Source organism: Nicotiana tomentosiformis, chromosome 12 (genome assembly GCF_000390325.3).
Source record: "Nicotiana tomentosiformis chromosome 12, ASM39032v3, whole genome shotgun sequence".
NCBI lineage: Eukaryota > Viridiplantae > Streptophyta > Magnoliopsida > Solanales > Solanaceae > Nicotiana > Nicotiana tomentosiformis.
The window spans coordinates 95,704,026-95,776,114 of NC_090823.1; the positions used below are offsets into that span (position 1 = coordinate 95,704,026).

A 72,089-nucleotide genomic window follows, 5' to 3' on the forward strand; every position below is an offset into this window, starting at 1 on the left:
CTTAGTAACAAACTATCTCAATGGTCCAGAGAAAGCATTGGTAATGTTTATGACCAGGTGATCAAGTGGGAAATGGAAGTGGAAGTCTTAGAAGAATTATACCAAGTGATTAATACATAGCACATCAAGTAGAACCTCAACAAAGGCCAAGCAGAGTACATTAAATGGCAAGCGATGCAAGAGTCTTTGTTGAAGCAAAAATCACAAATTCAATGGTTCGAAGAAGGTGATTGTAATACAACATACTTTCATAGTATTATAAGGGAAAGGAGAAGGAAGATTCAGATTCACATAATAAAAAATCGAAAAAGTAATTGGGTCAGAAGTGAAGAGAAATTACGAAAGCTACAATCAAGCATTATGAGAAACTCTTTAATCTCCCTAAAAAGGAGTTCAAGATGGATATCATTGAATGCATTCCAAATATTATTACTGAAGAAGAGAATGATATTATGACCTCAATGCCTACGGAATAGGAAATAAGAGAGGTAGTCTTCAATATTTATAGTGATAGTGTTGCTGGCCCGGATGGTTACAATGGGGCCTTCTATCATAGCTGTTGGGATATTTTTAAATACGATATCATTCAATTTGTTCAGGGTTTCTTCAATGGCAATCGGCTCACTAAGTATTATTCTCATACATTTCTTGTGCTTATTCCAAGGTTGAAACTCCGGAGACATTCTCTGATCTAAGACCTATTAGTCTTAGCAATGTCTCTAATAAAATTATCTCCAAAATCCCGTCCAGAAGATTGAATCTGCTCCTTCCTAAACTGATATCCAATAACCAAAGTGGTTTTGTCAAAGATAGATTGATCACTGAAAATGTCCTCCTTGCTCAGAAAATTGTTTAGGGAATAAACGGCTACAACAAGGGTGGAAATATTTTTATTAAACTGGATATGGAAAAAGCTTACGATAGGATGTCATGGGATTTCATTAATGTTGTGATGAGGAAATTTGAATTCTTAGAGAAATGAATCAACATGACAGGAAACCTTATATCCAATGTTTGGTATTCCATTATTATCAATGGCACTAGGAATGGATTTTTTACTTCCTCCCAAGTGCTGAAGCAGGGTGATCCTCTGTCTCCATCTTTATTCATTTTAGGATCGGAAGTGCTGACAAGACTTCTCAACAAGCTTCACGAGAATGAAAATTTTACTTCATTCACAATGCCAGCGAGAGGACCTCAGATTAATCACCTCGCTTATATAGATGATATAATTATTTTCTCAGCAAGCAATAACAAGTCGATCAGGTTGATTATGGAGAAAATTCATAAATTTAAAAAGGCATCGGGTCAGAAGCTCAATGCCAACAAGAGCTTTTTCATCACTGCTCCAAATACTAAAGCGGGGAGAATCAATAGAATCAGAAATGCCACCAGTTTCATGGACGAGCAATTTCCTTTTAATTACTTGGGGTGTCCTATATACGTGGGAAGGAAGAAAATCAGTTACTTTGAGGAGATGGTTGCAAAGATAGTAAAGAGGATCAGTGGTTGGCAAGGAAGATTGTTATCCTACGGAGGTAAGGTAGTCATCATTAAAAATATGTTACAATGCTCCCTTTATACACCCTCTCTGCCATGAGCCCTCCAAAATCTACTCTTAAACTCATTGAAAACCATTTTGCGAGATTTATTTGGGGATCAATTGGTGACAAAAATAAGTTTCATTGGAGTTCATGAAAAAATTTGTGTTTTCCAAAGGAAGAAGTTGGTATTGGAATTAGGAAAATGGAGGACATTAACAAAATTTGTAACATTAAAAGGTGGTGGAGGTTCAGAACATGTCCATCCTTATGGGCTGAGTATCTTCAAGCTAAATATTGTATTATAGCCCATCCAGTCAGTAAAGCTATAGCCTCTGGCAATTCTCATCCTTGGAAAGTTCTTCTTCATGTGAGAGAGAAAGCAGAAGAAAATATTCTTTGGAATATTAACATAGGGAACTATAGGTTTTGGTGGGACAACTGGACAGGTAAAGGGCCACTTGCTAAAGTGGTTAATCATACTAACACCCCTTGTAAGGTTCAAGTCTCATAATTTTTCAGGAATAATAGGTGGAATATTAGACAAATCAGAGCAAATGCTGTCCAATCATATTGTTCAACATGTCATGAATGTTACTAAAGGTAGGCAGAATCAAAATGACCTGACAATTTGGAGTCTTACAGAAAATGGGCACTACTCTAATTCATCGGCTTGGCAGATTTTTAGAACTACTAAACAATAAAATCCCTTGGTTGGTAATGTTTGGCATGATTGTATCCCTTTCAAAATGTCCCTCCTTGTTTGGAGAATGATTCAGAAGAAACTACCCTTTGATGACACTATTAGGAAGTTTGGTAATCAACAAGCTTCAAAGTGCAATTGCTATAATACTCCACAATTTGAGAGCTTGCATCATGTTTTTATTAATAGTGAGGCTTCTAGTAACTTATGAAAATTCTTTGGGAATCCAATATAACTCTAGTTCCATTAGTAGAGTTCTTGCTTAATGGTGGCAAAGGAAACCAAAGAATGTGGTCCATAAGATGGCACTACACATCTTACCAATCGCTATTTGCTGGGAATTATGGAGAAGTTATACTTCTTGTAAATTTGGAGATGGAAAAAAATTTGTTCATGACAAGATGAAGTCGTAGATTATCTGGAACTCCAATGCTGCGATTAGCAGGAAATATCCCTCTCTTATGACTCATAAACTTTGGTATAAAAACTGTGAGATGATTGAGCATCTGAAATCAATTCCAATATAGAGAAGTGTGCTATGAGAGATGCCTCATCAAGGAAAATTAAAATTGAATACCGAAGGGAGCTTTAACAAGCAAAATGGGAAACTAGGAATCGGAGGAATTCTGAGAAATGAGGCAATAGGTTTTGTCATGTCCTTCTCGATACCTATTGATTGTAGTAGCAATAACGGGGCAGAACTGAAGGCCATCAAATTTGGTTATGAATGGTGTATAAACAAAGTAATTACCAACTTCATGGTGAAAATTGACTCTACGGTGATTCGGGACATGCTGCAAAACAAAAAACTGGACAACAACATTCTAAGAAAAGAGGTTGAAGACCTCACTGATATTCTGGAAAAGAACAATGCATTTGTCAACCATTGCTTTAGTGAGGCAAATCAGGTGGCAGATTGGTTTGCCAAGGAGGCTACTACATCCACTGAAGGCATCATTCACACTGATTTCCGGCAAGTTCCAAGAGCTACCAAGGGGCCTTTCTTCATGGATATGTGGAAGGTTCCTTCTTTTAGAATTAGATATAAAAAATTAATTTTTTTGTAAGTAAACTCTGTATATATTGAGAGGAAATGGTCTGACAATGTATTTTTGCCCATACACTCTTACTCTCTCATAGTAGAAAAGGTATCCAAGAGGTAAGGTTTAATGTCCCCATCGGTTGTACTTTTTGTTTATATAATAGAAATGGTAGGGGTCTAGCCAAACCCCCCAACACCACAGGAGGTGAAAGCATGGGTGATTGGCTTTTACAACAACCAAAAAAAACTCCTACATTATGAACCTCGTATAGTAGTAGGTTTTGAGCATTATGCAATTCAATTATGAAGGTATTAAATGATGTATCTTTACCACTGCGAACTATATTTCTTCTTTCGAAAGTACTTTCAAGTTTTTCTCCTAATGGATTTAAGTGATATACATCGTTAGTGTAAGGAGTTTTTATACCATCAAGTCATATTTATGTACTGTAACAGTTACAGATAACATATCTTATTTTTACCACCATCGAGCTATGCAGGTCCCTATTGGGCAGCCTCTGATTAGATGGTAAGTTATATACTGAGCCTACTGTGATCGAGCGCTAATGAGAAAACACAGAAGGCCGAATAGTGATTTAGATACCGAGTCTAATATGGCCGAGCGCCTATGATCGAGTCTACTATGGCTGAGCAGTTACACCTACCGAGCCTTATAAGCCTGAATAGCTATTTTACTTACTATATTGAGAGAATTGAGTCAATATCATCATGTAAGCATATCTTCAGATCATCTTTGACTCCTAGTTACTTTCAGTTATTATATTATCAGTTCAGTTTAAACTTTCACTTATTCTATTGCCTTGCATACTCGGTACATTATTTCGTGCTGACGTCTCTTTTGTCGGGAACGCTGCATTTCATGCATGCAGATTTTGATATACAGCTGGATAGACCTTCCCAGTAGACATATCCACATATCAGCTTGATTGGTAAGCTTCACTCCCCCGGAGTTACCATGTAACGACTCGATCGGTATTTTTGAGCCCTAGCATATTGTTCAGCGGTTTGAGGCCCTAAGCAGCTTCACTTCAGGTATTATAACTTGTACGCATGGTCGGAATTGAATTTTGGGAAGTTCGGAGTTGATTTGGAAAGAAAGTTCTCATTTCGAAAGCTTTAAGTTGGAAGAATTGACTAAGGTTGGATTTTTTGAGTAAACGACCTCGGAATCAGGATTTGAAGGTTCCAGCAGGTTCATATGTTAATAAGTGTACGAGTCATATTATAAGTAATGTGGGGTCTAAGGAAAGCCCTAAGTCTAAGTCAAGTTGAAAATTACATGATAGACTAAAGTTCCAAATGAGTACACACAAAACCTAACTTTGGACGAGCATGTATATATATATATATATATATATATATATATATATATATATATATATATATATATATATATAAGGAGTTATATGGTGGACAACCTATCAAATGAAAGATTTTCGAGTCTAGTTTCTAATACTTTAAACCGTTTGTCATTTAGATATTTCTACAAGGAGTTATGGACGTTTTAGTAAAAGGTGTCCAACAAGGAAAAACTTGTAATACGAGGTACAACCTGTACAACGCAAGGTACAAATCGCCGAAGCACCTATGCCTATATAAGGCAGTCACGGACAATAATCATTTTTGGGGATTTTCTGGAATTGATGTAATGGCGGGGTACATCTCGCGGAATTGATGTAATGGCGGGGTGCTCATTTATGTGCCGACACAGTGAATGACTTGAAAGAAGGTTTTTCTCAGTACATGATGTAGGGGTTCGGCATTTAATCCCAGCAAAGGAAATGTAATCGTACTATGAATGTTCAGGTTTGAGGTTGATGGAGTAATGAGGCTTGATATTTTTGAGCATGGTAGAGTTCTCAATTGTGATGCGGTGTCATCGCCTTGTTAAATGCGTTAAGGTTCGCCGGTGTTATGGTTTTTTTCAACTCGCCTTTACGGCAGGGTGTTAGGAATTGGTGTCGGGGAAGCAGCTGTCAGAAATCGCGGTGTGCAGTGGTTCAGGATTGAATCAGTGTTCCTAGTGTTGATGGCTCGAGAAGGATGATCTTTAGAGAAGTTTAAAGCTGGTAGCGATATATTGGTTCAAGTGCTACAGAGATGGATTTTGAGGAAAGGCAATGACTGGGCAACGGAGGATGAGGAAGGACATGTGGGAGTGTATTGTGGTGGTTAAATTCCTAGAAGGCCAAGTATGAGAAACAGAAGTCGAGTAGTTGCTTAAAGGAGAGGGTTTGACCAAAGTGGGAGAGCGGCAGAGTAACATATGGGTTCTGTGCTAGGATAGCTACACTCCTTGGGGAAAGTTTGGAGTAATTTGGTATTCATGGTGGATAATGACTAGGTTTACGGGATTAATTTGGAATATTGGCTACTATATTGAGAAAGATTGGGTGTGACAGGAGGGAGTTGCTTAATAGGAAGTAGGATACAACATGACTTTGGATTGGAATGTATTGTCGTACCTTTAGTTGATGTCAACGGGGAGTGAACGAACTTGTACAACTGGTGAACGAGCATGAGCTCAGGATGGTTTATTGGTTTTGTGGTAATAGTACTCGATGCAGCATTGTTGGAGGATGTCAGCATAGAATTTTCACATGTGAGATATCTCCCGTAAGCAGATTAGCGGTTTGCGGGGTGTTGATGGAGCTTATACGAAGAATTTTAGTGACTATCCAGTAAGAGGTCAAGTATGTGAATGTGGCTAGTGATTCAGAATGTTCATGAAATGTTTAATATAAGGATTTCAAGGAAATTGGTGGGTCGATTATGCGAGATTGTGTCAATGGGGGATAAGGAGTCTTGGTGGGTTCCAGATTTATATAATTGTAGCTTCATGCTAAGTGGAATAGCCCCACCGTCTATAATTGGATTGCATGGTTGTCTATTTGTGAGATTTCTGGTTATCGGTGTATTGGTGGGTTATTACAACTAAGGAAAGAAAATATCAGTGGTAATTTCAGCAAAAGATTTAGGGAATGTGTGCCATATTCAGGCTTTGGGAAGACTCAGAGTCTATGCTTCGTGTTGATGTGATGTACAAGGAAGGTGATTCAGCCGGGTGCTTCTTTGAGAGAGTGTTCAATTGCTAGGAGAGCCTTGGAGTTGATTATATTCGGGACCAGGTCGGAATGGGTGACTCTCAACAACGGTCCTAGTGGATTCAAACGTTAAAGTTTGGTGCCTAAGGATTTCGAGCCTGTAATATGGTTAAGTATCGAGCTTTTGCAACAGATTATGAAAGGGGCTTGGAGTATTCTATGTTATCTTTGGGTTGCGGTATAGCATTAGAGGAATGGAAGAAAATAACTTCGGATTCATAGAGGGATTTTCCAGAATAGGTGTACCAGTTGAAGATGCAATATGCGCATAAGGAGGGTGTGAGATGGTTCGTGAGTTTTGGAGACAATGTGGTCTCATGAAATGAGGTCACTCAGGATGAGTGCGGATTTGGGTTCATGATGTTTGAATGGAGTTATTATTACTCCTAGGGCAAGTCCAGAGTAAATTAGAAGAAGTCGGATCAGTTAGCAATGGTTGAATTAGCATGATGGTGGCGATGATCAGTTCCTTCAGCGTGTTAAGTTATACAGGTGGTTGTAGTGGTACTTGGGCGGCTTGACGGCCGCCGTAATTTGATTTTTTTTGAGGTAGTTTATTCAAATAGCTTTATTGTATAAATGGAGTTCGGAAGAGTTATAAAGGTTGAGATCACGGTTTGAGGTTGTATCTTTTTCTACTATTTGGTCAAATTCGGTTACGTGTTGCATTGGCCCTTCTGAAATGATGCTAAGTGGAAGGTTCTAGCCAGTGAAGTATTTAATTCTACTAGTAATTCAAGGGCTATGGTGAATATATATATTTATCGCGTAACAGCATGATAAATGCGGTGAGTAGTATGGAAATTGGAAGTTGAGGATCGAGGTTGCAGTTCGGTATTGACAGGGATGCCACGAGCTCGAACGAGCAGGGAAGGATTCAAATATTTAGAGTAAGCTGGTATTGTTTTTAGCGTCACCTGAGATCCGTGTCTTATGTGAGAGGCTTTGTGTATTGATTTGCGGATTTTCGATTTTGCTCTACAGCATTTGTGTGGCCGGTGGTATGGATGCGCAGACTTGTTATCTGCTGCGGAAGGTCGTGAGAGCATATTCCACAGGAAGATTGTGTGAGTATGACCTATAGTCACATAATTGATCAGGGATTAAGACCAAGCATGGAGATTGTGGTACGATCGCTAATTTGAGAAATTATGCCTGAAGGGCGCTCTATTCAGTTGGTCGAGAATTGTGAAAGTTTGTTTCGAATTCGATGGTTGCTCTTGCGTGTCATAGGAAAAAGGGTCATTGTGGATCCTGAAGAGATTATTTACCCAAGTGTGATATGATATAAAAAAAATCGGTTTGAGGTCCGTTGATGGGTCCATATGTGGAAGTGTACTCTACACCAGCCTGGGTATGTTCGTGCAACATAACATTCATGATGGAAGAATATTCGGGCGTGGGATGTTAATTTTGTTGCCAGTTATTTCATGTGGTACTTTATAGTGCCGTGTGGGCTATGGGATGGCTTGATTATTTGTACAATGTGCTGAGGTCCCGCACAACGGTGGTATTATGTAAACAGGGTGGCTCTCGAGATGCAGATCATATATCGCACCTTAGTTGTGTTTGAGTTTTATAGCGTATGGCGCTACCCCTCCCCCCCCCCCCAGGGTCGTATTATACACTTGGCGTACTTATGGTTGATATTCAGGCATTCGTGAGTATAAGCGTTACGGTTCGAGGTGTATTTTACTTAGATTATTAAGTGTGGATCGGATCGCACGCTGCCACGGGTAACATGGTTGGATCGGGTGGCACGCTGCCACAGGTATCATATGTGAATTGGGTTGCACGCCGAAATAGCGTGATGTTGAGCACAGTTCCCTATATCTATTGCCGACCACGCCTCCCTAGGTTTGGGGCGTGACACTTATTTTTAAGACCGTAAATTCCATGTAATAGGGATTTTAAGGAAGACTATATATAAATATCCTTTGAATGAGCTCGTAATGTAGAAAATTATTTACTTGAGAATGTATATATCTTAAATTCTTTTCTAATTACCCTCACCTTCCGAGAAATTAGTATTGTGGATTCAACATGTAGTAGTATATCTTAGAAACTTCATTGAAAGAAATTAGAAGTAAATAACGTGGCCTAGGGTGCGTTCACCCGTATTTAACTATAGGGCACGTGAACCCATGGTCCCTCCGCCGAATTAGGTATTTTTTGTACGTATTTTCTTGAATTGATCCAATATTATCTATTAGCACACATATTTCATAAATGTTGAATGATGCACTTGGTTCAATACTTAATTATTTACTCAAAAAAATATGAATTAATTTCCACTTAATATTTTTTTTCTCTTTTTTATAAGGGTGCACCTATGTTCCAGAAATCTTAGACTCGTCTTCGTTTAAGCATATATGTTCAAGTAGAAATTTTCGGTATGACTGACGTAACGTGGTAGGTGCATTCACCCGTATTTAGCTATTTTTCGGTCATGTAATTTAAAACTAATAATTATTATATGAAGTTTAAAATTCGATAGGTGAAGTTCCATAATAATGTCATAGAAGTTTACCTGAGCTGCTACATGAATATTTTAATTTGTAAATTTTATCACTTCACCTCTAGTGAGTTATTAATAAAACAACACAATGAAGCAGTACTAGCAGACATGGCAGAATTTGATCCGCTTCGAAATGCGTTCCCCAACCCACCCCACTCCCTCCTCCAAATTAACAAAACTATAAGCTGTAGCAGTCGATATATCATGATAAAAAAAAATTGCATACACATTAAATAATAGAACTAACTAGTGGTGGTATAACGGAGAAAAAACAGTTAGCCATGTTATCCGTTCAAAAATGAGTTGGATAATAAACTTTTTAAAAATGGGTCAAATATGCATAAAATCTATATTATCTGTTTAAAAAATAGATAACTAATGAGTTTAACTTTTACATTTGTAGCGACTCAATTTTGGAGTTTCTCAAATTTGGAAGACTAAGAAGTTTTCCATTAGTGATCATATACAAGAAATTATAATTACTATGGATATTCATATTATACGCCGGTTAACTCATTTTCAATATGTATTAAATCCGGTCTGAATTGGATATTTTTTCGTTTTTGCATTATTTATTTTCAACTCAGTCCATATTCGACCCGACCCGCCCGTTTATCACCCCTTGAACTTACCCCTTAGGCCTCATTCCCACTTGATGATTGACAGGTGTACGAAAGCATCTCCGGTAACGGATCTATTATCGCCGACATATCGTCACCGGCGACTTGACTCATTTAAATGGGGATATAATTCATGGGGTGAGCATGAGATCTCTGACATCTGTCATGTGAGTGGGGCTCTAGCTAGGGTTCTTTAAAAGAAAATAGTAGTAAAAATTAAAAGGGCAACATTATCTATATCTCAGCTATATTAAAAACACAAAAAATTTTAGCGAAATGTCATTCGCCCTTTTTACTCTTTAATACTCTATCCATTTCAATTTATGTGAATTTATTTCTTTTTTAGTCCGTGCCAAAAAGAATGACTACTTTCTTTATTTGAAAATAATTTATATTTATGTAATGATTTATAGCCACACAAAATATATGTGCCTCATTTTACACCACAAGTTCAAAAGTCTTCTCTTTTTTCTTAAACTTCGTGCTCAGTCAAATGGGTTCACATAAATTAAAACGGAGGGTGTAATAAATATCATACTAAACAAAATAGTCATTTAATTATTCCCCTAATTATTAAAACTTTGAAATCAACTAAATTTTGTTTATTCAACCCTTCCTTATTTAGATTAGGTATGAGTCCTAATATTTAAAACTTTAAGTTCTTTTTAGATGCTACCACTTCAATTCAAATAAACACATCAAATTGAGCACTAATGTAAATATTTGAACTTTAGGAAAGTTACGTACTTTACATAAGTAAACATATATAAAAGATATATGTAATATAGGAGTTCTAAAATAAAAGCACACTGATAATACTCATTTTTATCGAAAGATACGTAGTGCAACGTTTCTTCCTAAATTGAATAATTAGATAACTAAGATACAATAATTATTATTTTAAAAAACTTGTATCCTTTTTCTTTAACTTTTCTTATGATAACTCAAACACAATTTTCAATTTAAAATTTATGTAATTCTTTTAAAATTTATACTCATTAACACGAAATACGCATCGCGCGTACCCTAAAGACTAGTACTATATATATAAAAAAAAATACTCCATATAGATTGATATATTGTTCCATTCAATATACATTAATTAATTTGTATTTAATATTTCTACCGTTCATGCACCACCAAAAGCACTTATGGCATCCCTTGCCAATAGTAATTGGTAGATCTGAACCATCCAAATGGTGCTCTCATACCTTTTCATTCAAAAAAAATTCTTCCATCTTTACTCTTTCCCTAGTTAGATATTCTTAACTTTTCTTTTCGGGAAATACTCTTAAAATAGATCATAATTACAATATTTTTTATTAGTTAAATATGCTCTATACATATTAGAAAGGTCGTGCATTTTATGACTTATATCCAAAAAAAAAAAGGAAAATGGGAAAAAAATAAAACCACTAATTGATTTTTTTCTTCTTTTAAACGATGGATTTGTAGTCATCCTTTAAATATTGTGCATTCTCGAATATTCCATCGGACACATATTACTATCTTTCATTAGTATAAATACCAAGTAAATACACGCCGATGCAGTGATTCTTTGTTTCCGCTAGTAAATGACCTTGCACTAAGAAAACTAACATGACCTGTCTAAGTCTGAATTAACTATGGTATTTAACTAAATCTGAAGCGGTTGGATTCTTTTTTGGCTAGGGTTTAAGTTCTATTTAAACACTAAACGGTGTATAGATATTTATATAATTAGATTGTTTATAAAGTATCATTATATTTGTAACGCTATAACGATTATACTTGATAACAATATTAAATATTGTGCTCTAACAAATTAAACTACACTTATAATGCAACAATCTTTCTTCTAGCTAATATAAGATCAACCGATTGTAGAGTGTCATTGTTAGAGTCCCAGCTAGCTAGCTGCAAGAAAGGACTGTATCTCTTTCAGGGTGGAATATAATATATTTATCAAAATTGAAAAAGGAAACTAAAGAAGGAACGGAAAAGAAAAAGGGCAAGGAAAAAGGTTTACCAACTTTGGTGACATAATGAAAGTAGAGATATATTATAATAATTGAAACAGCATATAAATTTATATAGTAGGAGTATATAATAATGTAACCACTTGTTATATATAGCCTTCCCAATGTGGTAGTCTGTTCCCGATATCACTATTTTATAGTATCCCTCTTTCATTTCTTCTCCAAAACCTAATACTCAGCTATAGTAGTTGAGCTTAATTTGCCTTCCCACTGCAACATTCTGATCAAACTCTCAGTCTTCTCACTCTTCCCTTCACCTTACCCATCCCTCTGTAAACCAATCTCTTCACACTCTTCTCTTCCCGATATAACATCATCATCTTTTCTTTTCTTTTCTTTACTCTATATAAGAGAAAGTCATGGATATTGACTTGCTTAAATCTGCAGCTCCTGAAGATCAAATGGAAATGATGCTTATGATGCAGATGCAGGATTTATCCAAAGGTTATTCTGATATGAATGAAATGCCAATGTTGGATTCTAATCCACAAGGAAGTAGCAACAGTAACAACAACAACAACACTAATCCTAATTTATCTCAAATGATTGATTACCATAAATCACACACATTCTTGAACGTACCAGCTTCCACCATTTCATTCACTGGCTCTCCCTCAGTAATTCATCCTCAAGAAACTTCGAGAAACTCTTTTGGTGCATATCCTTCCCATACAGTGAAGCGAAATTCTATGGCGTCGATGAGGGAGATGATATTTAAAATAGCAGCAATGCAGCCAATTCAAATCGACCCTGAATCAGTAAAACCACCAAAGAGAAAGAATGTGAAGATATCGAACGATCCTCAAAGCGTGGCGGCACGCCATAGGAGAGAAAGGATAAGTGAAAGGATAAGGATTCTTCAGAGATTAGTACCAGGGGGAACCAAAATGGACACTGCATCTATGCTAGATGAAGCTATTCATTACATGAAATTCTTGAAAAAGCAAGTGCAGTCCCTTGAAAAGGTAGAAGCCACTAGGCCAGTTGCTGCTGCTTCAGGATGCCTTGGATTCCCTGTTCCAATGTCGTCTTTAACTGGGAATTATTTACCTATGGGTTCTAAAACTTATTACCCTTATCATCAAAGCGTTCAACCCTAAGTAGTTTGACTCATTCTCATAGTAAAAATATGGAATAACAAGTTCTTCTTTTTTAGTATAAATTGTGGGGATGTAAATTAGAAAGAAGATTATTGGACAAAACTATCAGTGTAGTCACTTCTTATGATCTCTTAATTAGGTTTACCATGCATGTTGTACTACTAAAGGAATAAAAGTTCATAATCATGGTATATATACAAGTACCGAGATGTTAAAATTTCTCTTTCTCTCTTTCTGTCGTTCTGTAAGTGTAATGATTCAAACAGAAACGGATCTGAGCTCTGCAGAAGTCATGGTAAATGACAACTAAAATGAAGGAGTAGCTGATTAGCTTATAGTTTTCACGTTGTTATCGGAAACCATGTGCAAGTTATCTTTGCAGCAACTCTAAGAAATATCTTAAATGCAAGATGTTGATGAGGTTATTTAATATAGTAGTGTATATATTTTGTCTTATTTTTTTTTGTCTATTTGTAGGTTTTGGTCGAATAGGTTTGGCCATAAAAAGATCGGAACAGGGACCATTTAGGGCTTGGTCGGGGAAAATTACCAGCTTCTCAAGGTCAAATGCCAATCATGCACATTGGAAAATTAACCCATACATAGGCCCTTTTTATTCTCTTCCCTTAAGTTGAAGTAGGATTATTCCATTTGAATTTAGACTCAAAGGAAAAATGTTTACTTGCATTTTATGTTTATAAAAACTTTTATTAGCTTATACTTCGTTAAATTATACTCCCTCCTTTTTACTTTACATGGCAAAGTTTGAATGGACACAAAAATTTAAGAAAGAAAGAATTTTTTTTGAAATTTGTGGTCTAAAGCAAGACGGAGACATTTGTGTAGCTATAAAAACTTATCACTAACAGTAAAATAGAATCTAACTTGAATTCTTTTCAAATTTAGAAAGCTATATTCTTTTTGGAATAAAATATTGTTACTGACATTGAACTAGATGGAGTAATTGAATACGTAACCATTGACTGCAAGTAAAACTTTTTCCATAGTTAGAGTTCAAAAGATTGTAACTCTAGCTCACTGAGTTTACTGCCTTCTATAGTTGAGTGGAGGATTTGTTCCCATCAATAGTGTAGCATTCCTTACCTTCCCAGACTTCCTCTCCTGGTGTAATTAAAGAAAAGAATTGAAGAAAAAAGGATTATAACTTTTCATTGCATTCTCTAAATGGGTGGGTTTTCTCACCCTCTATCAAGATATTATGGTAGATTGTCATATGTTCACATAATTCATGTTTTACATTTTGGATACAAATCAAACGTAGGGTTTCGTTATAACCCATTATTAATGCTATAATTTTTGTAAAAAAGAAAAATCATGTTCTTCTAGAACCATTGTGTTGAAGATAATGATCAGGCTAACAAACCTGATAACTACACGATTACTTAGTCTTAGTCTACTAGAATTAGGACTCTTGTATTGGCCATCCTAGAAGTGTTCTACTCTATAGCCAAAATTGTAGGATCAAAATCTTATATAAATACATAGGGCTCGTATAACTGGTTTTGATATATCAATACACTGCCTTCTCGACATTGTCTCTGTGCCATAATTTCGCATGGTATCAAAGCTTCTTTGAAGCCAATCTCGCTGCCAAAATTCAGTTCTTGCTACACAATAACAATTTTGTTCATATGGCTTCCAACACCTTTTCAACAGCCTCCCTTCATCATCTCATTAATAGCTTCATGTCTTGTGAAGTTGAAACCTTCTAACTATCTAATATGGAGAACACAAATGATGTAACTTATCCAAGTAATGCAGTTGAACTATCTCATTGAGAGAAAGCCAGAAATTATAAATGTAGAAGGCACCAATGAGAGCAGTGATAAGGACGGTGTCAAAGGAGTTGACAAAAGCAGTGACAAAAAGGCTTATATAGCTGATGACTGGGCTAAAAAAGATGTGTTGTTAAGGAGCTGGATATCTGGGACAATGTCAAAAGAGAACATGTATCTCATTGTGAGATGCAGTACTAAACAGATGTAGGAATGCCTGGAAGAAACCTATCTGCAGGCAACAAAGGACAATAGGAATTCCAGTTGAAGCAACAACTCAAACCATCAAGCTTGGCAACAGAACCATCGATGAGTATCTGAAGTAATTCAAAGGCATTTTTGATGGCTTGGCTGCCATACACAAGCTTGTAGATGATGATAGCAAGGTCATTAATTTTTCTAAAGGTTTGGGTCCTAAATACAAAACCATTAGGACTATGATACTTGGCAAAGCACTTTATCCAACTCTGAGTTAGTTGGTCACTTCCCTAAGAGGCTTTGATCTTGACGAGCGCAAAACACAATACAAATTTGATACTCGCTAGCCAAAGATAATATAGTATGATTAACGTCTCCACAGGGATTGGATTTAAATAATGCTATAGTTATTCCTGGTTTAACTGCTATCCAGGATGATCAAAACGTGATTAGAATGAATACGAACTATGATTAACTACTAAAGTAAGTAATTGATAATTGACTGCAAAGAACTAGAGATTAACATAGTTGGTTTCTTATCAATGTGAGAAATAAGGGCTTTGATATGACATGTGCAAGATTGTTATTCTGGATATGATACTGTTATATTTCACTTCTTGAGGTTCTATTGATTCTCAAGAATTCAATAGGTGATTAGCTTATACTTCCAATTTAGATTCCTCTCTCGGTTAAATCTAAATCTTTCAAATAAACTAATGTGAAGTGCGGTGAAACTTGCAAGAATCTATTTGTAGGAGTGATCTAAGAGAAACTTCTCACGAATATTTCTCAATATTAATTTAAAAGGTAACTCAAAAATCTCTCTCGATTACATCGAAGAATCACCAAAATAAACTAAGGCATACGTTGCAATAAGAGTCAATAAGACGTTTCTCTTCCGATTAAACACTACAAAGAATAAAATCACAACTATATTATATCTCCTCCAATAAATTCAAGCAATATAATTAAGTAGTAGTCAAATCTATAAACAACAACCAAGTCACCAAATCATGTCAAACCCTAAGGTAAACTACTCCATAATTATGGAGGAAGTCATCACAAATATAATTAAAGAGTGAGAAAGCATCAATCTAACGTTACAATCCAAACTCCTGTATTGAATTGATGGAAAGGTGATAAAATCCTGTGTCTTGTAGCCTCCAATGCTCTTCCATATCTTCCAAGGTCAAAAGTATTCTAAAAATTATATTTTTGGTATATTTATACCATGTAGAAACATGCCCGGACGAAACTATCCTTTCCAAGCCGAAGTAGAAAAAACACTCTATCAAATTTGCACATACGCGGCGTGCCTATGGAGAAATTCAGATAGTTGATTTTCACACTTTGTAGGAATTTTGTACTAGCGTCCTACGCCCCGCGACACAGCGCGCGATGCGGTAGTGCAGGTTTTCTAGAGTAATCTTTTTTTCTCACTTTTTGACTTTCAGACTTGGTCCTCGACCCCCGAACATGATTCCGACTTAATTTCTTGGGATTCTACTCAGACTTCAAAGCTCCAAAACATCCATATTAGCTCCAAACTTGTTTCTCCACTCGAAATCACATCCTACATAATATAACACACGTAATAAGTACAATATATTAGCAACTAGGCTTAAATACAATCAAATTGTAGTAACTAGAGTACAAAATGTAGCGAAAACACGAGCTCCTAGCCTTCCATCATCACCCCACACTTAAACCATTGCTCATCCCCGAGCAATCAAACTACACTTCACATAGAGATGACCTTTTCATCAAACAACTTCCCTAACCTATCATGCCAAGAATATTTACAACAAACCAAACACCCTATCATAACATCCTAGCCTTAAGACGCGACTAAAAAATACCACATATTTTTCAAAAACCCGCTCACTTAATCTAATATAGAGGCCAAAGACATTACATTTCCTTCGCAAATCATGTGCCTTCACACCAAAGATAGAGAATAATTCCACACACCATAAAAATTAGGAACAAATAGGAACTCAAGATAGAAAGAATTAACTCACTTTTAAAAATAGAATTCATGCGCCATAGAAAACGTACCATAGGCTTGCCCGTAGTGTAGTAATCTACTAATTTGAGCTCATTCAGTCAAGGATCAAGTAGGACTTTAATTGGTTGTAATATAGGCTGCGGGACGGGTATGATACATTTGGATATAATGACTACACCTCCCTAAGCACTTCAATACATATACGTTAACACATTAAATCCCACACTTGTGTTGAACCAAACCCCAACTTTCACAACATAATAACCTCAAGCTCTTGGTTTCTTTAAGCACATAGACGATGAAAACTACCACTAGCAAGGAATCAATTTCTCTTTATTGTTTCTTTCACTACATACACAAACCCTTTTTTCTTTTCAATGTCCAGAATGAGTTTTTCATTTAATTCCTTACATGTGGCTCTCACAAATTTTCAACTAGTGCACCTGTCTCCATTATTCTTAGTTCCACTCAAAAGCCTACCATACCTCTACTCAGCTCGTAACAAGCTCATAACAGTTTCAAGTGCTCACGAGAGTTAAAAGGTTCAAACAAATCATCAATTCAAACAACATGGATCAGGCTTGTAGTGTGGTTCCAAAGAAGTAGGATTACGGGCTGAAATAGGCTAATTAGGATACACAACAATTAGGCGGGTCATAACATATAATTGGCTCAACAAAGAATTATCTATATCACTTCCTAGACTGAACAAGACTACTATTTCGCTTTGCAAACACACGTGGTAAGTTCTATACATCAATTGACATACACAAAATATCAACAAAATCTCACACACTCATTGACGCATAACTCATTTAGGATCGGATTTATCCCGACTCTCTAGTCAAAGTAGTTAAGCAACATCAAAATCAAATAATTTTAGTCACTTATCCAAGAGCCAAGAACTAAGCCTAGGCTTCACGACTAAGGCACTCACTGGTCCCAAGGCACAACAAAAGTCAAGAACGACTATCTCCATTTATTACCATAGCACAAGACTTCACTATTCCTAATAAATGAAAAACTAACTACACCCAATTCAAACAAAACCTTTGGAAAAGAACCGCGGCACAAAAAAAAATCAAAGGGGAATTGTTACACTACCTAGAAAAAAAATAGACTTTGATCCCTCAAGAAGATAGTCGAGGAAATCCATCATCGGGTAAAGTTAATTTTTTTTTTCAAAAATAAAAACACAAGAAAACAAACATACATGTACATATTTACATCCCCCACACCACACTTTAAATTGTGTCATGTCCCTATGACATACAAATAAAAAGCAAGAGGTAAAGGAAACTCCCTTAATTCATCTAGTCCGGATCTGAATCGAAGTCGGTATCTCCTTTGCACGCCCAACCTAGTGCACACATCTATGTTGAGAGCTTATTTTCTTCCTTCTTTGGGCCCCCATTGCTCCTTCCATCTTGAAAACTACCCTTTCTTCCCCTACTCTAAGTATGAGTTACCTTTCCTGAATGTCTAGAATAGCTCTGCCAATAGCCAAGAAGGGTCTCCCTAGAATTAGAGGGATCTCCCTATTCTCTTCCATATTCACCACAATGAAGTCTACAGGGAACATAAATTTATCCACCTGAACTAGTATATCTTCCATTATTCCTTCAGGTATGATTGTGGTTTGATCCGCCAGCTGCAAGGACACATGTATCTACATGATTTCTCCAATCTGTCCTTCCAATTTCCTGAAAATAGATAGATACATACGATTAATAGAAGCACCTAAATCACATAAAGATTTTTCAAACTTAGTACTTATTAAAGAGCAGGGTATAGTAAGACTCCCAGGGTTTCCACACTTTTGAGGGAGCTTATTTTGCAGAATGGCACTACAATGCTCTGTGAGCTTGACCACAGATGTCTCTTCCACCTTTCGCTTCTTAGACCATATCTCTTTCAAGAACTTAGCATAGGCTGGCATCTGTGAAAGCACCTCTGTGAAAGGTATATTTACATGCACATGCTTGAGCACTTTTAGAAAAGCCCAAATTGTTTGTCCAGCTTCTCTCTTCTTTACTTCAGAGGGAAAGGTAGAGCAGGCATGTATTTACTCTCTTCAATCTCATCATTACTTCTTTGTTTTTCTTTCTTCTTCCTTGTTGGAACTTCATATTTGTTCTTCTTCTTCAGATTATCCTCTTGCTTTGCCCTCACTTCATTCCTATGATGCTCATCACTAATCTGCTCTCCTTCATTCTTAACTTGATTTTCCGTCAACTCCTTCTCTGCGACCAACGGATCTTGCAATATTTTTCCATTCCTCAAAGACACTACATTTATAGTTTTATTTGGATTCCTTTTGGTATCTGCAGAGAGGGTTCCTACAGACTTCTCGGATAATAGACTAGCAATATGCCCCACTTGCCTCTCTAAGTTTTGAATAACTACACTATGGGTTTTCAATCTCTCATCTGTCTTAATAATGAAAGCCTTAATTAGATATTCCATGCTAGACTGATTTGAATGTGGAGATATTGCTTCCTCTACTGATTCTGAAATCTTGAAGCTCTTTGTCCCTGGGGTCTCGGATTATTCTACTGCCATAAGTTCAGACTACCATTTGGTGAACTCTAAGAAAAGTCTGGGTGCCTCTTCTCCATAGAGTTAAAATTATTACCACTCTCGTGGTTTTCTATGTCAAAGCTTCCAACAGTATTCACCACTTTATCGGGAGCTGAGGCATGATACTCATGCGTTAGATGACCCATTCCACAAAAGTCACAAATGATGATGGTTGGTTCTGAACCTTGGCTAAGGTCAAATTTCTTATCTCTTTAGCCATGACGTCTAGCTGGGCTTGCACTGATGTGTTAGAATACACTTGATGAACCCTAATAGATTTTCTTCTATGATTACTCTCAGCAGGCTATTTGTTAGCATCTTCAGAGAGTTCATCAAGAATTGCAACAATATCCTCGGGAGTCTTCTTCATTAAAGGAACTCCAACTGTAGTGCTCAGGGTTCGTCATGAGGAAGGTGTCAAGCCATCCCAAAAGTCCTGAAGTTGCAGTGACAATTCAATCCCATTATGCTGACACTTTCTCACTATCTCTTTGAATCTTTCCCAAGCCTTAAAAATTGTTTTAGTGTCCTTTTGGCAGAAGTTGTGAATTTCCCTTATGAATTTAACTGTTTTTGCAGCTGAGAAGTATTTGTCAAGGAACTTATTAGTCATATATTCCCATGTCCTAATCGACCCAGCTGGTAAGCTACGAAGCCAATGTTTCGCGTCATCCTTCATTGAAAAGGGGAATTCCCTTAAGTAGACTACATCTTTTGACACTCCGTTGTACAGGAAGGTGGTCACGATTTCCTCAAAATCCATCAAGTGAGTTTTAGGATATTCAATCACCTTCCCTCTGAAGACACAATTGTTCTGGATAGTTTGAGGCAAGACTTGCTTCAACTAGAAATTATTCGCTGCTACGGGTGGAGGTCTGACACTAGACAATCCCTGATTGTAGACTGGTCTAGCATAATTACCCAATGCTATACCAGGATTGGGTACCCTATTTTCAAACTGGTCTTCAAACAAGGGTCGATTTATATTGAATCTTCAACCCCCACCATCTTCGATAATCTCATCAGCAACTCTACGGGCTGCCTCTGCTGCTATTTATGCAGCTTCTTGTTGTGTTGCCTCTCTTGAAACTAATTCTACTCTTTCGTCATCGTTATTAGCCATGTGTTCTTGGGTTGAAGGTTTCCCCAAGAACTTTCCAATGAGTTCTTTCTCTTTCCTCAACTGTCGCAGACTCTTTTCTACCTCTGGATTGTATGGAATCAATTTTTCTGAATAAGATCGAGTCATATACTAGAGAAGTCAACCTATTGCCTGCACATGGAAGAGAATACCCGTGAAGAATAAAATAAAATAGGTTCCTAAATTAGCACCAAAAACTATTTTGAACACTATTAATTGCCAATCCCCGGCAACGGCGCCAAAATTTGACAAGCGCAAAACACAACACAAAATTGATGCTCGCTAGCCAAAGATAGTATAGTATGATTATCGTCTCCATATGGATAGGATTTAAACAATGCTCTAGTTATTCTTGGTTTAAGTGCTACTTAGGATGATCAAAACTTGATTGGAATGATTACGAACTATGATTAACTATAAAAGTAAGCAATTGACAACTGACTGCAAAGAACTAGAGATTAGAAGAGTTGGTTTCTTATCAATGTGAGAAATAAGGGCTTTGACATGACACGTGCAAGATTGTTATTCTATATATGATACTGTTATATTTCACTTCTTGAGGTTCTATCAATTCTCACGAATTCAATAGGTGATTAGCTTATATCTCCGATTCAGACTCCTCTCTCGATTAAATCTAAATCTTTCAAATAAACTACTGTGAAGTTCGATGAAACTTGGAGGAATCTTTTGGTAGGAATAATCTAAGAGAAACTTCTCGCGAATATTTCTCAATTTTAATTTAAACAGTAACTCAAAAATCTCCCTTGATTACTTCGAAGAATCACCAAAATAAACTAAGGCATACATTGCAATAATATTCAATAAGATGTTGCTCTTCCGATTAAACACTACAAAGAATAAAATCACAACTATATTAAATCTCCTCCAATATATTCAAGCAATTAAATAGTAGTCAAATCTATAAACAACAACCGAGTCACCAAATCATGTCAAGCCCTAAGGTAAACTAATCCATAATTATGGAGAAAGTCATCACAAATATAATTAAAGAGTGAGAAAATATCAATCTAACGTTACAATCCAAACTCCCGTATTGAATTGACAGAAAGATGATGCAATCCTGTGTCTTGTAGCCTCCAATGTTTTCCCACAACTTTCAAGGTCAAAAATCCTCTAAAAATTGTATTTTTGGTGTATTTATACTATGTAGGAATGATACTGGACGAAACTATCCTTTCCAAGCCGAAGTAGGAAAAATACTCTACAAAATTTGCACATACGCAGTGCATGGCACACCGCCCCATGCACACGCCTGTGGAGAAGTTCAGAGAGTTAATTTTCACACTCTGCAGGAATTTTGCACTTGCGCCCTGCACCCCGCGGCGCATGGCGTGGCGCAGTAGTGCATTTTTCTAGAGTAATCTTGTTTTCTCACTTTTTGACTTTCACACTTGGTCCTCGACTCCCGAACGTTATCCCAACTTAATTGTTTGGTCTTCTACTCAGACTTCAAAGCTCTAAATCATCCATTTTAGCTCAAAAATTGTTTCTCCACTCTAAATCACATCCTACACAGCATAACATATATAATAAGTACAAAGTATTAGCAATTAGGCTCAAATACAATCAAATTGCAGTAACTAGAGTATAAAATATAGCTAAAACACGAGCTCCTAGCCTACCATCAGATCTCAGAGAGGATGAAGGACATGATTCACAACAGGTGAGTCATAATATGGCATTTGCAGCATAAAGGACATACAACAACAGAGGTAGAGGAAATTTCTCAAACAAGAGAGGTAACATGAACTACAACTCTAGGGGTAGAGGCTTTAGGCCTACTCGTGAACAACAATCAAAACTCTCAAGGATCTGGAAACGTTTCTAAGGACAGGAAACCTCAGGATCACCAGCCTACCAGATATGTGGTAGGAATAATTATACTGCAATAAAGTTCTTCTACAGGTGGGACTTCTCTTATAAAGCAGCTAAAGATCTGTCACATGCTCTTGCTAAACTCAATGTGAACAATCAAAGTGGTGGAGATAAAGCTTAATACTTTAAATTAAAAAAATCTAAATATTTCTAGCTTTGCTCTCGGCGTAGGTTATGCTAACCTACACCGACCCGCGGTTACCATGGCTAGGAAGAGAGGAAGTCCTTTTAAAAACCAACAGCTCATAACCATAGGAAGACCTATTAGTGCAAGCATGATTGCAGACACCATTGAACGTGGTAATACTCAGCAAGTCGTAACTCCAATTAAGGATCAATTTTCGGCTAGGTCACTTGAAGTGGGAACGACTAGTGGGAATACCTGTGCTTCTAAGAAATTGGTTCTGAGTCCAAATCCCTCGATAAATCAAGGAAGCCCCATCAGAAGCGATGAGAAATCAATTTCACCAGAGAAATGACCTAACACGGAAATTGAGAAGAATCAACAACGACCGACATTTTTAGCACCAGTGAAGGAGAATCTGATCGATGTACCATGGGCGAAACTCTTTACTGGAAATCGATCTGCAAAATATGGTATGCATCTAACCTATATTTCTCCAGAAGTGGTAAATGGTCAATATGTCATAAATTTAGACAAAACAGAGGTGGAAAATGAGACTGAAAAATGGAGGAAATCTCTAATTGTCAATATAATTGGGGACGTACCTGGTTATAATCAGATGCATATGTACGTATCTCAAACCTGGAACACAGTTACTGAACCTGAATTATTCCTCCATTAAGAGGGATACTATATTGTTAAATTCCAAAGCTTAGGTGACTTGTAGGATATCTTGTATGGAGGGTCATATACCATAAATAGTGGGCCAGTCATCCTCAAACAATGGACCCCGGATTTTTATTTTAATACTGAATTCCTGACAAAAATCCCATAATGGGTAAAATTTCCTAACCTTCCTATGAATTGCTGGGGCATAAATTCCTTGAGTAGGATGGCCAACACCCTGGGCAACCCTATATTTGCAGATCAATGCACTACTAAGCAAACTAGGGTGTCTTATGCTAGAATTCTGATTAAGGTTAGTGTCACTAAGAAATTGCCTACTTAATTTACAATTAAATATCCATCTAGTAGACAATTTCAGCAGCCTATAGAGTTTGAATGAAAACTAGAGTACTGTTCTGAATGCTTAAAGATTGGCCATGATTGTGGGAAGAAGAAACATGAGGGACAGATAATGCAAATTCAGAGAAACAGAAGGCCTAAACTAGTTCCAATGTGGGTACCAAAAGGTCAACAACAACATACAGTAGATCAACTAAAACAAGGGCAACTATAGAAAATAGTGCAACAGGCAGATATCAACAACATAGCCAAAAGGGAAAATGCCATAAATGCACTTGAGAAGAATGCAGATGGGGGATGGATACAAGTTAAGTCAAAAGGTATGAGTAGTGGACAAAAAATACCAGAGCATCACTCCACTAACAAACAGATGGAGAGATCAGACTTAATGAGAAATTTTGAGACTAGGCCAATCTATGAAGGCGTGTCAACAATAAATGGATTCCAAGCTTTACCTGAAGGGGAACAAAGAGTTGTAAATGCTAAGCCTCTTGATATATGAGGTGGTAGTAGGTTAGCTCAATGACCTGGTTATTTTGGAATGTTAGAGGGATCAATAAGAGGTATAAGCAGAAAGAGCTAAAGCAATACCTCAAAGACAATCATATTAAAATACCCGCTCTTTTAGAAACTAGAGTAAAAGAAAATAAAGCACAACATATAGCTAGCAAGGTGGCTTCTAACTGGGAAAGACTTTCTAACTACAAAGATGCAAGAAATGGCAGAATATAGGTGATCTGGGATCCTAAAATGTATGCTATTCAACATGTCAAAGAGGCAGCTCTACTAATTCACTGCCATGTCACTGGTATGTAGAATGGAATGAGTTGTTTACTTACAGTTATCTATGGCTTTAATACAGTTGACCAGAGAAAAGAACTGTGAGATGATTTGCAAGGCTTGGTTCCTAAAAGAAATACTCTTTGGCTCTTATGTGGGGATTTTAATGCTGTTTTATACCTACAAGACAAACAAGGATGTCCGGTTACCTTAGTAGAATTGCAAGATTTCACAAAATTTTACAACAATTTACTACTCAATGAAAATCCATGGAGAGGTGAATATTACACATGGACTAATAAATAATAAGGAGCAGACAGAGTTTATAGCAGACTGGACAGAGAAATAGTAAATGATGAATGGATGGTACAATATGGACATTTAACAACTGTATTTGTAGAGCCCTATATTTCAGATCATGTGGCCATATTAATACCATTTAGACCCCCCAAAATAAAATTAAAGTACCCTTTAGGTTCTTCAACATATGGACATATCATATAAACTTCAGCCAGATTATAGAAGAAGAGTGGTATAAAAATGGAGCAGGTGGGAAAATAAAAATTATATGGCTGAAACTGAAGCACTTGAAACCCACTTTCAAACAACTCAATTTTGAGGAGTTCAAAGGATTTGCTAAGAAGATCTCCAAATCTAGGGTCACATTGAAAGAGGTCCAACAAGAAATGTAAACCAATTACTCTAATTCTTTGGCTGATCAAGAGAAGGTGTGCCTGCAATAACTAGAAAAATAGTCATTGATAGAAGAAAGTGCTATGCAGCATTAATCTAGAGCTACATGGATCAAGCTGGGAGATTCAAACACAAAATACTTCACAACTGTGATGAAAGAAAAACAGCAACAGAAGCAGATTTTGGAAATCACCTCTTTGATAGGAATGAAATTGTAAGATCCTAAAGCTATCAAAATAGACTTTGCTGATTTTTACAGATCAATGATGGAATCAGCTGCAACTACTTTACCTGGAGTCAACATGCTGGTGATGAGAAATGGACCTAGACTGTCACATCTTCAACAGCTAGAATTGTGTGCCACGGTAACTGATACAAAAATCTATGAGGCTCTATGCTTAATTGGGGATCACAAAGCTCTTGGAATTGATGGATTTAATGCTGCATTTTAAAAAAAAAAAGCACGGCATGTCATCAAGGATGAGGTGTGTGAGGCAGTGAACAAAGTTTTCACCACGGGGGTCCTCTATAAAGCCATTAATTGCACTACACTAACTTTGCTGCCAAATATTGCAAATCCAAATACTGTGAAAGACTATATACCAATAGTCTGTTGCACAATGTTTTACAAACTAATTGCTAAAGTCCTAGATGGGAGACTTCAAAAAGTCATGAGCTACATCATATTAGAGGCACAATCAGGTTTCATCCCTGGCAGAAGGATAGATGACAACATAATTTTGGCTCATGAGTTGGTCAAATCATATATGAGAAAATATATATCCCCTGGATGCATGATCAAGGTGGACTTACAAAAAGCTTATGATTCTGTGGAATGGGTATACCTTGAACAAGTTTTAGAAGGATTGGCTTTCCCTGACAAGTTCATAAAATGGGTAATGGCATGTGTCAGAATAGTCAATTACACTATCTTGCTTAATGGAGAATTTGTAGAACCTTTCAATGCTGCTAAAGGTATGAGGCAAGGAGATCCAATCTTCCCCTTCCTCTTTGCTATTGCTTTGGAGTATCTGAGAAGACTTCCCCATGAATTGAAATAAGACACAAGATTCAAATATCATTCTGGATGTGGGAAACTACACATTACTCATCTGAGTTATGCTAATGATTTACTACTGTTTGCCAGAGGAGACACAGAGTTAGTGTAGAGGCTACATGCTTATTTTTCAACATTCTCAGCTACTTCTGGGCTACAAGCTAACTTAGAAAAAATTGTTATATACTTTGGAGGAATGAAAAACAAAGTTAGAGAAGAAGTTTTTCAGTTGTGGGATACTCTCAAGGACAACTTCCCTGTAAATATTTGGGGGTGCCACTGGATACAAAGAAGTTGACTATGATACAATGGCAGCCACTCATCAACATAATAGTGGCAAAGATAACCTCGTGGACAACACAAAAGTTATCCTATGCTGGAAAGGTACAACTAATACATATAGTACTATTTGGAATCCAATCCTACTGGGCTCAAATTTTTCCCTTACCCGCTAAAGTGATTAAAGTGATTGAAGCTTATTGTAGAAGCTATATGCGGTCTGGTGGAAATGAAGTCACAAAAAAAGCTCTCATTACTTGGGACAAAGTCTGCTTACCTAAGTCTATGGGTGGCCTTAATATGAGCAACCTACAGGTGTGGAATGCTGTTGCTATTGCCAAAACATACTGGGACTTATCTCACAAACAAGACAAATTATGGATCAAATGGATACATGCCTTCTACATTAAAGAACAGAGTCCAAAAACCATGCCTATACCAAAGACTGCAAGCTGGATGGTGAGGAAAATTCTGAAAGCAAGGGATGTTATTAGTCAAATCCAAAGACAGCTAGATGCTAAGAAGAGTGCTATAAAACAGATTCATCTCCAATTGATACCAAACTACCCAAAAACTAGCTGGAGGAGTTTAATGTGTCAGAATGCTGCTAGACCTAAAGTTATTTTCACTATGTGGCTGCAGTGTCAATGGAGATTATTGATTGTGGACAGACTTAAGAAATGGGGACTTCATGTGAATGATATTTGTATACTATATCAATCCAGTCTAGAAACAAGTGACCATTTGTTTGCTGAATGTAATAATTCTAGAAATCTATGGGGAAGACTGACTCAGTAGGCACATCATCAGAACACAATGTGTAGTACATGGAATGCACACCTCCAGTTTGTTTGTCAATACTCCAAGGGTAAGACTACACCAGCTAAACTCCTCAAGATGATTTATGCTGAGTACACGCATGTACTGTGGAGGGAAAGGAATCATAGGATCGTTGAAGGGATTACCGGAGATCATACTAGCCTGGCGAGGGAGGTTGCCTGCATGTGCAACTTTAGAGCAAATAATAATGTAAAGTGTTTAGTACTACAATACTACTTCTAGATGTGATCAGTTGATAGGAACATGGTTTAGATACATTGGTAGGTATAGTCTTTCTGTGTATCTTTCTTTGAGATCTAGCTTTCTGTGTACCAAAAATAAGGCTCACTATATGAATTATGGGGCAAATACTCACATGACCAACAATTCAAGTAACCTATCCAACCTTAAACCTTACAGTGGAAATGATAAAATTGTAGTAAATAGACAAGAACTGGATATCACACATGTTGAAAAAGGAACAATTTCTGCTTTAAGGATGAGTGAAATTCTGGCAGTCCCTAAACTCAAAAGGAATTTGTTATCTGTAAGTAAGATTACTAGAGAAAATTGCTGCTCCATTGAGTTTTATGAATCATCTTTTGTTGTAAAGGACAATAGGACAGGGAAACTAATGGCCAAGGGTGCTAAAAGAGGAGAGAGATATTCCTTGAAGGTGGACAACCTGCTTGCTTTGAGTGTAACACAGACAAGGAGGAGCTCTAGTGATATTTGGCATGCCAGACTTGGGCATCCAAATTCTAGGTCCTTAGAAGTACTTAGTAACAATAAGTGTATCAATGTCATATGTTGGAATAAAACTCCTACAGTTTGTGTTATTTGTCAAATGGGAAAAGATTGTAAACTACCGTTCAAGTTGAGAAATAAAGTTGAGAATGAACCTTTATTGAAAATTCACTATGACCTGTTCCTGTTGAATCTTCCCAACATATGAAATATTATGCTTTAATTGTTGATGATTACAGCAGATATACTTGGATGTATCCTTTAAAAAGAAATTCTGACTTCTTTGAAACATTTGTCAAATTTCACAAAATGGTTGAGAAACAGTATTCAAAGAGTATCAAGATTTTTCAATGTGATGGAGGTGGTGAAATTTCAAGTTCTAAATTTGTTAAGTACATAAAAAATTGTGGCATTGTAAGACATATTTTTTGTCCTCACACCCTTAAGCAAAATTGCATTACAGAAAGGAAGCATAGACATGTAGTGGAAACTGGATTGACAATACTATTACATGCTAAGTTACCTTTATATCTATGGACTGATGCATTTCCCACATCAGTATTCTTGATAAACAGGTTGCCATCATCTGTGCTTAAAAAGAAAATACCATTTCATAAATTACATGATTCACACCCTGATTACAACAGTTTGAAAGTGTTTGGTGCTTGCGTATCCCTTACTTAAAAGGAAAACATAAGCTCTCACCCAAGTCATATTCATGTGTGTTCATTGGTTACAACAGCTTGCGTAAAGGCTATAGGTGCTATCCACCAACCAAAAGGAAGGTCTTTGTATCAAAACATGTTGTCTTTGATGAACTAACACTTACCTATGTGTATGAAAACAAGACTGACATGCATCAAATGACTCCAGTCATATGGCCACATTTTTTGAATTCTTCTCAGAATCACAGGCTAAGCCTGGTTCATCAGACCCTACTGATGCACGAGAAGTGCTGGGAGCTGATCGTAATGTTGTTGCAACTGATGTATCAAATGATCAAAGTGCTGAACAAAATACTGATGTTGCTGATCAAAATTATGGTGCTTCTACTCAAATAGCTATTCTAACTACTGATCATAGTGATGTTGTTGAGTCTGATCATGATGTTGTTGTGGAAGTCACAAACAGTATTACTGAGCCTTCTGCAGACATGCAAAACTTAGACACAGATGAATACCATCCATGTTAACAACCATAGATATGGTGGTCGAAGCTAATAAAGAAGAAGAATCTAGAAGGAGGAATCAGAGAAGAAGAGTATCGACTCATTTCATTTCTTCAGAAAACTATGTTCTATACAATAGCCTACATTATTTAACAAACTAACTGATTCTAACAAACTAACCAACTTTTACTAACTCCTAGAAAACTAACTATAGTTAACATTACAAATAAGCTTAACTGTAGTTAGCTATCAGCTTGTGACTTAGCTGCTAGCCAACACTCCCCCTCAAGCTGATGATTCAAACAAGTTTTTCAATCCCATTTTGTTCAACAAATATTCATGTTGAGCTTTTGCTAGACCCTTTGTGAGTAGGTCTGCTAGTTGGTCTTTATTATTCACATACTTAGTGTTCAACAACCCTTGACTTAGTTTTTCTCTCACAAAATGACAGTCTATGTCAATATATTTTGTTCTTTCATGAAACATTAGATCGGCAACTATTTGGATTGCTGCTTTGCTATCACATATCAAAGTTACAAGAAGCTCAATTTTGTCACCTAGTTCACTGAACAACCCTGTTAGCCAAGTAACCTCTGCTGCACAGGATGCCATACTTCTAAACTCCGCTTCTATTGAACTTCTAGAGACAATACTTCGCTTCTTTAACTTTCAGGTTATTAATTCATTACCAAACTTTACCAAGTACCCTGTGACTGATCTCCTTATTTGTATACATGCTCCCCAGTATGAGTTATAGTAAGCACTTAGCTTACTTGATAATTTTACAGGCATTACCAGTCCCAAACCCGGTGCCTCTTTTTATGTACATTACCACTCTCAGTGCTTCCTCAATGTGAGAACTTTTAGGGAAATGCATGTACTAACTGAGAACCTGAACCACAAAAGCAATGTCAGTCCTTATCGTGCTAATATACAATAGTCTTCCAACTAGTCTTTAGTAAACACCATGATTCTTACGAGCTTCATCTGATTGAGCATTATCATTATTGAAGCAACTATCATATTCTACTGATATTAACTTCTGATTCAGGTCTAAAGGTGTTCTAGCTGGCTTTGCACCACTTAGACCTGACTCAAATATTAACTCTTGTGTATATTTCCTCTAACACATGAGAATTCCTTGCTTGGACCTTTCAAACTCAATTTCTAAGAAGAATTTCAGCTCTCCTAGATCCTTCATTTTGAACCTTTTCTTGAGGTCTGCTCTGGTTTCACACAACATCTCTTAATTGTTTCTAGTGATCAAGAGATCATCCATATATACAAGTATGATCACTATATCATTCCTAGACTTCTTTGTAAATAAAGAATAGTAATAATGGCATTGCTGAAAGCCCATATGAAGTAGAGCTTCAGTCAGTTTTATATTCCACTGTCTTGGGGTATGTTTAAGCCCATAAAGAGACTTGTGGAATTTGCAGATCTTCTTGTGAGTCTCCCCATGTCTAGCAAACCCATAAGGTATATGCATATAGACTTTCTAAATGAGCTCTTCATTGAGGAAATCATTATGAACATCCATCTGGAAGATCAACCACTTCTTAGAAGCTGTTGGCCACAGGAGAGAAGGTTTCACCATAATCCAAGTCTTCCTTCTAACTGTACCCCTTAGCAACTAATCTGGCTTTAAAACCTTTCTACCTCCCCAGATGCCTTATACTTAATTCTGTAGAACCACATATAACCAATAGGTTTTTTTCCAGTTGGTAGATCTACAATGCTCCAGGTATGATTATCTTCTAATGCTTCAATCTCTAGCTGTATATATTTTACCCATCTAGGATCAGTTGTAGCCTCTTTGAAGGAAGTTGGATCTGGGAAAGCTGAGTAGGCTGTGAGAGCTTGTTTGAAAATTGGAGAGATATGAGAGTAGTCTACATAGGAAGATATAGGATAAGTACACCTTGAGCCTTTGGAAGTGGTGACGTAATCTTACAGCCACAAAGGTGGCTTGCTTTGTCAGCAATGTGTGGATGAGCTATAGATGTTTTAGTACTAGCATCAGCATGGTGATAAAAAAAACATTAGGAATGATAGGACCAAAAATAGTTGTGTCTGCAATAGAGTTAGGATATTCCGAAAGAGATTCTGCAGATAGATGGACTGCATAAATTTCAATTGAGTCTTATACAATAGGTGTTGAAGTTGAGGTAGGACTTGTAGCATTTAGATCAAGAGATAACATGTCAAAGATAGGGAATACATGATTTCCTGAAGCTTTAACATGCTTGAAAGGAAAAACAATCTCATAAAACATAACATTCCTGTCAACCATAAATGTTTTGGAGTGAAAGTTATATAAGATATACCCCTTTTGAGTGGAGGAATAACCTAAGAGTACAACAGACACTACTCTAGGTGAAAACTTCTCCAAAACTTTAGGAGTTATTGCATAACACAAGCAGCCAAATACTTTGAGATGAGATAAAGAAGGTGGATGTAAATACAACCTCTCAAAAGGTGACTTGTACCCAATTACTTTAGAAGGCAATCGATTAAGTAGATACACTACTGTAGCAACACATTCTCCCCTAAATCTCAAATGCATAGCTGCTTGAAACCTGAGAGATCTAGCCATTTCCAAAATGGTTCTATATTTTTTTTTTTGCCACCCATTATGATGGGTTGTGTAGACACATGTACTTTGATGTAAAATACCAAGACTAGATAGTAAATGCTTGGACTCAGTTGTCACGCCCCAATCTCGAGGAGCGTGACCGGCGCTCAACCGAGTAAACCTAGTCGAGCAATCCTAATTTACATTAACCTCTCATCATTACTCATGCATGATTTACCATAACATAATTAGATCTTAACTTTCATATTGAATACATTTGGCTCAATGGTCTAAAAATTTCCTCATGATGGGTACATAGCTTTATAAATATCTGTAAATACTGTGAACATAGATACATGACAAAACTCAAAAACTTTAAGTACATAACCCACAGTGTACATGAAGCTTCTATGATAATAGATACCTATATACATAAAATGAACTAGACCCAAACCCACTATAATTGTAGCGGGCTCACCATAAGCTGAGTAGTGAAGAAGATCTCTATCAAAGATCCATATCATCATGTAGAAGTATATCTGCATCCATTAAAAGATGCAGCGCCCCCGGCAAAAGGGATGTGAGTACATGTGAAATAGTACTCGTATGTAAGGCAGTCAAAACAACATATAAAGATACGGTAACTCAAATAAGAGGCAAATAAAGTACATTAAGAAACTACGAAACATCTCATAGGATCACATTTCAGGTCGTATTATACTTGCATCATTCTAAACTTCTTTTAAGACCAACTTAGCCATATGAACTATATGTGGAAAACATAATATAGTGTAATTGTAACAACATGTACAAACACGGCCAATGAAAGTGGCACCTTCCTCTCTTATTTTTCACATATATATTTCATAGACAATCCTTAGTGTTCACATATCATATTATACACTTATGTGTCTCATAGACCGTTCATAATATCACCTATACAATACACCTATTCAAGGGCTTGGAAATACAACATGAATATGATGAATCACGGTAATAATAAAAGGGCTTAGATAGCCATCAACGTCGAGCCAATTTAGCTATAAAATTTGTTCGTCACTAAAACCTGATATTTTAGTAGTGTTTTGAGACAAGCTAGTTGTAATGAAGCCACCTCCCACTAGCTTGAGGGGAAGTGTTGAAGATAATGATCAGACTAATAATTCTGATAACTACACGATTACTTAGTCTTAGTCTACTAGAATTAGCCATCCTAGACGAGTTCTACTCTATGTTGTATTGCAAAAAATATAGGACCAATATCTTGTATAAATGCATAGGGCTTGTGTAACTGGTTTCGATATATCAATACATTGCCTTCTCGACATTGTCTTTGTGCCATAATTTCACATATTGTTCTATTATATATATATATATATATATATATATATATATATATCGAGACTATAGACACTTATAACCCAACTCACAATTTGCACTTAGCTTGTTTAGTGGAACTCAAAGTGATGAAATTTACCAAATTAATTAAAAACTTCGTTAGCTAATTATGGCCCCCATTTATGTGAGGAAACTCACAGATGCACCATCTAGTAGATGGATAGCTAACATCTTCGATATTTTATTCTTATAAAAGGGAGTCCATAACATGTGACAATAAAAGAAACTTGGAAAATTATAACATATTATAGTTTGGATGATTACACAGACCACCAATGCCATTTGATGAATCCAAGGAAATTCCCATACATAACCTTTAAGTAGAGTGAGAAAAATTAACATTCCGAAGAAAGTGTTCCCTTAATGAGCCTTATGCATTGCAAATTTATGTATTAATAGCGAGACAGTGATACATAGAAGAAGGGTGTATAAGATAATATCTTTATTTCAAGGAATTATAATTAGATATTGTATACGATCAAAACCGAGTTTTTCCTTTGTATAATTAGTCAAGATTGAAATATAATGGACCGAAGGTCGTCATTATAATATCAGGATACGATGAGAAGCCGGGTTATAGAGCTCAAGACCCAGACCGATCAATACCGGGCTCAAGTCAGTATCGAACTCGAGTTAATATCGAGCTCGAGATCCAGTGACCGACCACTACCAAGACCGACCAAGATCGAGCTAAAAGACAACAAAGCCGTTATAGCCGCACTAAGGGAGAGAATCTCGGCAGAAATCAAAGAAAAGCTAATTGGTTAATCTATTATGGGATCCCCACTATATATTTTTAATTATATCCAAAGTAGAATTATTCCACTATATGAAGAGTGGTTATCATTTCTGTAAAGGGCGACATTGAACATTGAGACATCAATACATTCTCACATCTCAAAAATTATTGATTTTACACAGAAATATAGCAGAGATTATTGTTTTTTTAGACTTTGGACATTGATTCATCTTGCTTGTTTATAAATCATTCTTTACACCATTTGGTTTGTATTTCATCCCTTTTTTACAGTCAATATTCGACATATTTCTACTTATTTTTCCGATTTGTGCCAAGTTATACCACGTATCTTTAGAACTACGTATAAATTCAACTCTATCCATTTTTCGGGTAAACAGTTTGGCTCCCACCGTGGGACTAAGGATAATAGTGATAATTTGGTATGAATATCTGCAAAACACACCATTTTATACTTGCTCTTGGAAGTGTCTTTGATTTCAGGTTAAAAACAACGAACTCCCAATCAATAGCCCTACCTATTGACAACGAAGCTGGCCTTCAAGATGAGAACAATAACCTGATGACCGGGGATGAAAGGCCGCTCGTCGATCCCATTGGAACTCAGGCCACAGATCCAATCGATGTTAATGCACATGTGGCCATCGAGGCAAACCAACGTTCTGACCCCGAAAATAGCATCCATGGTGGAACTCGACCTACAGTTCGAAATACCCAAAATATTGGAGAAGACGGGATCAACATGCGTATGATCTTTGTAATGTTACAAGCTCAACAGGTAGCAATAGCTCAGTTGCAGAGCCTAACCCAGGCACCAAGCAGGGCCGAGCCCGGTCCATCCCGAGAAATCACCCACTAAACGGGGCCAGTTGTAGTAAGATCAAATGAACAAGAATCGGAGACTAATCCCAAAATTATCAAGATATTGGAGGAACTGACAAAACGAATTGAGTCGCGAGAAAATAGGATTGAAGCAAACGACAAAAAAGTAAAAACGTATAACTCCAGGGTTGATCAACTGATCCCCAAGAAGTTTCGCATGCCCAAAATTCCTAAATATAATGGAACGACCGACCCCAGCGAACATGTCACCTCTTACACATGTGCCATTAAAAGGAATGATCTAGAAGACGACGAGATCGAATCCGTACTATTGAAGATGTTCGGGGAAACCCTGTCAAAGGGGAAAATGATATGGTATCACAATTTACCGCCTAACTCTATCGATTCTTTTGCTATGCTTACAGATTCTTTCGTAAAAGCACACGCCGGAGCCATAAAGGCCGAGACCAGGAAGTCGGACCTTTTCAAGGTAAAGCAAAAGGATAATGAGATGCTAAAAGAGTTCGTATCTTGTTTTCAAGTGGAACGAATGGATCTACCACCAGTCACGGATGATTGGGCTGTACAAGCTTTCACTCAAGGACTAAACGAACGAAGCTCGATGACTTCACGACAGTTGAAGCAGAATTTGGTCGAGTACCCGGTTGTTACCTAGGCCGATGTGCACAATCGATATCAATCGAAGATCAGAGTTGAAGACGATCAGTTGGGTTCTGGGTCCGCTATTAAAAAAGATGTCGACCGAGAACCAAGGTCGAACAAGGACCAATATTGGTCGTATAACGGAGATCGTAGGGGTAGAGAACCTACACGCAACTCCGTATGAGGCGAAAGGAGAAGTGATCGAGGCCAAGGGTCTCGGGGGCTGATCAACAAGAATGGGTTCGACAGGCATATCGGACCTAAGGAAGCACCACGGTTATCAGAATATAACTTCAACATCGATGCATCCGCCATCGTGTCGGCTATCGGACGCATCAAAGATACTAAGTGGCCTCAACCTCTGCAGTCCGAGAATCCAAATCAAATATGCAAATATCATGGCACCCATGGCCATAGAACCGAAGACCGCAGGCAATTGAGATAAGAGGTAGCCCGTTTATTCAATGAAGGGCACCTTCGAGAATTTTTAAGTGACCGGGCCAAAAACCATTTCAAAAATAGATATTTCAATAGACAAAACGAACAAGAAGAGCCACAACACATCATCCACATGATCATCGGAGGGATCGATGTCCCCCAGGGACCGATGCTTAAACACACTAAGATGTCTATTGTAAGAGAAAAGTGATCTCGGACTCAGGATTACACGACTAAAAGGAACCTTGTCCTTTAGCGACGAAGATGCGGAAGGAATCATGCAACCCCATAAAGATGCACTGGTAATATATGTACTTATGAATAAAACTCAAGTTAAATGTGTGTTAATTGATCCAGGTAGTTCGGCCAACATCATTCGATCAAGGGTCGTAGAGCAATTCGGTCTACAGGATCAGGTCGTACCCGCTACCCTGGTACTAAACGGATTTAATATGGCATGTGAAACTACTAAGGGCAAGATAATCTTGCCAGTAAACGTGGACGGGACAATTCAGGAAACGAAGTTCCACGTAATCGAGGGCGATATGAGATATAACGCCTTGTTCGGGAGGCCATGGACCCACAACCTGAGAGCAGCGCCCTCGACCCTTCACCAGGTTCTGAAATTCCCAACATCTGAGGGAATCAAAATGGTCTACGGGGAGCAACCGGCCGAAAAATAAATGTTTGCCATCAACGAAGTGATTCCGATATCATCATGATCATCGACAAAGGGATCAGATTTGAAGGAAAAATGGGACACCAAATAGCAATCACAAACGACAGTCTCGACCCAACTCGAGAAACAAGAGACTGCGAAGATGATGATTGTAGGATCCCTCGATCTTTCATAGTCCCTGATGATTCTGATGCCTACCAAATCAACAATCGAGGAGCTGGAGAAAATCACGCTAATCAAACATTTGCCCAAGCGAAAGGTATACCTGGGCACGGGGTTAGATCCTGAGCTCAGGAAAAAGCTTATTCAATTTCTTATAGCTAACATGAATTGTTTCGCTTGGTCCCACCTTGACATGACAAGGATCCCACCGGAAATAAATACTCATAAATGGAGATTGGACCCGAAATTCCATCCGGTCAAGCAAAAAAGAGGCCCCAGTCCGAGGTCAAACATGCCTTCATCAAGGATGAGGTAACCAAACTTCTTAAAATTGGATCCATTCGAGAAGTAAAATATCCCGAATGGCTAGCTAATGTGGTAATAGTCCCTAAGAAGGGAAACAAACTTAGAATGTACATATATTATAAAGACCTAAATAAAGCATGCCCCAAGGATTCTTTTCCTTTGCCTAATATCGATCGTATGATCGATGCCACAGCCGGCCACGAGACTCTCAGTTTTCTCGACGCCTACTCCGGGTACAACCAGATACAGATGGACCTGGAGGATCAGGAAAAGACCTCATTTATCACTAAGTACGGTACCTACTGTTATAACATGATGCCATTTGGTCTAAAAAATACTGGTGCAACTTATCAACGCCTAGTAAACCGAATGTTCGAAAAGTAAATAGAAAAATCAATGAAAGTTTATATTGATGACATGTTAGTTAAGTCCCTGCGAGCATAGAACTATTTAAAGCACTTGCGGGAAACTTTCGACATACTAAGGGAGTACAATATGAAACTCAACCCTGAAAAATGTGCATTCGGGGTTGGCACGGGCAAGTTTCTTGGTTTCATGGTGTCCAACCGAGGAATCGAGATCAACCCCAATAAAATTAAAGCTATCGAGGACATCACGGTAGTAGATAATGTGAAGTTCATGCAAAGGTTAACGGGGAGGATAGCCGCCCTGGGACGATTCATTTCAAGATTCTCACATAGGAGCCACCGATATTTCTCACTGATTAAGAAGAAAAGCAACTTTGCATGGATTCCGGAATGCCAGCGGGCTTGGGAAGAACTAAAGCAGTATTTATCGAGCCCGCCTCTGCTTCATACCCCGAAAGTGGACGAACAACTTTACTTGTACTTAGCTGTCTCGGAGATAGCGGTAAGTGGAGTCCTAGTTCGAGAAGAACGAGGTATGTAATTCCCTATTTACTATGTCAGTCGGACCTTAGGTGAGGCCGAGACTAGATATCCCCACTTAGAAAAATTAGCGCTCGCTTTAATAAGCGCCTCTAGGAAACTAAAACCATATTTGCAATGTCATTTGATACATGTTGTAACAACTTATCCTCTTCGAAACATTTTGCACAAACCCGAGCTTTCAGGTCGATTGGCCAAATGGGCCATAGAAATCGGTGGATACGATATCGAGTATTGACCCCGAACCGCTATCAAATCTCAAATATTGGCGGATTTTGTTGCTGACTTTTCCCTGGCCCTCATACCCGAGATTGAAAAGGAGCTACTGATAAAATCGGGTACCTCTTCGAGAGCCTGGACCCTTTTCACGGACGGTGCCTCGAACGCAAAGGGGTCCGGATTAGGCATTGTACTAAAATCACCCACAGATAATGTAGTTAGACAGTCTATCAGAACTACAAAATTGACTAACAATGAGGCCTAGTATGAGGCCATGATTGCAGGTCTCGAACTAGCTAGGAGCTTGGGAGCGGAGATCGTAGAATCTAAGTGTGATTTCCTCCTCGTGGTAAACCAAGTTAACGGGACTTTTGAAGTCCGAGAAAATCGAATGCAAAGGTACTTGGACAAATTAAAGGTGACTCTACATCAATTTAAAGAATGTACTTTGCAACATGTACCTCGAGAACAGAACAGCGAGGCCGACGCTCTTGCGAACTTAGGTTCATCGGTCGAACATGACAAACTCAACTCGGGGACTGTCGTACAACTCATAAGATCGGTGGTTGAAGAAGGTCACGCTGAGATAAACTCCACAAGTCTAACCTAAGATTGTAGAAACAAATATATATAGTACTTTAAGAACGGGAAGCTTTCATCAGATCTAAAGGAATCGCGAGCTTTGCGCATAAAGGCAGCACGGTTCACCCTGATCGAGGACGGAATGCTGTATAGAAGGACGTTCGATGGACCGTTGGCAATATGTTTAGGACCAAGAGATACCGATTACATCCTATGGGAAATTCACGAAGTCACTTGTGGAAACCATTCCGGTGCCGATTCGCTGGTCCACAAAGCACTCAGAGCCAGTATTATTGGACCGATATGGGAAAAGATGCGAGGGAGTTCGTTCGAAAATGCGACAAATAACAAAGACATGCGCCTATGATTCATCGACCCGGGGAGCTGCTCCACTCGGTCCTATCTCTATGGCCTTTTATGAAATGGGGAATGGACGTCGTCGACCCCCTCCTATCGACCCCAGGTAAAGCTCAGTTTATTTTGTTTATGACTGATTATTTCTCTAAATGGGTTGAAGAACAGGCTTTCGAGAAAGTCAGAGAAAAAGAAGTGATGAACTTCATTTGGGACCACATAATATGTCGATTCGGGGTGCTAGCCGAGATTGTATGTGATAATGGAAAATAATTCATCGGCAACGAAGTAACTAAATTTCTCTAGGATCATAAGATCAAAAGGATCCTATCAACACCGTACCAACCCAGCGGGAACGGACAAGCCGAATCGACCAACAAAACCATCATCCAAAATCTGACCAACGCCAAAAGGAAAATGGAGAGAAATACTACCCAAGGTCCTATGGGCATATCGCACAACATCAAAATCCAGTATCAGAGCAACGCCATTCTCGTTGGTCTATGGCGACGAAGCTTTGATCCTGGTTGAGGTCGGAGAACCTAGCATCAGGTTTCGATATGCTACAAAGGAGTCGAATAACGAGACCATGAATACGAGCCTAGAATTATTGGACAAAAAATGAGAAGCCGCTTTCGTCCGTTTGGCCGCCCAAAAATAGCGGATCGAAAGATACTACAATCGAAGAACCAATCTTCGACATTTCAAAATCGGGGACTTGGTAGTAAGGAAAGTCACCCTCAACACCCAAAATCCGAATAAAGGAAAACTAGGTCCGAACTGGGAAGGGCCATATCAGGTTCTCGAAATCGTCAAAAAAGGATCCTACAAACTCGGAGTGATAAACGGCAAACAACTACTGATCAATTAGAAAGTGTCGTACCTAAAACGATACTACTGCTAAGGTACGACCCTCCCATGTGCATTTGTATTTCGAAAATTAACCCTTGCAGATATTCGACCCGAAACAGGGATAGATTATTCAAGTCGAAACCTTTAGTCTGAAAGCACGCGTTGCACTCTTTTTTCCTTAGACCGGTTTTGTCCCAAATGGGTTTTTCGGCAAGGTTTTTAATGAGGAAACCATTGATCATGCTAACTTAGAACAATTCAACAGTATCCGAGGCCTCTTTACAATCAACCTCGAATACTGGGGGGCATTACCCTCGAATATATCAAGTTCGATGGAAGAAAGTTACTTCATGGCAACAGGGTTTCGATAGGGAAAATTGTAAGGGCCAAATGGTCAAAATGAACCATGCCCGTGTAGTTTGCTCGAGCCCTGGCATAAAACATGAACACATGTATAATGACTTATAAAGAGAAATTTCTTCTTTACCGATATCTCATATCTCAGAAAGATTCTTCTATTTCGTGATCTATTATGCAAACAGGTTTAAGCCCGACCATGACCGGATTTTGAAAAATTACCCCATAAATCGGGGACTGCCAACCGAACAATTAACGAGATCAAGCTCCACATAAGCCTAAGGGCTATTCTTACTTCAAGTTCGAGCAAACACTCACTCGACCATTAAACCTAAGGGCTATATTACTTTGAGTTCGAGCAAACACTCATTCGACCATTAATCCTAAGGGCTACATTAGTTCGAGTTCGAGCAAATACTCACTAGACCATTAAGCCCAAGGGATACATTAGTTCGAGTTTGATCAAACACTCACTCAATCATTAAGCCTAAGGGATACATTACTTCGAGTTTGAGCAAACACTCACTCGACCATTAAGCCTAAGGACTACATTACTTCAAGTTCGAGCAAACACTCACTCGACCATTAAGCCTAAGGGCTACATTAGTTCGAGTTCGAGCAAATACTCACTCGACTATTAAGCCTAAGGGCTACATTACTTCGAGTTCGAGCAAATACTTACTCAACCATTAAGCCTAAAGGCTACATTTGTTCGAGTTCGAGCAAACACTCACTCGACCATTAAGCCTAAGGGCTACATTAGTTCGAGTTCGAGCAAACACTCACTCGACCATTAAGCCTAAGGGCTACATTAGTTCGAGTTCGAGCAAACACTCACTCGACCATTAAGACTAAGGGCTACATTAGTTCGAGTTCGAGCAAACACTCACTCGACCATAAAGCCTAAGGGATGCTCTTACTTCGAGTTCGAGCAAACACTCACTCGACCATTAAGCCTAAGGGCTACATTAGTTTGAGTTCGAGCAAACACTCACTCAACCATTAAGCCTATGGGTTACATTAGATCGATTTCGAGCAAACACTCACTCGACCATTAAGCCTAAGGGCTACATTAGTTCGAGTTCGAACAAACACTCACTCAACCATTAAGCCTAAGGGTTACATTAGTTCGATTTCGAGCAAACACTCACTCGACCATTAAGCCTAAGGGCTACATTAGTTCGAGTTCGAACAAACACTCACTTGACCATAAAGCCTAAGGGCTACATTAGTTCGAGTTCGAGCAAATACTCACTCGACTATTAAGCCTAAGGGCTGCTCTTACTTCGAGTTCGAAGCGAACACTCACTCGACCATAAATCCTGAGGGTTGTTTTTCAATTCGAGTTGGAAAAATCATTCTACTCGGCCTTTAAGCCCAAGAGCCACATTGATTCGAGTTCAAACTATTGCCCCGAACCGGGGACTACGTATCAAGCTTAAAAAGGCTACTCTATTTCAAGTTTGAGCAAATCATTTCATTTGACATCTATCCATCAAGCCTAGGAGGCACCCCAGTTTGAATTCGAACATTCACTCGGGGATTGACTATAAGAAACGGTCGAGTGCAGTACTTACTACCGGCCTTTACTATCTCAACCTTGGACATTGGAATAATTATTCAATATTAAGGCACTTTTGACATTTGTATGAATTAACAAAAAGGCAAAATATTTGGAATCCATAAAAGGGAAAAGGTTTTATATACAAATCTTTTACAAAGGCAACTCGGCCTGAATGAAGTTCTTTACAAAGGCTGAAAGCAGCCTCAAAAGAAATAGCAGCAACTACCTAAGATCCTAAATGGCTTGGTCATCATAGGAGGCCGCGTCCTCGGCATCTTCCCCACCTTTAGATTCGCTCGAGCTATCGGAGTCTTCCTCAGGGAAGGCTAGCCTTCGAGCCTTGTTTTCCTTCGCCTTGGCAATTTTAATCTCAGCCCCAACATCGAAGCCCTGAGCACTGACCTCCTCGAGAGCTTCTCTCTGAGCCTGCCATTTAGCGTGCTCGACCATGCTCTTGGCTTTGGCTTGATTGACCTCAACATCGATCCTGAACTGGGCCACTTTTGCATCAACTCTTTTATTGGCAACGATCACCTCAGCTCTGGCCACTTCAAGTTCATCAGCCAAGTTTGTTTTATCAGAAATAGCCAAATCTAACTGATGTTCAAGCTCCTTCATCCGCTTGATTAACCTCGAGACATTTTCTTTCGCAGAATGAAGTTGGGCCTCAGACAACTCTAGCTGAGCTTGAATGGCTTCTTTTTTCGAGGCAAGGATATCCATATTATTTTTAAATTCTTCCGACTCGGCCAGTAGCCCATCTACCTGTGAGTTTAGCCGTTCGATCTGCTCAATCCTCTGCCGAACCTGAAGAATCGGATCATTAGTGGTTATCTCCAATTCATCTTCACTACCATGGAAAATTCGGAATACCTGCTCAGCCATCTCCTCGTGCTCTTCCTGAGCTGCTATCAAATCTGCTCGAAGTTTCTCACTAAGAAGCTTGTAAGAGTCACTCTTCTCAGTGAGGTTCCGAACCTCAGCCTCGTGCTCCTCTCGGATTCGGAGGAAGGCCTCGTGATGCAGCACAGAAGCCTACAAACATAGGAAAAATGATAGAATTAACTACATATCTAAACATAAGAGAAACAACAAAGATGCCATCAAAGTTACCCGATTCAGAGCATGCTGGGCCTCGTTGAAGAGGAAGACGGGTCCTACCGCATTCATCACTGATTGATCCTCTTCGGTCACCAAGGACCGAAGGTAACTAGCAACCCCCACGGGGGGAGAGAAAATTTGGGTATCTTCAGGGACGGAGAGCACTACCCTCCGCCTACGATCGGGATCAACACTCGGGGCCGGGAATCGGTCACCAGTTTCAGAACTGATGAAGACCCAACAGAGCCCAACCATGACGCTTTCTTTAGTATCGGTAATCCATCAAACCCGATAACCTCCTCCGAGGCAACTTACTCGATCCCATCCAGAAAATCATGGATAACGGTCGGCTCCTGAATTCCCTCGTAGGATCGACCTTCTAACATGCTGGACTCACGGATCATAGTATCTAATATCTGAGGGGATCCAGTAATATCTACTATCCCGAGCTCGTCCCTCGATATATCTTCTACCCGAGATGTCCTGCCCTCGATCTCTCCCTCGACTATCTCATCTCGAGATCAAATATTCTCGGCTTTCCCTTGTTCTGGAATCACGGCCAGAATTCCCTTGTTAACCTCCGCCGATTCGGAGGATTGTTGTATCATAACATTTTCCTGTACATAGGCTAACTCCTCTTCTTCTTCTTCGGGCTCATCCCTTAATCGGCGGATCGAGTCCAAAGCATGATATCGGAGCCCCCCTTGGGTTTACAAGTTCTCTTCACCAGGTTTTTCTTGTTCAAGCCCGGGGAACTCGGTGCCTCTTTTCCTTTCCTCTCTTTAACCTGCTTCGGGGCAGGGACCTATTCATTACCAGAAGGGGCCCTCATAACAACATCTTTCCCGAGTCCTACAAAGGAAGAAATGAGGGTAAGTAACTGAAGAAGATCGAGCTACAAACAAACTGAGAAAGAGACTTACCATGACTACGGACCTCCCATCCACCCTTTGATAGTTTCACCCAAGCACGCTCAGAATACGGTCTCTGCAGCATGAGACCTTCAACCCATTGTTTAAGGTCCGGGATCGGTTCCGGCATCTGAGCCACAACTATAACAGAAAAGAAAGAGTGGATCAAGAAAATGAAAGGGGGCCCCATATTAAAATTCTCGAAAGGAAGTAAATACTCACGACTCATATTCTATTTCTCAGGAAATAGCATGTCAGCGGCAGAAATCAGGTCCGAGGTTTTGACTCGAACAAACCGGCCCATCCAACCTCGATCACGAGTTTCATCTATACTTGAGAACGGCGCTTTAGTGGATCGGCGAGCTAACTTGATCAGCCCTCCTCAATAGAGTCGGGGACTATAAAGGCGCATAAGGTGATCGAGGGTGAAAAGACACCCCTCGATTTTGCTTGAGAAGAATCAGAGAAGAATCACTATTCTCCAAAACGAAGGATGAATCTAGCCAAGGGTCACGTCGTATCTTTTACAAAAAGCGATGATGACGGGATCTAATGGACCCAATGTGAAAGGGTAAGTATAAACACTTAAGAACCCTACCACATGGGTAGTAATTGATTCTTCGGGTGATGGAACTACCACGTGCTTGTCGCCCCAGTTGCATTCCTTTTTTACCTTTTCGAGAATGTTCTCGGTGATTGAACACTAGTACCTCGAGACCGGCTCACATCGGCCCAGTACCAAAGAGGGTTTTTCGACTTTAAAATCAATGGCAGTCAAGCACCCTACCGGAATGAACTCCTCGGGAAGGGGCTCCGCCGCATCCTCGCCACCGGTAGGCCGCGAAGAAGAAGTGACCTCTTTCTGCGGCACCGTTTTGGAGGTTTTCGCCATTAATGAATAAAGGAAAAGAGAATTGGGTTTGTTTGTAATGTAAAGTATATGGAGCAGAAGGATTTTGTAAGAAGATACAAGAGTAGAGGAAAAACTTTTGAGTAAAAAGTTTGGATGTGAATAAAAGTTTGAACATTTATAGGCCTGATAATGACGGTTCAGAAGTAGTGGCCGACCAACGATTGATAAATATTTAATGTCTTGGTAACTGGACCGATGGGACATTTGTCACATACGTCATAATCGGACTCGATGCAGACGTCAGTGTATATCTAGTCAGAAGTTGAAAAGCCATATCGTTTCTTGCCACATTCTTTCCGAGAAACGAGCGGACTATCTGTATACGGTCAAAACCGAGTTTGCCCTTCGTACAATTAGTCAAGATTGAAACATAATGGACCGAAGGTCGGCATTATCATATCGGGATACGATGAGAAGCTGGGTTATCGAGCTCAAGACCCAGACCGATTAATACCGGGCTCGAGTCAGTATCGAACTCGAGTTAATATCGAGCTCGAGATCTAGTGACCGACCACTACCAAGACCGACCAAGATCGAGCTAAGAGACAACAAAGCCGTTATAGCCGCACTACGGGAGAGAATCTCGGCAGAAATCAAGAAAAAACTAATTGATTAATCTATCATGGGATCCCCACGATGTATTTTTAATTATATCCAAAGTAAGATTCTTCCACTATATGAAGAGTGGTTATCATTTCTGTAAAGGGCGACATAGAACATTGAGACATCAATACATTCTCACATCTCAAAGATTATTGATTTTACACAGAAATATAGCAGAGATTATCTTTTTTTGGACTTTGGACATTGATTCATCTTGCTTGTTTATAAATCATTCTCTACACAATTTGGTTTTATTTCATCCCTTTTTTACAGCCAATATTCGACATATTTCTACTTATTTTTTCGATTTGTGCCAAATTATACCACGTATCTTTAGAACTACGTATAAATTCAACTCTATCCGTTTTTCGGGTAAACATATATTTTATTTCCTTGAAATTAAATTGTTCGACAAGTGGAAATTTAGCGAAGAACCAAGTGAAGACGGTCATATATAAATGCACAAGAAGTCCACGTGAATGACTGACAATTGGCGGTGGTCTTTTTACGATATTTGTATTTAGGCGTTCATGAATCATGACGAAACGACGTTGTTGTTCTATAATTGCCTTGCCAAGTCAATAGAATTTACTTGATCAATGTTTGATCCTACGTGGATATCTGCGTCATTAGCTCAAGTTAAAACATATTAATAATGTAAAATTTATTAAAATTATCAATAGGTAAAAAAAATATAAATCATATCTGAATTGTTTTTTAATTCAAGATGCAAGTATTGGGAAATTTAAAATAAAGAAAAAAGCAAAAAGTAGGATTATGTTTTCATGCCAAGTGACGTCAGGAATATATGCCATAACTTTTTAGCCATTTTTTACATTCAATTAAGAGTTATTAGGTTCTTCATTTTTTTTGTGTGTGGATCCTAATGCATGTAGTTGGTGTGGAATAATTGATTAATTGGAATGCAGTCATATGTTAAGAAAATAAATCTTGGACTTAACTTGAAAAATGAAGTTATAAGATAAATATTACCTAAAACTATATAGTAATTCTTTCCACTAATGAGGGACATGACTCTAACATATCCTCCCCTAAAGTTCACCAAGAGAGGATAATTGGAGCGCGAATAACATAATATAAAGTCCGATATTAGATAAGTAAAAAATAAATCTATTAGGACTAAATCAACTGAAAAGCAAGCTTATATATACAGTTCAAAACCATATAAAGAGGTTACAAAGGAAAAAAATGGAATGTTTTTAATCATATGTGCTAAGAAATGGATCTTACTTAACTCAAAGTTCATTAATTAATCATGTGGCGAATATTGCCTAGAACTATATAATTTGCTCGACCAATGAGCTAAGGATACACTTAACACCCTGTATACGGTCAAAATCGAGTTTGTCCTTCATATAATTAGTCAAGATTAAAATATAATGGACCATATGTCGTTATTATAATATCGGGATACGATGAGAAGCCGGGTTATCGAGCTCAAGACCCAGACCGATCAATACCGGGCTCGAGTCAGTATCAAACTCGAGTTAATATCCGGCTCAGCCTGATGCAACTGACTCTTCTAGTGTCGGTTCCGAGTTCGAATAACGATGAAGGCCAAGATCCTGCGCCGGCGGCAGATATGCCTACTTCTCCTGGGGGCATAGATGTTTCTCTTCCCTCGAGTTCCGGTGGCAACAAAGTTTAGCCTTTTTGCTTTCTTTTCTTTTGTTGTTTTCCTTTTGTATTTTTGTACTTATGTTGTTTGGCATGTTTGATAAATAAAAAGGACCTTTTGTTTAAGCATTGCGCAAAGTTCATTCTTTTTGCATCGAATTAAGTAAGGCTTCGGGTGTGTTTTCTTCCGATAGCCTTTGGGTTCCGGGCACAAACTTTTCTAGAACCAACCCTTTACTATGAGGGTTTTATAAGAGAGGGCTCTCATATGTTTACGGTGCTTTTGAAGAGGACGTCTCATATTCATTCTGGCACTAACATTTGAAGTTTTTAAATAACTTTCAAATGATAAAATTAGTCATTATTTGGACACGAAACAAGATAAAAATAAAAGGACTTCATTTTTATTCCTTCTATCTTCAAAGTACATAAGCATTCGTTTGCTAAAAAATAAAAAAAATTCCAATGTATGTGGCTAATTTGTACAACTTATTTCTACGAGACTAGTTGTGCAGTCCCCGGTCCCGATGAGACATTAGTGTTCCTGGGTCTCGCAGTCCCGATTTTCGTGTATTCTCGTACTATTCCCCCGCCCCCAGTGTTAGAATGTGAAGTATGTGAATTGGAACACTGGAGGTCTTGCTCTTCTGATGAAAAATACTTGTGAACGATTGAATAACCTTTGGTCCAATGGCAAGTTTTACTTTCCATTAGGAATTTGCCATCGCGCCAAAGACTATCTAACCATCCCTTAATGGTTTGTCCTTTCAATGCTTTATTATTTAAAGGTCTTAACTCTGCTGACGATGTTTCCTTCATAGTATATTTTCTGTTACTTCTTCGTTAAAAACTTTGGCAGAAAAACCCAATTGGGATAAAAACTGGGTGAAGGGACAAAGAATACAGCACATACTTTCAGTATAATCCAGATCCATCAGTAGTAATATCTTTTGAGGTGAGGCATGTTCCAGTTGCTCGGCAATTTGACTCCGTCTTGGTTCCCTAGTTCGTATGACCATTTTCCGGTGACAGTTGAAACTCGATAGGGGTCTTCCCATGTCGGACCCAGCTTTATCGCGTTAAGATCACAGGTGTTCTAAGTTACTTTCCTCAAAACCATATCTCCCACTTTAAAATAACGGAGATTGGACCTTCGGTTATTGTATATTTCCATCCTTTGTTTCTAATCCATCATTCTTATATGCGCCAAGTCCCTGCGTTTGTCAAGCAGCTCCAGTTTGACCAGCAATGCCTCATTATTTACTTCTTCATTTTGCCCGAAAGTACCGCAAGGTCGGTTCTCCTACTTCCACCGAGATCAAAGATTCTGCACTGTATACGAGAGAGAGAAATGTGTCTACCCCGTGCTCGACTTGGCCATCGTTCGGTATGCCCACAGCACTCTCGGTAACTCTTCGGGCCACTTGCCCTTGGCTGCTTCGAATCTCTTTTTGAGGTTTTGAATAATCACCTTATTGATTGATTTCGCCTGCCCATTTGCACTAAGATGGTATGGTGCAGATGTAATTCTTTTAATTGAGATCTTCAAGAAATTTTGTGACCTTGGAGCCTATGAACTATGGTCCATTGTCGCATGCAATTTTCTTCGGTATTCCGAACCGGCAAATTATGTTATCCCATAGGATATTGACCACTTCGCGCTCACCGATCTTTTGGTAAGGACTTGCTTCAACCCATTTAGTGAATTAATCAGTTAAAATTAAAATAAATTTTACCTTCACGGGACCCGGTAGCAGCGGCCCAACTATATTCATCCCTTTATAGCCATGGGTACAGTACCGAATATAGTAGTTATGTCGGTTGGTGTACCAACGGTGCATGGCATTGACACTTGTCGAATGCCTTCGCGTCTTGTTCCATCTGAGGCCATTAGTATCCTTCTCTAACTAATTTTAGCACCAACGAATCTACACCGAAATGATTCCCACAAATCCTTTCATGAACCTCTCTCATGACGTAATCTGCCTTCGAGACTCCTAAACATCAAGCCAACGGGCCTTGGAACGACATTCTATATAGCTGCCCCCCTCCCCCCACCCCCCAAAAGTTGTAGCGAGCTACTTTGGTGCGGAGTGCCCGGGACACATTCGGGTCTTCAGACAGACTAGGTTGGTTGTTTTTACTTTACAATAACCATTCACATCAGTACCAATGCATAAGCTGCATGACAGTACTGGAATCTGATCCCTTCATCTCAGTGGACAACCCCAAATTGGCTAATGCATCTTCTTCTACGTTTTATTCTCTCGGGATGTGGGTGATCGACCACTCCCTGAACTGTGTGAGCAAAGTTTGAACTTTAATCACATAATGTTGCATGCGTTCCTTCTTTGTGTCAAAGATCCCATAAACTTGCTTTACCACCAGTTATGAATCACATTTTATCTCTATGGCCTCGGAGCCAAGTCCCCGGGCCAATTCAAGTCCTTTGTCCTCCCGGACTAGAACGGCACTTACCGCTACCTCCGAGACCGCTAAGTATATCAGCAATTGTTCGCCTTCCTCCGGCTTTGATAGTAGATGAGGGCTTGATAGATAACGTTTCAGGTCTTTTAGGGCTTGTTGGCATTCTGGAATCCATTCGAAGTTGTTCTTTTTCTTCAGAAGTGAGAAAAAGTGATGACATTTTTCCAAAGACCAAGAAATGAACCTGCTTAGAGCGGCCAATCTCCCGGTTAGCCTTTTGACTTCTTTCATGCTTGTCAACTGGTCTGGGATGTCCTCGATGGCTTTGATATTATCGGGATTTACCTCGATCCCTCTTTGTGACACCAGGAAACCCAAGAATTTATCGGAGCTAACTCCGAACGCACATTTTTTGGGGTTGAGCTCCATGTTATGTTTTCTTAGGATATCGAAGGTTTCCTGGAGGTGTTTTAAATAGTTACATGCATTCAAAGACTTGACCATCATATCATCTATGTATACTTCCACAGTTGTACCTATTTGTTTTTTGAACATCTTGTTCATGAGCCTCTAATAAGTGGCTCTGGCATTTTTAAGCCCGAAGGGCATCACATTATAACAATATGTACCAAATTTCATTATGAACGAAGCTTTTTCCTAATCCTCTGGGTTCATCTTGATTTGATTGTACCCGAAATAGGCATTGGCGAAACTTATTAACTCGTGCCCCGCCATGGCGCCAATCACTTGATCGATATTCACCAATGGGAATAAGTCTTTCGGGCATGCCTTATTCAAGTCCTTATAATCTATGCACATTCCAAATTTATTATTCTCTTTTGGAACTACCACTACATTAGCTAGCCAGTCGGTATACTTTACATCCCGGATTGAATCGATTTCAGGTAACCGAGTTACCTCTTCTACAACTAACTTGTTTCTAACCTCGGCTATTGGGCGCTTCTTCTGCCTTACCGGTGGGACGCTTGGGTCCATGATTAGCTTGTGCATGGACATCTTTAGCGGGATACATGTCATATCCGCGTGCGACCATGCAAAACAATCAACGTTAGTTTTAAGAAAATCGATAAATCCTGACCTAAGCTTGGGGTTGAGTCCTGTCCCCAAGTGAAATTTTTTCCCCAGGAATTCTTCGAACAAAGCTTCTGTCGTGGACTTGGTCGCTTCTGTTTCTTTTGGTACCTAAAAATATCTTGGTACCTGATGGGATTCCGATGACTCCTCCCCTTTCTCATCTCTGCTTGGTTCGGGAGTATGCGTCAGTTCCTGTAATTGCTATGTGTTGAATTCCTTCCCTTTACTGCTAGAAATTGATACCTCTTTCATTTCCCTTACTACCAGTTGATCTCCTCTTATTTGCTTGATTCCCTCCGGAGTCGGGAATTTCAGTAGTTGGTGATATGTTTATGGTACGGCCTTCATCTCATGTAACCATGGTTTGCCTATAATTATGTTGTAGCCCATGTCGCCGTCCACCACTTCAAATAAGGTGGTCTTTGTGACACCTTCGGCATTTGTGGGCAACAAGATTTCCCCTCGGGTTGTCACACTCGCTAAGTTGAACCTGGCGAGAAGCTTTGTTGTCGGAATGATGCTTCCGGTAAGTTTGGCTTGATCCAACACCCTCCATTGAATGATATTGGATGAACTTCCTAGGTCAACCAAATCACGTTTAATTTTAAAATCTAGAACATTAGGAGAAATTACCAGGGCATCGTTGTGCAGCAAAAGAAGTCCATCGGCGTCTTCTTTTGTGAAGGTGCTGTCATCTTTGGCGACTTCCTGAAGTCTCTTACTATGAGTCACTGATACCTTTGTCTTCTTGGCTGCCGAGAAAGTGACACCGTTGATCTCCTTCCCTCGAAAACCATGTCGATAGTTAGTCGAGGAGGGTCTTCCCCTATCTTTGAGGGTTCTGTATTGTCTCGGTTGTGGTTGTAATTGTTCTTGGCCCGGTCACTTAAGAATTCCCTGAGATGGCCGTTCTTTAACAGCGTTGCCACTTCCTCGCGAAGATGCCGGCAGTCCCCAGTTCGGTGGCCATGTGTTCCATGATATTCGTACCATAAATTAGTATCCCTCTGGTTGGGTCGGATCGTATTGACCTCGGGAATCGTGTTTCCTTGATGTTTCTCACTGCCGATACCAGCTCTACTACACTAACATTGAAATTATACTCTATCGGCCTGGGTAAATAGAATCCCGGGAACCCGATACCTCGTTGTCCTGCAATGACATGTTGTTTTGGCTGCAGTCACTTCTTCTATTTGGGGCGAACCTATCCGCCGATCGGAACCCTTAACTGTCGTGTCCTTCGGCCCTCTCGTAGGGCAAGAATCGGCCCTTAGATGATCACTAATCTACATCAAAATCATTTTTCAATTTATCCCTGTTCTTTTCTCGATCCCGACCCTTGATTGACGCCGGGAACCCGAGCTGATCATCTTATATCCTTATCTTTGATTCATAACGGTTATGGACGTTCGCCCATGTGGTTGCTTGGAACTCGAGCAGGCTTTCTTTCAGCTTTCGGGTGGTGTCGGAGCTCCTCGGGTTCAACCTCTTAGTAAATGCCTCAGCTGCCATTCATCTAGCACGGCCTGTAACAACATTCTTTCCATCTGGAACTTGATTACGAACTCACGCATCAATTCGGACTCTCCTTGCGGAATTATGAATATGTCCGCCTTCCGGGACTAGAACTTCTTGGCCCCGGCATAAGCCTTGATGAGAGAATCTATGAGCATCTCAAAGGAATCTATTGAATGTTCATGTAGGAGTGAATACCATGTCAAGACCCCCTTCGTGAGGGTTTCTCTGAATTTCTTCAGCAGGACCGACTCAATCTCATGTTGGGCCAAGTCGTTTCCTTTCACCGTCGTTGTATAAGTTGTGATGTGCTCCTGAGGGTCTGAAGTCCCATCATACTTTGGTATGTCCGGCATTTTGAACCGTTTCAGAATCAATTCTGGTGTTGCGCTCGGTTTAAACGGCAATTGGATGTACTTCTTCGAGTCCAGGCCCTTCAACACTGGTGGTGCGCCCGAAATTTGGTTCATTCGAGCATGAAACTCTTTCGCATTCTGATCCATCCGCTCATTCATTTCCCTCATGAATCTCATGAGTTCAGTTTTGAAGGGATCATTGCCGTTGTCATTACCTGATCCGTTGTCAATCCCCCCGGCTCCGTCGAAGAAGATTTCACCCCTCGGGGGTGTTGTTATCAACTTTTTGAGTTGTTTGATCTGCAGGAGTGCCTGGAGGAACAGGGCTTGCCTGACAATGCCTACTTTAGTTCCGTCATGGCCTGGCCTTGCCTTGAGAGATGGCCCATGATGGCCTTTTGCTGCTCCCTCAAGATCCTTATCATTTTCGCAACGTGCTCGTCCTCAGTGTCATCATGAGTTGTGTCTCCCGCACATGTCGGGGATATCGCCCGCCATGGACCGGATCGAATCCTCATATTGAGGCAGATTTTCTTGTGCCTCAACGTTGTGTGTGACGTTGACATCGTTAGCTACCATCCTTTTTGATTTTTTCTATGAAACAATGAATCAAACAAGTTAGTAATAGATACAAGGATTAACTCAATTACGCACATGTTTAAGCCCCACGATGGGCGCCAAACTGTTTACCCGTAAAACAGTACAGTTGAATTTGTTACGTGGTTTATAGACAATCGAACTGATTTGATCCCAAAATGATAAATAAATTAAATAAAAAATAAGACTTAGCGTTGAAATCGAGAGAAATATCAAGCAGCCTGGTTCCGAGAGCAAGGCTTCTGAAGATAGTAATAAGAACAATATTAGACAGAAAATAAAGTTATATTAGCATAAGTTAACTTGGGAATAATGTGTAGCATAAGTTTTGCCAGAGATTTCGTGTCCTACAATGATTGTTGAAGTCACTATTTTTAGCTATACCTAGGGAACAAGATCCTAGGATCAAGCCCCTCTTAAATGACAATAAAGGGGGTGATTGATGAATATGTAACGGCGGGCCATGAATGTCAAATTTCTCTGCAGCGGATGCATATTAAATTCCATCTAGCGACAAACATCGGTTTGCTCCCGTTGGCCGTGTTCCCATCGGGATCTACCCGGAACTAACCGAGGTTGTTATCCTCGATCTTGGTTTCCACTCGATTTATCTTCCGTCGGCATCCGGTTTCACATATCACGCCATCATTCGAGCATTTAATATAAACCAATTTTACCCTAAACAGATACATAATTTTTAGAGCATTGCAAGATTTTCTAATAATATCTACATAATGGAACTCTGATCTACTGATCTCTTCTTTTCTTTGGATGCATAAAAAAAAATTAGTACATGATAAGAAGGTAATGGTTATTACATATATACTTCCCTAGTAACTTGTAGTCAAAAGAAGGAAAGTTATAATTTTTATTTCTCAATTCTTGAAAAATTGAAATTTTGATTTCCTCCTATATGGATAAGCGAAGATCACTCGCTTAGAAATTGATTTTCAGATTGTGCAATGCATAGAGCCTCAGTAGATAAGACTGTTTCAGAAGTAGATTATAATTTCGATAAGATTTCGAACATCATTCTTATGCCCAAGAAATTAGATAAACGTATTTGCTATACGAACATATTTTGAAGTTTCCGAGACGTTTAAAAGATGAATTTTCGAACATTAATACGATAGTCCTCTATATCTTCTCCACCAAATCATCAATCAATGCTTTCTTAAAGATCAATATTTATTTTTATTAAAATAAATTCTTGTATTTACATAAAGAGAAAAGGGGTTAGGGATCAAGTTTCACTAAAAGCCATTTATTCCTATCATCCAAATTCTCATCCAACTTTATCGGATATGGCTAGGTACATTGCACACTTGTACAAATTATATATTAAAATAAAGTGAGAATTATACTCCTTATAGTAATAATAAATTAATGAAAAGGTAGGGGAAAAAATACCTAATGTGGTCAAACCACAAGGAGAGCTCATGTGAGGCATCCATTAAGATGCCAACATATCCTAATAGAGAAGAAGCTTCTTTAGCCAATTTTGAAAGGATGCATTCCAGTCATGCACTCAACCTACCCCAATTCTCAAGTGCATTGTATCTTATTGAATTTATTTATCCTTTTGAAAAGAAAAAGAAATTTTTAGGTAGGTTATTAATTTTTCTTGGTCACGAGAAAGAAATTTTTGTTTTAAACTCTGGGTAAGTATTAATGACACCGGATAGCCATTTTAAAGGACTGCTATTTAAGAATTAGTCAGTGCGTCTTTAATTTCAGTTTTTCAGTTCAAATTTTCAGGAAAAAAATATCTTATATTGTCATGAAGTTAAGATTTTTAGTTTAAAGGACAAAATGAGCACTGGTTAATCTCTAAATACCACTTTTAAGCCTGTTATTTAAAATATATCCACAATTTATAATGTAATTAAATATTAGTCAATTCACCCAAACTTCATGACTAAGTGTCCTGAATTTGGAAATTCGGGACTTAGTGTCCTGAAATTTTGAGATTCTAATTTGAAATTCAGGATTAAGTGTCCTGAATTTCTGAACTACTAATTTAAAACTTAGGACATAAGATTCGAACTTTGGTACATAATTTTCGAACTTTAGGACACGATATCCTGAAGTTTGAACTTTGAGGTTTAAACTCTAGGACATCGTGTCCTGAAGTTTGAGCGAAATTGGCTAATCTTTAAATATATTATAAACTGTGAATATATGTTAAACAGCATGCTTAAAAGTGGCTACCTAGTGTCATTTATCAGAAGTCGCGAATTTGAATCTTGGATACGGATTTGAGTCGTCTTTGTTTGCGAGTGTTTTACCCAATATAATATTTTTCGACATGAATTCGAATTTAGTTGGGTCTTTAATGCGGATACCGAATACCTGAATACGAAGTCGGGCCTTTTGTTAAGTTTTTGTTGAGACTGATATTATATCCTAATTATCCCAAAATATATTACCGCAAGTCTTTAGGCTCCGTGGAGAAATGAAATGGCGAAGTGGGTTGGTCAGGTTGGAACTTAGTGGGTCAAATTTTTAGATATGGTAAAGGACAAAGCTCCTCCAAATAATGCAAACTCCTAATTCTCTCTTTTGTCTCTTATGCAAGGTGGGACGTATTCTTCTTTTTCACCATTGCTAAACAATCTGAGCTAAAAACCCAACAAAAATATTTAAAAATAAATAAATAAATAAGAGCTTTTGATACGATATATCATTGGTTATTTGGGCCGAAACCAAACAATTCTCTCAAATTTATTATTAGAGAACCCAAAAATAGTTCTCACGAAACCAAATAATAAAAATATAAATATTGAACCTAACTCAACCTCTAGGTGATAAATTCATAATTGTCCATAATCATATATGGACAATGAACGATGTGGGACTCAACACCAAATTTAAGAACACAATGAAGAATCAGAAAATAAACCAAGACTAGTTTTTCTAATTCAATCGCATCCTTACTCTACATTGATTTTTGGGTGACAAAAAAATCACTAGATATTTTTAAAAGTTATTTCTGGACGATTCCATTGAACCCGAACCAAAATTAAACTCTTTGGAGTAATGTTTGACCTTTTACCCATTTAACTCACAGGAAAACGATAGTAATAACGTGGACTAGCCGCTATTTAGCCATGTAATTAGAAAACAATCATTGTTATGGACTGAAATCTGAAACTCTATGATATTGAAAATATAAAAAGAATTGCAGAAATATGACACTCTTTGGAATTGGGATGGTCTTTAATTTTTTACCCCCCGTTTGCCATATGAGCAAAACTTCAAGGTCAAAAGTTAAAAGTATTGCCCATAGGGCAATCGAGGGGCAACACTTATTAAATTTGAAGTTCTGCCCATGAGACAAGGGGAGATAAAAATTTAAGACCATCCACTTTTAGACTATTTGTGTACTTCACAGTTCACACAAGAAAATATTTTAATTACAAGGATTTAAAAGTAGCTATTTGTGAACTTTATCCGAAAAATGGCTAGTGACAAAAGGCCTGAAAAAAACCCAACTAGAACATAACCATTTGAAAAGAACTTAGGTCGAAATTTGATGGAAAAATGATACTGTATAGCCGCTGTAAAAATAATAGCCAAACAAATATAGAAAAGTTGTATATTATATATATATATATATATATATATATATATATATATATATATATATATATATATATATATATTAGGTGTATTATATACAAAAATTATATAAATTGTATACACTTTTTCGGCTAGCATATGTAAATAATTTCTGGCATGGGCTAAAAGTGATAATACCCCAAATTGGATCGAATACTGAAGGATGTTATATGGGCCTTCCTGGTTTGAGAGCCCAAAAGATCCAAACTCCTATCATTTGCTGTTTTGCTCCGTCTGGATATATTGGAGCACCATATTCAAATTTTCAAGGTTGTAACCTCCCAATTCTTGGTTGAGAGAACTACATGAATGTGTCAAAATATAAAATATTTAAACCCGCCATTTTAACCATTTATCTATTTTTACCAACAAAAAGTTATCAATGATATACAATATTTAAAATAATAGAAAATACTTTGCTTGCTTCTTTCGTCCAGCTCAGCGGATGAGTGGCCGTATTCAATACCTTTTTCTCTTACGTCTAGGTGCACTATTTGAGATAGTGGAAAAGGTGTATAGCAATAGAAAATTTTGAATCAATACTTTCTCAAAAGAAAAAAAAAATTCTTCATGATTGAAATTTGTTGAAAACATATAAACCCAACAATATCCAAAATTTAAGGAAGACTAGAAGTGATTTGAATTGGTTTGAAGTCAAAATTCATAATTAAAACTGAGTTGAGAATTTTTTCAGTGACAAATGTATCTCATACATAAATATATATAGATACACAAAAAATACACATGAGATACACAACTCTTCTTCTTCCATGTTTATCGTCTACTTTGAATTTTAAATTCAAGCCATCTCAAATCTCCACCAAATCGTCCCGAAATTGAGATTCAAACTCCTGAAGATATACCCAATATATTTCAACACACCCAATCTATAACTTACAATTATTTTGAGATCCTTGTTAATTGATATTAATTTGAATATCTTGATTATCTTCCAATTCTGACTAAAAATGTTTGTGATATTCCTTTAATAGAAACATTTCGTCATTCCGAATGTATAATTGAGCTTGTATGACAAAAAATGTCATTTGAGCTTGTATATATAATTGTTATATGCACTTATGCTTCTTTTAAAGGTACGAAAATTCCAAGCTCTTATTAACAGCCACCAAGTATATATGTTAGGTTTAAATGACTGGCAATTTGAAAAGACATATGTAACGTGTCACAACTGGGTACGTAGACAAGTTAAAACATCATGTTTAACATATGGTTAATTGCCACTTGAAGGAAAAATGTCAATCTCAGAAGTAAAAGTTTGACTATAACGTTGGAAGAGATCTCCCTGTTAATAATGGTTGGCTAGCCTGATGTTGAAAGGAGGCTTTAACTGCATGACCAAGAGGTTGATTCAGACTTTATATTAGCGGGTATTGAATAACTACTCCCCTATCTCTATTTATATAATGTATTTTAAGTGGGTATGTAGTTTAAGAAAAAGAAAATGAAGATTTTAAAACTTACTATCTAAAACAAATGTAGTCTACTTCTCTAGTAGCTATATTATTTTTCCTCAAGAGTGCACATAAATGTTCTGTGACGAGTGACGACAAGTTTAGTTCTTAGTAATTGCTCAGATGTTATTTCTAATGGTAATATGTGTTAAATAAAAATGTGGATCAATGAATTTGTTTTCAAATCTAGAAATACAAGTTAACAAGTATTCAACAACGGCGACCGCCATTTTGAATTTTATTGTTACAATATGACAATGTCAAAATTTTATGCCTAACAATTTGCTTTCTTCTTCTTTTTTTTCACCTCAAAGAAAAAGACTACTTAGTAGATAACATGAATATATAATATCTGGGAAAAAGGGTAGTAAAGTTATATTTTGATGCGCTACTGCCACAATTATATGTGTATATGGTAAAATTGGTTTATAATAAATGATCAAATAGCATGACACGTGAGACCAAAGATAGTTGAAAGGTGAATCAAGTAACAACCAATACCAGGGACAACAACTGCAATTGACATCGGGTAAACTCGGAGGGAATATGGTCAACGGAAGCATATCGAATATTTATCATCGGGTAGCTTTCAATGAAGAATATTCTCTAACATTAAATTGCAATCATTGCAGAGAATATTTGCATTCATGGTCTGTCGTTACATACTCCTCAATAGCTCCTTTATTATCATTTAAGTACGACTTGATCCTATGATCTTGTTTCCTTAGGTATAGCTATAAATAGCAGGCTCATCAACCATTGTAACACACGAAATTCTTGGCAAAAGTTATGCTATATTCCATTTCGCTTTCAATTAAAACAACTTTATTTGTTTTTTTACATTGTTTTCATTTCTGTCCTCGGAGACGTTGTTCTCTCAATTAAGTTTGTCATCTTCTTCAATTTTAATTGCTAAGTCTTACTTTTAATCTTGTTTATTTTTTAATTTTTGGATCAAAACAATTCGCTTGTCTATAAATCACGGAACAAATTCAACTGTATTATTTTACATGTAAATAGTTTGGCGTCCACCGTGAGGCTTAGACAGTTGCGTAATTGCTTTGATCCTTACGTCTATTACTAACTTGTTTGGTTTTTCCCTTAGCAAGAAATCGAAAATGGCAACTAATGATATCAACATCGCGCACAACGTTGAAGGACATGAAAATCTACCTCAGCATGAGTATTTAATCAGCAACACCCGTAATGAAGGGGACGAGGCAACCCCTGTTCATGAAGGGCAGTACCCCCGGCATATGCGAGAGCTAACTCCCGATGACGCGGAAGAGGAACATGTTGCGGAAACAGTAAAGACCCAAAGAGAACAACAGAAAGCCATCATGGGCCACCTCTCAAGGTAGGATCGGGTGATGACAAAGTTGAAGAAAGTGTTGTCATGCGCTTCCAACAATGCAAATGGAAGGGGTTCAGTTCCTCTCGAAGTTCCTGCAAATCAAACGACTCAAAGAATTGATAATAATACCCCAAGGGATGAGATCGGTTTCGATGGTGTCGGGGGACCGGTAGCGGATCTGGTAACGATAACGGGAATGACCCCTTCAAAACGGAGCTCGTGAGATTTATAAGGGAAATGAACGAATGGATGGATCAAAATGCGAAAGAGTTTCACGCCGGAATGGATCAGATTCCGGGCGCACCACCAGTTTTGAAAGGGCCATATTCGAAAAAATACACTCATTTGCCGTTCAAACCGAGTGCAGCATCGGAGTTGATTCTGAAGAGGTTCAAAATACCGGACATACCAAAATACGATGGGACTTCGGATCTGCATAAGCATATTACAACCTACACCATGGCCTTAAAGGGAATGATTTGGCTCGACATGAGATCGAATCAATCTTGCTAAAGAAGCTTGGTCAAACCCTCATAAAGGGGGTCTGACATGGTATTCACTCTTACTCGAGCATTCAATCGACTCTTTTGAAATACTTGCAGATTCATTCATAAAGGCCCATGTCGTAGGGCTGTTCAAAACTGAACTAAAACCATTAACCGAACCGATGGTTTATTAACTTATTGGTATCGGATTATCAGGGTAATGGATGGTGAACGAATTAAGATTTTATAATTAACGGCTTAACAGTTTGGGGGAGGATTACTCAATGATCGGGTAAACCATTAACCCATTAAGAATTTTTATATTTACACTTTTACCCATATGAATATAAAGTACTATTGAAATCCTAAATGGCTAAATCCCTAATTTTTATTTTCTAATTCTCAATTGTCTGCAGCCACCAGAGGCAGAGAAGTAGTCAGTCTCGTCTCTCTCTTGAACTGAGAAGTCAAAAAATCGAAATCTCAATGATTAATAGTGTATGTACGTATGAGTAGTCTTAATGGTATTAAAAATTTGGTTAATACGTATATGACAGTATAAGTAGTCTTGAAGACTCTTCAATTAAAAAATATTGTTTGGTTAGATCTTAGATGGTATTAAAAATTTGGTATTGATTTGAAACTGTTTGGTATTGATTGAATAATTGTTCAAAAAAATTCTATTTGGTTTAGCCAATAAATCGCCCGATAATTGTTAATCTTATACCAATCCGCCCGTTGTCTTATTGGATGACTAGCGGATTACTACATTTATAATCCGATAACCGTTAAGCCAAATCGTTAAATGTAACTATCCGCCCGATAAGCACCTATACCATGTCGGGGCAAGGAATGTCCAAGCCAGGAAGGCGGACATATTTAAGATAGTGCAAGGCGAGTCCGAAATTGATGCGAGATTTTGTGATCAGGTTCCAAAAAGAAAAAATATTGCTACCCGCTATACCAGACGAGTGGTCTGCGGAGGCGTTCATAAAGGGTTTGAATCTAAAGAGCTCTGACGCCTCCTGAAAGCTAAAGGAATTCCAACTCAAATTCCAAGCGACCACATGGGCGGATGTCCATAATCGTTATGAGTCGAAAATAAAGATAGAAGACGATCAGCTCGGATTCCCGACATCAACAAAGGGACGGGACCTAGACAAGAACCAAGATAAGTTCAAAAGTGATTTAGATACGGATCAGCGATCTTCTAAAGGTCATTTCTCGCCATACGAGAGAACTGAAGGACGTGGCAGCAAAGGGTTCCAGTCATCGGATAGGTTCGCTCCTGATAAAAAAACCAACAGTGGCCAGAATAGCAGGGCATTACAGGAAAATGAGATATCAGGAGCCCAGGATTCCACATATCCTAGGCTATAAGATTACAACTTCAACATCAGTGTAGTGGAGTTGGTGTCAGCGATGAGGAATATCAAGGAGGCGTGATTCCTGAAATCGATCAGATCATTTCTTAGCTAGAGGGATCCTAACTTATGGTGCGAATATCACGGGACTCACGGCCACAAAACTGGGGGACTGTCGGCATCTACGTGAAGAGGTGGCGACGTTGTTGAAAAATGGCCATCTCAAGGAGTTCTTGAGCTATCGAGCCATGAACAATTACGGTCGTACCCGGGATGATGCATAGCCTTCGAAGATAGCAGAAGACTCCCCCCGGTTGACCATCAATATGATTTTTAGAGGGAATAAAATCAACTATGTAACCTTCTCAGCAGCCAAGAATATAAAGGTATCAGTGACCCACAACAAGAGACTCCGGAAAATCGTCGAAGATGACATCACCTTCACGGAGAAAGACGCTGGCGGACTTGTTCTCCCACATAACGACACCCTGGTAATCTCTCTTAATGTCTTAAATTTCAAGATTAAGCATGTTTTGGTTGACCCACGAAGCTCAGCTAAAATCATTTAGTGGTGAGTGCTGGAATAAGAAAATCTAACCAGAAGCATCATTTCGGCAACAAAACTCCTCGTTGGGTTCAACTTGGCAAGTGTGACAACCCGAGGAGAGATACTGCTGCCCATGAATGTCGAAAGGGTAACTAAGACCACTTTATTCGAAGTGGTAGACGGTAACATGGGTTACAACATAATCCTCGAAAGGCCATGGTTACATGATATGAAGGTCTTACCCTCAACATATCATCAACTGCTGAAATTCCCGACTCCGGAGGGAATCGAGCAGATAAGAGGAGATCATCCGACAGCAAGAGAGATGAACGCATTGTCGATTTCAAGTAGCAAAGGGAAGGAACCATAAAATAGCAATTACAAGAACTGACGCCTTCGCCCTTGCTAAATGAGGATGATAAAGGCGAGGAATTATCAGAATCCCACCAGGTACCGAGATACTTTCAGGCACCGGAGGAGACAGATGCAACCAAATCCACTACTGAAGAACTCGAGCAAGTGTCTTTATTTGAAGAATGCTTGGAAAGGAAGTTTCATTTGGGAATAGGACTCAATCCCAAACTCATGTCAGAATTTATTAATTTCCTTAAAGATAACGTCGATTATTTTGCATGGTCACACTCGTATATGACAGGTACGCCGTTGGAAGTGGTCGTGCACAAGCTAAGCCTGGATCCGAACTTCCCACCAGTAAGGAAAAAGAAACGCCCAATAGCAGAGGTCAGAAATAGGTTTGTTAAAGAAAAGGTAACTCGGCTACTCGACATTGGTTCGATTCGGGAGATAAAGTATCCAGAATGGTTAGCTAATGTAGCTGTAGTTCCGAAGAAGAATAACAAGTTTAGAATGTACGTGGATTATAAGGACTTAAATAAGGTGTGCCCTAAAGACTCGTTCTCATTCCCAAACATTGATCAAATAATCGATGCAACAGTGGGGTACGAGTTAATGAGTTTCCTTGATGCCTACTCTGGGTACAATCAAATCAAGATGAACCTGGAGGATCAGGAAAAAACTTTATTCATAAAAATCTTTGGCACATATTGTTATAATGTGATGCCATTTGGGCTTAAAAACGCCGGAGCCACTTATCAAAAGCTCGTTAATAAGATGTTCGAGAAACAAATAGGTAAAACAATGGAAGTATATATTTATGACATGTTAGTCAAGACTTTGAGTGCAGCTGATCATTTGAAACACCTCCAGGAGACCTTCGACATCTTAAGGAAACATAACATGAAGCTTATCACACCCCTTTTATGCCTCCCCCCAACGATAATGTGTGTTATGGATGGTGGGTTAAAGAGTTTTTTCAAATAAAGTGACAAACTTGATTAGGGATTATTTTATTTACAGAGTCTCCACTTGGAATTGAGTTTTGGGTGTTCCAAGTCACCTTTTATTTGAATCCCTAGTCAAAGGAAGGTTTGACTCTATTATTATTGGTCTGCGAAAACAAAGTCCGAATAAGGAATTCTGTTGACCGGGGAGAAGATGTAAGGCATTTCTCAAATTTCGTGGTTCTAGCACAGTCGCTTTATTGACTACAACATGGCTTGAATTAATTTTGGACAAACTATGATTTATTGGTTTCCATATTTTTCTTTATCCGCTTTTATTGCTTGATTATTCGTAATTAAGGAATTATCTTGAAACGAGTCACGCGTACGTGTACCCGTTTTGTTTGGCGCATTAAAAATCATGTCACGCATGTGTGTACACAATTGATAACACTTTTATTATTATTAAAATTATTATGTCAAAGTTGCGTGAACGCATACCTTGCCTTTAACTTTGGAAATCGTAATTATGTCATGTGAATGTATACATAATCACGATAATTGATTTATTATTGTGCGCCTAAAGCATACTAGAGATATTTATGAGTTATTTTCCTAAACTAGTTTGAGATTAAGGCCCAGGGTTTATGGGGATAATTGTGGAAGGGGTAAGATTTGAATTATAATTATGAAATAAATGGAGAGAAAAGGCTAAATCTTCTTAAATCCTATCAGCCCCAAACTACTCCAAACATAATCAAACATCTCTAAAAATCCAACTAGCTAATCAAATCTCATTTATGACATACTATATGAACTAAAACAAATGTTAACTAAGCAACCTTTTAATTTTCACCAAGCAAACCTATGGCCCATCTTGATACACCATAAATCACAAGGCACAATACCAACTCAACTACTGTCTTCTTCGAATGTTCCCAATTTTACATGTATATAAATTAAACCAAAACTATATGCTTAAAGAATAATAAAAAGAAAAAGAAGAAAACAAACAAAACAACCACAACCTATTTGATTAGAGCTTACTAGAAATTCATTTATTCATTCATTTTTTTTTTTCAGTAGTTATTTTACCTACAAAAGAAATTTAATAGTGCGATGAAATATGCAAATCAGTAACTTCCACCCATCAAGTAAGCACATGAATATAAATCTTAACTCATACAAATTCTAGTGATGTTCTTAAACAAACGTAGGCAACAAAGAAATTTAGTAAGCTATCAAAGACATTTAAACAAAATAAAGCACTAAAAGATTAAACAAGAACATGATATTAAACCAAAAGTGAATCAAAGAAGAAAGTGACATCTGTTGAGCAGAGCTTTTCACTGTATTAATAAAGAGCCTCGAGTGTTGGGTTACAAGGGAAAAAAAACTAACCAAACATGACAGTGGACTAGAGCATCAAACGAAACGAAACGGCGAACTTGCCTCCCTCGACTGAAACTCGCGTGTTTTAAATAGGTAACTGTTGCTGCGTTTTGGCAGCAATTTCAGCCATGTTTTGGCTTGATTTTCATGGATGTTTCGTGGATTTTTACGGATGTTTTGGGGCTGGGATTCGGATTGGTTTTTATCATTTTTTGGCTATTTTTGCAGCTGATTATTTGCTGGAAAAAGGGCTATTTTTCAACTGATTTTGGAGCTAAAGATGGAGGGAAAATCCATGAAGCTTTGATGGTTGATGAGGTATTTTTAATGGAGATTTTGGAGATGTTTTAATGGTGTTTATCAGAGGTATTTCAGCTGTTTGTTATGGTGTTTGAAGGCTGATATATGGAGGAAAATGGATGGAGTGTTCGCCTGTCCACAAATGGAGGTTCAAGTTTTTTTTTTTGTGACTGCCTTTTTTTTTTCACAATAGAGGGAAGAAGATGGTATTTTATGGGTGATATTTTTGCCCCCTCACGTGAAGAAAGAAAATAGGGACATGTGGGGGGTTGTGTGTGGGGGACAAGCATGGGGGACAAAGCATGTGTGACAAGTATGGTGGAGTGGGGACAAAGTGTAGGGGACAAAGAGTGGGGACAAAGTGTGGGAAGATGGGAGCCGGAAATATTCAAGCACGGTAAATAATTAGGTGCTCACAAAGCTCAACCTAGAAAATCCGCGTTCGGGGTTGGCTAACGGTGTACTCAACCTCATAATTGGTGAACTTCTTGCTCAAATAATATATTGTTTGTTCCTTTTTGCTTGTCGCATCATGTTGCCCCAGAATGCATCCAAAGGAATTATCCATCATAGATAGATATAAAAACAAAGGCCTACCAGGTTCAGGTGGGACCAGTACAGGGGGTTTTGATAGATAATCTTTGATCCTGTCAAAAGCATTTTGGCAATCGTCAGTCCACTTGATTGCATCATCCTTTTTTAGCAACTTAAAGATGGGCTCGCACGTGGTTGTGAGCTGAGCAATGAACCTACTAATGTAGTTCAACCTTCCGAGCAAACTCATGACCTCCTTTTTGTTCTTCGGGTGTGGCAAATCTCGAATGGACTTTATCTTAAATGGATCCAATTTGATGCCTCTCCGACTGACTATAAAATCGAGGAGTTTCCGAGATGGAACCCCAAATGCACATTTGGCTGGATTGAGCTTAAAGTTATACCTTCGAAGCCGTTCGAAGAACTTTTTCAAATCATTCACGTGATCAGCCTATGTCTTTGATTTTATGATGACATCATCGACATATACTTCAATCTCTTTGTGCATCATGTCGTGAAAAATAGATACCCCACGGAGTGGTGAAAGCGGTCTTTTCTGCATCACCCTCATCCATTAGAATCTGGTGGTACCCAGCATAGCAATCCATGAAATACTGTATCTCATGCTTTGCGCAATTATCTACAAGAATATGGATGTTCGGCAAAGGAAAATTATCCTTCGGACTTGCTTTGTTCAGGTCTCTGTAGTCAACACAGACTCTAGTTTTTCCATCTTTCTTTGGCACGGGCACAATATTTGCCACCCAGGTGGTGTATCGTACGGCTCTGACAACATTGGCGCTCAATTGCTTCATTATTTCCTCTTTGATTTTATCACTCATGTCCGTTTTAAATCTTCGTTGCTTCTGTTGGACTGTTGGAAAATCAGGATACGTATGAAGCTTATGAACCACTAAATCGGCGCTTAAACCAGGCATATCATCATAAGACCAGGCAAACATATCTCTATACTCAAATAAAAGTTGAATTAAGGCATCTCTGGTTTTTTGTTCAGTGTGAATACTTATCTTTGTTTCTATGACTTTTTCATGACCTCCGATATTAATTGGCTCAGTTTAATTGAGGTTGGTCCTAGACTTGTTTTCAAATTGTTCCAACTCTCTTTTTATTTCATCAAAAACCTTATCTTCATCATATTTGACCTCTTGATGCATTATTTCGAAATTAGACATCTTTTTGAGATCTGGCGTGAATTCCACACGCATGTCATGTTATTAAAGCTGACATTAACAAAACTGAAATGGAAATAAAATGGCAGGAATTAGGAAAAGGAAAAGATACAAAATTTAATACGAAACTGAACTACATTTCATTGAATTTGAAAGAATAGAAGGGTTAACGTCAAAATAAAACAATCATACTAAGATATTTGGATTACAACCCTGAAAGTAACCCAAAGTACAAAAGAAAGAAGCTGCAAAAGTCAACTACCAAGACTCCTTCCTTGTGGGGAGAGGAGTTGCTTCCCAGTTATTGAGCATGGTTTTTGGGCCAATTAGTTGCATATCGGCACGACTAGTGCCTTTACCAGCCTGGATCATATTCACTTCAGAAAACATCTGCCTGAGGCCATGGCAAATTTTATCAATGTTTGCATGCGCCGAGGAATTTTGACCATGTTTGAATCGTGGCTCGACAAAAGTGTAGAAAATGTGAGGGATAGGTTGCTGTAAGACCCACCCATACTTTTTGCGGTGCTTGGCTTTGTATTTGTCCGCTTGTGTTGGCCTGAAGCCTAAACCAAAAGACCCCTGTTACTGAACGGAGAAATGGGTTCTGAAATTCCTTGAAATGATGCCCCCAAGCCTTTTCCTGGCTCATAACCTTGTCTCATCATAAGTGCAGCCACCATTACAGATGTGGCGGAGAGACGAGGATGCAGAATGGGCTTTCCTTCCTCAACATGGTCCACAACAACCACTTCGAAAGCCTGATAGACAATAGACTCACATCCTTCCTTGGCCTCAATACATGGGATTAACGGGTCTTTATAAATGGATGACTCATCTTCTCCGTGAACAATAATTTCTTGCATGTCGTGCTCGAATTTGAGCATCTGATGCAAGGTGGATGGCACAGCTCGGGCCGTATGGATCCATGGCCTTCCAAGAAAAAATTTATAAGAAGTTTCCATGTCCACTACTTGGAAGACAATTTCAAAATCAACAGGCCCAATCGTCATGGTGAGGTTGATCTCCCCAATGGTATCTCTCGATGAGCTATCAAAAGCCCGGATGTGAACATTGCTGGGTCGGATCCTGTCTGTATTGATCTTCATACTTTGCAAGGTAGAGAGGGGGCATACATCTACACTCGAGCCTCCATCAACCATGACTCGCTTCACATAATGCCCCTCACATTTGACAATCAAGTGCAAAGCCCTATTGTGACCGGATCCCTCCTCAGGAAGTTCATCATCAGTAAAGGAAATTTTGTTCACCTAAAAAAATCTATTGGCCATCTTCTCTAACTGATTCACGGTGGTATTCTCTGATACATGTGCCTCGTTCAGGATTTTGATTAGTACACGGGCATGCTCTCCTGAGTGTATGAGCAGAGATAACAGAGAGATTTGGGCGGGAGTCTTTCTCAGCTAGTCAATGATTGAGTAATCCTGAACTTTCATCTTTTTCAATAAATTCCTCCGCCTCTTCTTCAGTAACCGGTTTATTTATTGGCATTTGACCTTCTCTGCTTTGCTTAGCCTTTCTCAACTCTTCTGGAGAGTAACACCTCTCTGATCGAGTCAAATCTCCAGTTTCCCTAACTTCTTCTATGATTTCCTTGCCTTTGTAGGTTACTACAGTTTTGTTGTAGTTCCAAGGGATGGTTTTTGTATTTGTTACACGGGATTGTGTGGCAGGCTTGATTATGATCGGTTTTATTATACCCGTCGTATCACCCTGATTTTGCTTTGTGATGGGGTGACCTCCAAGGACGTATAACTTTGGGTTTGGAACATTGGAGAGAACTTCCAACCTCGAGATTTTTGGAACAAATAATGTTGCCCTCTCTAAGCTCTGGGCGCCTTTCACAATCAACGGTGCATCTAGGCTTGGACTTACTTCCAGTTTGGTTCCCTCTTGAATCGTTACCACTATCATTTCTGCTCGACCAACCGGCTTGTATTCATGATCTCGGTCAATCATTCCCACAAAATGAATATCATTGTGTACTGGCAACGGGTTATTGGTCACATTAGGAGGGTCCTCGCCATTCGTGACTACAATTAATTTTTCAACAATGAGTCTTTCTATGGCTCTTTTCAGGGTCCAACAGTCATTAGTGCTATGCCCCGGAGCACCTGAATGATATTCACATCTAGCATTTGCTTGAAATCCGTGTGAATCGGGATGCATATGGTGGGGAATGATGGGTCCAATCACGCCTATCTACTTCAACTTCTGGAACAGACTAGAGTATGATTCAGCCAATGGAGTAAATTTTTCCACCGGCCTCTGCTCTCGACCATAATCCTGCCTAGGACGAGCATTGTAGGGTGCCCGAAAATTTTGCTGCTGAGGTCGAGGGATCTTGGAGCTGATGCCCGTACCTGTTGATTGGGAGGACGAGCATATGATTGATTATTAAACACTGTATATTGTGGCGGTCCCACAGAGTATTGAGGAATTGGCGGGGGATAGTAATGTTGAGGGTAGCTGGATTGCCCATGCTGAACTTGCACATAAGGGTGCGATGCCCCTCTTTGAACTTCCCTGGATCCCGAAGTCATCATGGACCCTTTATCTCTCTTCTTTCTATTTGCCAAACTTCCCGACCCATTTTGGATAGCTTGGGTTGTGGCTTTGAGAGTAACTTGACTTACAATTCTGCCAGTCTTGAGACCATTTTCGACCATTTATCCTATTTTGATCGCTTCCGCAAAAGGTCTACCCATTGCGGACATCATGTTCTGAAAGTAATCAGACTCTTGGGCCTCCAGAAAAATAGTGATCAACTCGTGGTTATCCATGGGTGGCTTAACTCTAGCTGTTTGCTCCCTCCACTTGATTGCATACTCCCTAAAGCTTTCAATCGTCTTTTTCTTCATATTGGATAGGTAATTGCGATCTGGCGCAATATCTATGTTGTATTGAAATTGTTTGACGAAGGCTTGGGCCATGTCATCCCAGACATGCCAGTGAGAGATATCTTGGTCAATGAACTATTCGGAGGCTACCCCCACAAGATTTTCCCCAAAATAAGCCATCAGTAATTCTTCTTTTCCACGTACACCCTTCAGCTGGTTGCAGTACCTTTTCAAATGGGCGATAGGGTCGCCGTGTCCATCATACTTCTCAAATTTTGGGGTCTTGAACTCTGGTAGCAAATGGATGTGAGGGAACATGCATAGATCACTGAACGAAACACTTTTGTGACCCCCTAGTCCTTGTATGTTCTTTATGTTCTGTTCAAGACTTTTCATTTTCCTGTCCATCTCATCCGGCTCAACCGTCTTGGCAAGCTTTTCATTTTCCACTGGTGACTCGTACTGAGGAGTCTGATTACATGGAGCCGAGACCCCGAAAGCCATATTTGGAGAGTAGTATTGGCCATCATAAGCATGATATGGTGGCTCATTGATTGGCCTCGTCACAGGAGGTGGAGGCGGGATTGTGTATGTCGGTGCGCCAGACACGACTAGAGAAGTGTTCCTGACCCGTGCGACTGGAGGTCGCACATTAGAGGTGCCAGGAGCAACGTGGAGGCTGTAGTTTGGCACATACCCTGCTGGTAGGATGTGGTCGCTCGTTGCATGGAGCGGTGGTTGAGTAGCCAGGGGTACGGTGGAAGTTCCCTCTGAGGGACCCCGGGGTGGAGGATGACCAGACACCCAAGCTTGATATACATCAGACAATTGCTGTCTCAATTTTCTTATTTCCTCCAACTCTTGTTCAACTGATTGACCCTGGGAGTCGTCACTGATCAGTTCGATCTCATCATCGTTGGCCATTACTACTGCTCCCTTAGATCTAGTGAAGTAATGGTGTGTTGCCAGTTTCACCACAAACCAACCACCTTAAGCTTACTACGTAAGAGACAGCAAACGTGTTAGGGTTAAGCATTTTATAGATATGAATCACACATAATATATCATGCTCCTATCATTGTCACTATTTCTAACATGCCTTTGGACGCTTCTTGTTTCATTCCAGCTTATGAGGTAGCTTCTTATTGACGCTCTTATTTTCGTCTTTTTTTTTTTTTTTAATTACGCCTCATTTTGATCCCTCATCTTAGAATCATTTAAAAAAAAATTGATCGAACCTTTTGTGGGTTGCCTACGTATCATGTCGCCGCATGAATCCGATCATTACGTAGTTCAGGAGGATTGGGAATAGACAGACCCATTTTTTATTTTCTTTTTTTTTTTTATATATATAAAGACTTTTAAATATATTTTTTGAGTTTTTTTTTTCTTTTTATGAAATTTTGAATTGTTTTTTTAAAAAGAAGGAATTCTAAAGAAGGAAGAAAATATTTTGGATTTTGATTTGAAGATTGTTTTTGTTCTTTTTTTTTTGAATGAAAGGCTTCGGAAAAGAAGAAAAATATTTTTGGATTTAATTTCTTTTTGGTTTTTCTAAGGAAAGAATTCTAGAGAGGGAATCAAGGAAAGGGAAACTATTTTTGAATTTTTCTTTTTTTGAAAATTGGGGCCAGAACCGATGAGATTTGCCTACGTATCTCATATCCCGGTGAAAATCAGATTCGCGTAGTTCGGTCGAATCGACTATGTTTTTTTTTTTATGAAAATTAATCTTTAAAAACCATATGCACTAAACCACATCATTTTTTCTCTCTTCGTTCAACTGATATATGCTAAAGCCAGTCGACATGCAAGCCTCCCAAATAATGCAACAGGTAGCACGTAACATGACATAATGGTATCAACAAAGCCTATCATAAAACAGAACTCGACCTCTGTGTCGAGCGCTGCTAAGTCAAATGCACATGATGCAAATAAAGCGTAGCCTACTAGGGATATTCATTGCTTGTGGCTTGTTCTTCTAAGTTTGTAAATCCTAAAGGAGATGGTATCTAGACTTGGCTTACCCGAGCGGACAACCCGAGCCGAGGAGCGTCAAGCGTCACCAGTAGTAGAACAGCACTGGCTAGCTAACGGCTCTCCCGCCTAAACACGTGTGACTAAATCCTTCACCAGAAGCTGGTAGGCTAACTGGCTTTATCTCAAGACAGAAATTTTGTGATGCTGGTAGGCAAACACAACATAACTAATTATCAGAAGACTCAGAGGGATGCGAGAGAAGATACAATTTATATGTACAGTTCAACAATATCAAAACGGTAAAAACTCGATAAGTAACACATTAGGCCCAAATAAATCACAATATATACAAAAATTAATAAAGCCAAATAAAGTCAATGTACAAGCTCGAATTTTTGAAGTCCCCAGCAGAGTCGTCAGAGCTATCACACACCTTTTATGCCCCCCCCCCCCCCAAAAACGATAATGTGTGTTATGGATGGGGGGTTAAAGAGTTTTTTCAAATAAAGTGACAAACTTGATTAGGGATTATTTTATTTACATAGTCGCCACTTGAAATTGAGTTTTGGGTGTTCCAAGTCACATTTTATTTGAATCTCTAGTCAAAGGAAGGTTTGACTCTATTATTATTGGTCTGCGAAAATAAAGTCCGGATAAGAAATTCTGTTGACCGGGGAGAAGGTGTAAAGCATTCCCCGAATCCCGTGGTTCTTGCACGGTCGCTTTATTGACTACAACTTGGCTTGAATTAATTTTGGACAAACTGTGATTTATTGGTTTCCATATTTTTCTTTATCCGCTTTTATTGCTTGATTATTCGTAATTAAAGAATTATCTTGAAACGAGTCACGCGTACGTGTATCAGTTTTGTTTGGCGCATTAAAAATTATGCCACGCATATGTTTACACAATTG

General features: G+C 38.6%; 5 protein-coding genes across 5 annotated transcripts; 4 read left to right on the forward strand and 1 right to left on the reverse strand.

Moving 5' to 3' along the window:
• Nucleotides 1–2,789: 2,789 nt before the first annotated feature.
• LOC138903071 (uncharacterized) lies at nucleotides 2,790–5,483 on the forward strand. The gene is made up of 2 exons (XM_070190985.1): nucleotides 2,790–3,266; nucleotides 5,406–5,483. Exons 1-2 carry the CDS (start codon nucleotides 2,790–2,792, stop codon nucleotides 5,481–5,483), a joined length of 555 nt encoding a protein of 184 aa, XP_070047086.1.
• Nucleotides 5,484–11,685: 6,202 nt separating this feature from the next.
• Nucleotides 11,686–12,887, forward strand: LOC104089150 (transcription factor HEC2-like). The gene has a single exon (XM_009593987.3). The coding sequence runs from the start codon at nucleotides 11,927–11,929 to the stop codon at nucleotides 12,665–12,667; it is 741 nt and encodes a 246-aa protein (XP_009592282.1). The 5' UTR covers nucleotides 11,686–11,926; the 3' UTR covers nucleotides 12,668–12,887.
• Nucleotides 12,888–14,691: 1,804 nt separating this feature from the next.
• LOC104089152 (uncharacterized) lies at nucleotides 14,692–19,135 on the reverse strand. Its single transcript, XM_009593988.2, has 4 exons — nucleotides 18,739–19,135; nucleotides 18,540–18,622; nucleotides 18,139–18,320; nucleotides 14,692–14,695 (listed from the first exon to the last, which is right to left on the reverse strand). Exons 1-4 carry the CDS (start codon nucleotides 19,133–19,135, stop codon nucleotides 14,692–14,694), a joined length of 666 nt encoding a protein of 221 aa, XP_009592283.2.
• Nucleotides 19,136–25,529: 6,394 nt separating this feature from the next.
• Nucleotides 25,530–25,970, forward strand: LOC117274930 (secreted RxLR effector protein 78-like). The gene has a single exon (XM_033654255.1). The coding sequence runs from the start codon at nucleotides 25,530–25,532 to the stop codon at nucleotides 25,968–25,970; it is 441 nt and encodes a 146-aa protein (XP_033510146.1).
• A 488-nt stretch (nucleotides 25,971–26,458) lies between these two features.
• On the forward strand, nucleotides 26,459–27,043 carry LOC138903072 (uncharacterized). The gene has a single exon (XM_070190986.1). It carries the CDS (start codon nucleotides 26,459–26,461, stop codon nucleotides 27,041–27,043), a length of 585 nt encoding a protein of 194 aa, XP_070047087.1.
• Nucleotides 27,044–72,089: the final 45,046 nt, after the last annotated feature.

Excerpts from the sequence above, each read along its gene's own strand:
- LOC138903071 (XM_070190985.1), top strand. The coding sequence starts at position 2,790 with ATGCCTCATCAAGGAAAATTAAAATTGAATACCGAAGGGAGCTTTAAC. Across the intron at positions 3,267-5,405 it reads TCTTCATGGATATGTGGAAG|AGATGGATTTTGAGGAAAGG; the intron begins GTTCCTTCTTTT and ends CAAGTGCTACAG.
- LOC104089150 (XM_009593987.3), top strand. The coding sequence starts at position 11,927 with ATGGATATTGACTTGCTTAAATCTGCAGCTCCTGAAGATCAAATGGAA.
- LOC138903072 (XM_070190986.1), top strand. The coding sequence starts at position 26,459 with ATGCGGTCTGGTGGAAATGAAGTCACAAAAAAAGCTCTCATTACTTGG.
- LOC104089152 (XM_009593988.2), bottom strand. The coding sequence starts at position 19,135 with ATGGAATATCTAATTAAGGCTTTCATTATTAAGACAGATGAGAGATTG. Across the intron at positions 18,623-18,738 it reads TAATGATGAGATTGAAGAGA|AGGTGCTTTCACAGATGCCA; the intron begins GTAAATACATGC and ends TACCTTTCACAG. Across the intron at positions 18,321-18,539 it reads AGGTGGAAGAGACATCTGTG|CTGGCGGATCAAACCACAAT; the intron begins GTCAAGCTCACA and ends GTGTCCTTGCAG.
- LOC117274930 (XM_033654255.1), top strand. The coding sequence starts at position 25,530 with ATGTTTTACAAACTAATTGCTAAAGTCCTAGATGGGAGACTTCAAAAA.